This window comes from Porites lutea, chromosome 2 (genome assembly GCF_958299795.1).
Source record: "Porites lutea chromosome 2, jaPorLute2.1, whole genome shotgun sequence".
NCBI lineage: Eukaryota > Metazoa > Cnidaria > Anthozoa > Scleractinia > Poritidae > Porites > Porites lutea.
In genome coordinates, this window is record NC_133202.1 from 27,145,241 (window position 1) to 27,207,130 (window position 61,890).

A 61,890-nucleotide genomic window follows, 5' to 3' on the forward strand; every position below is an offset into this window, starting at 1 on the left:
ACCAATAAGGAGAGAAGTGAAAGAAGGACCGGAAGTAGACTATCTTTCCTAGAATTGGACTGCTGATGATTTCATGTACGCAGAGCGACATCTTTTTGAAATTGTACGACTGCAGTGGAGTTAAGGTTTCTTTCCCAGCTGTTGGATTGCTACAATCACCTACTAGGCTTGTTTATCATTTCATCATGGGCCAGTCGAAAAAACTGAGCGTGTTTTCGATTGTTTTCGTCGTGTTTGCGACAAAAATATCGTGTGTGGAAGATTTACTCGGCGAAAATACATGCAATTGGATTTGTAAATCTGAAAGCAGCGGTACAGACGTCAAAGAATTTCGGAAGATCATGTCTCAAGGAAAACTGATGAAGCTGAAAGTCACCTACAATGAGCGGATAGACCAAGCTTCTGCGAACAAAACAAATGCTACTAGCAACACAACTACATTCGCGGAAGTTTGGGTCAAAGAAATTGACGCTTCCATCGGAGTCATAGTGTCTCTTAGCTATACTGGCCTAGCCGAGATTTACTCAGGCCAGTTTTTGCTTGGGGGGTACAAACAACAAATGAATGTTTCCTGTGTCTTCAAGTCAACATCTAGACCTGGAACAAACCACCCATCACCGCGACTGGCTTTCTACACTCCTGACTCTGTCATGTACTATGTCGAGCAACTTTCAAACGTCAACTTGAGGAACGTTTCGTTCCTGACCCTTATAAGAACAGAAAATCAAACTAGAATAACAGTCAATGTCCCCAGTCGTGCAGCCAGAGAAAGTTCTGGCTGGGGTTGCGGCTGGTTAGGGGCTGATTACATGAACCGGGCAGGCTTGTTTTGAAAATATATAAAATATCAGCAAGTCCACGGCAACAAACCAATGGGTGATGCCGGATCTCCCAGTTGTAGACTTGGATCAGTACAATTAAACTTGTAGAAAAGCATGAAACGGCAAACTGATCCTTACGGCAAGGCGATGAAGAAGTAAACAAAGGAATAAAACAAAACATAAATATTTAAACAACGGGTCCGTGCCGTTTAGCTAATTTATACTTTTCTAGCCAAACTACTAAGTGTAAAATTCAGTTGGACAGTGATGAAAGCCATGAGGATAAAATTGAATGGCAAGGGTTGATTTCCGCAGGTCACATGATTTCACACTTTTTACCTCTTATTGGCCATAATTTTTTGTTGGTGTATTACTGGTTTGAGTATAAACGCAGCTTTTACAAATATTGCCTTTATTACACTTGGGTCCAAATGTTGTCACAGGTAAGACCTTTATTACGCTTGGGTTTAAAATGTTCTTACGGATAAGACTTTCTTACGCTTGGGTCCAAATGTCGTGATTACAGATGGGACCTCTATTACACTTGGGTCTAGTTATTACACTTGTGCCTTCTACAATGTAAAATTAGGAGCGTGGGCTCATTTATTGCTGGTTTTCAGTGTCAAGCCGTTCAAAATAAATCAAAATAAAAATCGTATTTTTGCGTATTCAAGTAAGCGCAAGCTGTCAAACATAAGGTCTGGAACGAGGCTGAAAGCTGAGAGCGAGACTGGGGAGAGACGTCGCCTCATACGCCTTACGGGCGTGGGAGGCCGGCGCCTCGCGCGCATAAGACTCTTACGCTACGCTTTACCGATTTCTGTACTGATTTTGAGAAAAAAACCGACTGTTTTGCAGTCTAATCCGGAAGGGCACCAACACTGCGGACGGAAACCAACAGAAACATCTGTTACCGAGTTTTGCTATAAAAGCACGAATTTATTCTTCGAGGAACTCAGAAACACTAAAGTAATACTTTTTCTAACACATAAACTATTTAGATAGCAAAATGTCTTGAAATAAGTCATCTTTTTAACCTACATGACTTCTCTCTTGGCCGTCATGTAAATACAGCGTCACGCAAAAGCTTAGAAATTCAAACGTACTCTATCACAAAACCAAGAACCCTTTTGAAGCGAAAATTTGTATGAAAATTAGTTTTCAGCTGCTCTAATACATCGTGAAAGTAAAATCTCGGTAGAATCGATAGTTTTAGTGACGTCATGTCAAAACCAACAATAGAGCCCAAGGTTATTGCGGCTACATTGGGGGGTACTGAAGTGGATGTAGCAGCAGCTGCTGAAGAGAAGTCACCAATGGTGCGTTTCCTTGGTCCCAAACAATACTAAAACAATTGGACGAATGATATGTCAGTGTTTCCTGCGACCAATAAGGAGAGAAGTGAAAGAAGGACCGGAAGTAGACTATCTTTCCTAGAATTGGACTGCTGATGATTTCATGTACGCAGAGCGACATCTTTTTGAAATTGTACGACTGCAGTGGAGTTAAGGTTTCTTTCCCAGCTGTTGGATTGCTACAATCACCTACTAGGCTTGTTTATCATTTCATCATGGGCCAGTCGAAAAAACTGAGCGTGTTTTCGATTGTTTTCGTCGTGTTTGCGACAAAAATATCGTGTGTGGAAGATTTACTCGGCGAAAATACATGCAATTGGATTTGTAAATCTGAAAGCAGCGGTACAGACGTCAAAGAATTTCGGAAGATCATGTCTCAAGGAAAACTGATGAAGCTGAAAGTCACCTACAATGAGCGGATAGACCAAGCTTCTGCGAACAAAACAAATGCTACTAGCAACACAACTACATTCGCGGAAGTTTGGGTCAAAGAAATTGACGCTTCCATCGGAGTCATAGTGTCTCTTAGCTATACTGGCCTAGCCGAGATTTACTCAGGCCAGTTTTTGCTTGGGGGGTACAAACAACAAATGAATGTTTCCTGTGTCTTCAAGTCAACATCTAGACCTGGAACAAACCACCCATCACCGCGACTGGCTTTCTACACTCCTGACTCTGTCATGTACTATGTCGAGCAACTTTCAAACGTCAACTTGAGGAACGTTTCGTTCCTGACCCTTATAAGAACAGAAAATCAAACTAGAATAACAGTCAATGTCCCCAGTCGTGCAGCCAGAGAAAGTTCTGCCTCGACCAAGGGTAAGGAAATAGTTGTAACTGATGGATGGATATATTTAACTGTCGTGATTTTGATTGGATTTGTTCTGTACTCTTCCGCGGTTTTGCTTTTGTGTCGTCCATCAGAAATCACAATAGTTCTTTCAAAGGGGCGAAGGAGGCGGCAACAATCACATGTTCAGGAGGGAGCTGACGATGAAAACAATTATACAACGGAGAATGGTGACGATAGTCCCCGAGAACATGATTGGAGAACATGCACAGAGGATGATGTTTTTTCAGGCTCTAGTCGAGAGATAAATGGGAATGGTGACGATAGGCCCCAAGAACATGATTGGAGAACAGATGATGATGTTGCCTCAGGCTCTCGTCGGGAGATAAATGAGATTGGTGACGAGAATCTCCAAGAACACGATGGACAAGAAGACGATGTTCCCTCGGCCCCTCGTCTGAACATACTGACTGATAATATCAAATTGCAAGCTTTAGATTCGGAAACTGGGGACTGTGCTGCAACCCATTTCTCTACAGAGGCTGAAACACCTGAAGGAGAACATTCAGTGATGGTAGGGCATGGTCGGAAGAGTTTTGCCTTCAAACATTTCGACGAGGAAAAACCTCTTTCCGTCCATTTGCCAAGCAAGACCACAGAGGATCGAGAACGGGGTTCTCTTCACGACGGATCTATCGGCAGTGACGAGGAACAATCCTGTGTTGCCGCAGATGATAGCCAGGACCCAGCTAGTTATCCTCTCAGAACACAGGACAGAAATTTGATGGCTTCGGCATCTAGTTGTGCTGAGCCACGTCCTGGTGATCACCCGATGCAGCCGTTTGAAAACGTTGATTTAAGCGGACGCGATGTTTCTACTGAGACAGAGACTAACCGCAACAGTAGTCAGAATGCGGAGAGTTCTAATGGAGAAGCAACTGATGGTTATCCCACCAACTCAGTTGAAGATCTGAACGCTAATAATATTGAAAATGACAACACAAATGGTGAACTCACTTCCATTGTTAATATTCCTGATCCGTCAGATACGGTTGACCATAATAGTACCACCAATTCATCACAACAAGCCTTTTCACACCAGACAGAAGAAACCTATGCTCGTATGATTATTGTCAGAGGGCCCTCCCCAGTAAGTTTTGGAAGTTGGATAGGTAACACGTTTTTCTCTCAGTTCAACAAAACCTTATTTAAACGGTGGGGAAAATTCATTCTTATAACATTTCTCCCATTTTTAGCTTTCACAAGCTTGGGGGATTTCATGTTGCTGTTCCTACCAAACCTCGACTCAAGGATTGATTCTTATTTACCATATCCCCACCTAACTGGCTCTATGTTTAACTATCTCAAAAATCATCACCCTGTTCTTCTTTTTTGGGTACTATTTTCGTCTATTTGCTATTTTATTAGATCCGTTTTTGTTCATGGATTATTTTCAGGTAAATTTCCAGCCACCAGTACTTCGTGGACGACCTGCTTTGTTCACAGAAGGCATTTTATGTGCTATGTTTATGACCTTGTTCAGTCATTTCTATCACAGTCTCCCTTCCCCAAGTCATTTTGTGGGTGGAACAGCCCTTGCCAAGGAAGCCATCCGTTTATCAAAGCATGCTGCATATTACAAATTATCAGTCACGTGCTTCATAGTACTTGTCATCCCTGTCACGTTTGTAAGAATTCTCCAAAAAAATGTCCCACAGACCTTGAAGTTCCAGACAACGTTTCGCATAACTTAAAGAAACTAGCAGATGTTTTCATAAATCATTATAACCGTTTTACTCAGTGCCTGGCCAATTGCCTTGAAATCTTCATGCGGGGCCTCACTGAAATCCGCACAGAGGTAAGTGGGGAAAGATCGTGGCTTTTTCTTTTATTTACGATCGTTACTAAAATGTTCGTCATCATTGTTGTTGGCGTTGTTAAGGTCATCCTTTCCACACTAGCTGTTATAATCCTACTTGTGCTGGATTTTGTTTTGTCATCTCCATTGTTTTGTCTATGTCATGGCAGAAGGTGGATTTTGAAAGAAAGTTTTAAAAACAGATTTCCCAGTTCTAGTTTTATTCTCCCCACCCTTGACATTATTCTCGTTGGTTTTTCTCTTGTTTGGAAAGTGTTTTTCTCGTTAAGCAGTGCTGTTATTATGAATATTTTCATTATAAGTTTCATAAAGACACTCACATATCACCCACGCGAACTTCTACCGCATTTCACAGTTGTTATCCTCCTCTTTCGTTATTTTTGGAGTTGTTACCGTTGCTTTAAAAAACCGTTTTGTGACCTGGTCAGCAAACTGTTCACCTCTTACAGGAAAAAATTTGATGAACTTGAGAAGTAAGGAGGACTAAATGAGCTCATTAACTACAAACAAGGACAGTATGCTAAACTGATTCCAAAAGAATTGTTTAGTTATGCATCCGAGCATGAGTTGATCTGCATCCGTGTGAGAGACCGCCTGCCCATACTGTTGTTAAAATTAGTATTGCCATTATTGCTTTTTAGCTTTGCTTACCCGGCTATTCACGCACAAGATTTTGAGTCAGATGTGATTATAGGTGTACTGATAACATTTTTGGCAAGTAGCTATAGCAAAATAAACGATTTTGTCAATGAAAGTAAGTCAGAAGTATCCGAAGCAGATGCCGACAAGGTAGTCGATGACTACAACAAGAAAAAACAATAATTTAATAAACGGGTGTCGTTAAGCAGTTATTCGTCATTCCAGTAAAGCTGCTTTCTTAAGAGTTTCCCGAAATCTGTGTAACTTGTATGAGAAGGGAGAGTTTGTTGCTTAAATCCTGTTGACCTCTGCGGATCCAGGGTATAGTTGTACCATCTAATACCAGCTAATACCTAGACTAAATATTGGTAAGGACTTTGTATCCTACTTATACTGAAGTACTATAATCATAACCAGACGTCAGGTATTTGTTATAATTCTTTTTTAGCCTGCGTAGCAAGCGTTTCCAGTCGAGTTATAGCGCGAAAGTTGGAGCGGGAGCAAAAAAAAAAATTCACTCCCTTCCCCTTCCCTCCTCATTCCTTTTTTTTTTTGCTCTTGTCCCAGCTTTCTCGACAAACTCGCGCGGAAACGCTTGCTATGCAGGCTATACTCTTTTGAATAAATACATGCACAGTTAATGATGTATTGTTTCATGATTGATTGAGTGTCAGGTTTCTTTCTTACTCCTCTCGTAGCCTGGGTGACAGGCGTAAAGAGGGGAGGGGAGGGGAGGGGAGAAGTAAATGCACCCTTTCTTCCAACCCCCTCTCTTTTTCTCCCAATCCCCTACCCATTTCGCCTCGCATCATGAGATTTGCTCCATAAGCTAACACAGCTCTGGGATCAGGGTTTGTACTAGGCCACAATATGAACTGAAGCACACACTACCAAGTCCGCGGAATGGTTAGCACTTTACGCATGCTCACAGATGTACTAGTACTTTGTACTAGGCTCAGTCTCCAGCCTTGGGTGTCTGAATGCGCCCGCGGTATATAGTCGGATGGGGAGTACCGCGGGTTCATCGAGACACCCAAGGCCGAGACTGAGCCTAGGTTTGTACTGAGGTCATTAAAAACCTGGAAAGTCATGAAATTTAAGAATTACATTTCCAGGCCCGGAAAGTCATGGAAAATTGAATTTATGACTGGTAGATTAGTTACTGCAGGTGCTGAAAAGAGGCGACAGTGTAGGATAGAGACGAGTAATTAAACATCGCCAACGAAACGCATTTTATGTGCTAGTAAAGTGCTGCTTCCCCCCTTTTTCCTACGGTATTAAAGCTGTCACATATTCAGAAGTCGAAAGTAGTATTTTAGCTTCTTCTCGCATCTTAGCGAACGCGCTATGTTGTAGTGCAAGTAGTCACCGTTTAGAATCACTTCTGTCGCGCTTTAATACTGCTTTAATATGACTTGACTTCACTTCAGTAAGTCAGTTTACTAAATTGATCATCCCGTATGGTAAAAATTTAGTTACGGTATGATTTTTTCTTACTCTATTCCTCGAGAAAATGAGAGGATTAAGTGCGGGTATTTAGCTGTTTACCTAAAACACCGGCGTAAACTGCAAAATGAGTAGCTATGAGTGAAACCTCTCAGAACGTTTAGTTTTTCTCTGCAATAAAACTCGGCGTTAACGAATATGGTGTTATTTCTTTAGTCTATTTAAAATGTAATTTTTATTGCTCGAAATTTAAGGTGGCTCAAAACTAGCTCCCAACACTGATTTTTTTTATTTATTGGAAATTGAATCTTGGCGTTCTTATTGCAATAAAAACTTACCCAACTCAATTCGGCGATTTATGGGGGCCCGTTTTTCTTCTATCAACTTCATCCTTGTTTGTCAAGTTGCTGGATTAATTGAATCGCATCAGAGTTCATGCTTGATCGGCCGCAAATGTCAGTGTTACACGACCCGTGTAACTATAACTAACTGAAACTTCGGCGTTTTATCACGTTTCTGAATTACGTACACTTTGTCGACGGGCGAACTTGGGAGCTTATTACATGAATTGGGCTGGCTCGTTTTGCGGAGATAATCTTTTTCCCGGTATTTAAAATGCGCGTACTAGCTGATACCGTTAATTCCAGCTAACCTGACTGGCTGGGTTGTCATGTAAGGCACTAAATTGACTTTTTTGCCTTTAATCAACGTTCTGCGAGCAAGCAATCCCGGCCAACTTGGTCAGTCCCATACAATCTCCGTACGTGACCGCTCTCACATGCAAACGCCTATCCAAAACACTATCAGCTTTTCCCAAATAGCATAGAGCCTAACGATCACCTCTTGCGAGCAACTTTTTAAAAAAAACATTTTCTGTCGTTTTAAAAACACCGACCGTGAGTGATCGCTTGACACATGGTCAGTAATCTCTTCCTACCTAATGCACCAATCAATGCAAATCCCGTGGGGGGGGGGGGGGGGGAGTACGGGCAAGGGGTGGGGATTTGATGCCTGAGACTATCCCCCTGTCGGGCGTTTGATCGTGCGCAGCGACCCCGGGGTCGGGACATTTGACTTTGTCCGACAGAAGCCTGGTATCAATTCAGAAGCGGTTACCAAGTCCGTCCCTCGAGGCTTTCTGAAAGTCACGCTGTTGGAGAAAGGTGTGAAGTTTTCATTTGTTTCAATCGCCATAATCCGATACTTTAAACTGTCATCTAAACAGATAATGTCTATTTTGAGAAAGTTTTTATCTTCATTTTCCCATCTGATTGTAAAACTCGATTGAAATCGAATTACACCATGAAAGTCAGAGGATTTTTTTACGGGTCACTGTTCCGACCTGTTGAGCAGATGCATAGTTAATTGAGTGGAATGGTTATGAAACCCGTCAGAGTCCTTTGTAATATGTTTTTGTGGACCTGAAAGTGCACAACGTTCAAAAGAATTCCTATTATTTTGATTGTATTCACCAATAAAAACGTTGCATTAATTTATTCCGTAACAATTTGCCAACAGAAAACAAAGGATTGTGCACTTTCAGGGTGCTTCCAACATAAACTGCAGCACTGTTGTTTTTATCATTGATGTTTGCCGCTTTTCATAACCAGTCTCCTCTAATAACTATGGCAGATGTTATAAAGCATTTAATGTTTCATTAATATTATAAAAGCACGGTCAATCTTCCTAGAGTGATTTTGTTGTTCAAAATGAGAGATGCTAGTGGAGAGAGAAAATACTTAATTACAGCGAGTAATTTAACGGAGCTTACGTTTAGTAAGGACGTACTTTTGAAATGTTCTTTTAATTCGTTTATACAGTATTATATTATTGTTTGTTTAGATTTTTTCCCCTGGGGTGGGGGCTTTTTTGACACTTTTGATTGACCTTTCGTTTCCCACCCTGGGGAATTTGATCAAAAAATTTTAAAATTTGTCAAATCCCCACCCCTTGCCCGCACTCCCCCCCCCCCCCCCCCCACGGGGTTTACATTGATAGGTGCATAATGTTTGTTAGGGTGCTCGCGCACGCGCAGCCTCGGGGAGGAAAATTGAAAAATGCCACACTACACAGCTGTTTAGCTGGCTGTTGAAAGGACAGCAAGTTTTGTTATTCAATTATTCAATATGCAATGTTCGGCTTTATGAAAAAAAAAATTATTAGTTTTTAGAAAAAACGCCGAAGGAGCAAATATTGTCTAGAAATTTCTAAAGCTCGAGAAAGGCTGAAAAATCCTGGATAACCATTCAACTCGTCTAAGATATTCGGTGTTTTTCTCGTGTTAAACATACCTACGATTTTTGGGGGTTATGTTTCTCACATTTTATTACCGAGATATTGCGATGATTGTCAAAAAAAGGTCTTTTGGAAATTTCGGTATAAAAACAAAACGGCCCCTAGAATTTTGTAATGAAAATACGGCTACTCCGTGCCCTTGATCATGAACTTTCGACCGGACCTTGATCGGGGTCTATCTGATGAGACTAAAAAGCTACCCAAAACTTTGGAGACTACCAAAGTTTCGCCCTAAGACGGTTCCGGTAACAGATTTTAAAATATTTTTTAGAGTAGCACCAAATTACCCAAAGAGGCTTTTTAATTAAGCATAGACAGAACCATTTCAGACACGCACTTCTGACTTCTTCATTTGGAAAAATAACAGGCATAGTAGAGCGTGGTAAACCTGTGCTATACCCTAGATCGACCCCAGGCCACCCACCTGTCAATTTTTTTGTGTGTGTGCAGTGTGTGTGACTCGGACTGATGTATCAAAAGTGGACTTTGCTTAGACGCGTATAGTCTGCTTAAGCGTTTATGATTACGTTTTGTTTGCTCATCTTCGTCGTATAAAGACGTGAATTTCGAAGGGAGTTGAGGTAGGTGTTTCCTCTTCTTTACTTGGTACACTATTACGTTCTTCAAATACAATAGCGTGTAAAACAATTAGAAACGTTCACCATTGATTGTTTTATGCTTGCAAGCAGTGGAGCTTAAGTACACATCCCATAAATAGCTAGTAATTTCACTCTCAGAGACCGATTTTGATTTGCAAAAAAGGCCATGTCGTTTTCAGGGATAACCGAACTCGACCGATCACAGTCAGTCAACTCGTGTGCTACATGAAAGCTTAGATTGTAAGAGATGTAATTGCGTTTTCAATGCATGCAAGACTTTATTGCTCATCTTGCCTTGTGAGGAATCTTTTTGTTAACTCTCTTGAGAGACCAAAAAAATCCAAAATGAACCATGGATTTCTTCCTTGAAAACCGTCATGATAAACTTTTGGGGTTGGAATGAGCTGATCCTTGCGAGTTTTGGACCAAAATACAAAGGTGAAATAAATATGGCAACGATCACGCGAAAAGTTCATTAGAATCATTCATCAGCAGGACCTTAGCATCTCCACTAAAACTAGCCTGTGCTTGCTTGCAGGCTACACTAACACATGCAATCCAGGAATGGAATCCCCAAAGGGGGGAGGGGGGTTGTACTCCTGGGAATTCTTGGTGGGAGTCAGCTTGTGCCGCTCGTTTCTCCAAATCCTGACCCTATTTCAGACCAAAAACAAGTAATTTTAAGTCACTAGTTTACAGGTTAAAATATTACAGTTAAACATTACCTTTTTAGCATGTATTGAGGACAAATTTCAAGAGCAGTATTAGTAGTCCTCTGACCACACCACGTGATTGTCCCCAAAAATACTCAACATGTAACTGACCCGTGATGTGACGACAGTTTCTGGCATTTAACAAAAACTTTAACTTTTTCGACAAGCTGAATGCTGATGTAATACTGGTGTAATTGCCTTTACGTTGAAGTCCATATTTTACGTTGAAGAGGCTTATTAAACATAAACATTATTTTGATGTAATCAGTTAAGGAATCAAGCAAATGCAGGTGCAGTTCTTCTCTTCTCTTTGTACTCCACTGAGCCATGGTTCTCTTGAGTAGGTTATATTGGATAGTAAAATAATTTATTGAAGACTGTTGAAGACAACCCAGAAAAGACACCTTGAAAAAATGATGACACCATTCAGTGATATAAACGATGCCACTGTAGGTTTAATGTCAAGTCTGTCTTGATATAACTTACCTCTCTCTAAAAAAAAACTAATTGTCGGTGATGTCTCAGCTATAGTTTTTCTTCTCGCTTTGCTGTCCCTTGGGGGTTTGTTTTCATTGCTGGAAGTGGTATGAAGGGTCTTTTCAACTCCTCTAGTCATACAGCAGTATTCTCTGATCTGCCCAGATAACTTATGTTTTTATTAATATATTGTTATTGCTTATATAATTTTTTTCAAAACAGTAGCTTGGAACCTTCTTTTACATATTCTGTATTCTGTTTCCTTTTCCATTTCTGTTTCTATTTCCATGATTCCATTTCTGGATTCCGGATTCTGTGTTTTAGTGCTGACCTATGCACATACGCTTGTGCGTAATACAGCTGAATTTTGGAAGAAAATGCTTTTTCATTAAATTCCTGATCACAATTTTATCGTATTAAATTGGAATGACTGATAAATTTTTCTCATTTTATTGGCGCCTTTGTGTTGGTATTTCATTTATCATTATTTTTATTATTCCATAACACTAGAGATGGGTAAAATAAACAATTAACTGCTGCATTTTCCTTCTTATTTATTTACAGAAACTGTCCTGCGGAAGATACAGGAAATGGCATATCCAAGACCCATATTTAACAACTCTGTGGGGGAGCAGCCCCGAGATCCCCCTAGATTGGAGAGCCAAATTAGGTGCTCTAACTAATTTCTTGCCATGTAACTTACACCTTCAAAATCTTATATAATGTCCCTGATCATGCAGTAATATTAAAAATAAAAAAAACACTTGCCTAACGCATAATTTTGTTTATTAAAAAAATAAAAATGTCATCTAAGAGTCATCAAAGGGTCGTTAATGTGTGGGTTAGAAAAAATGTACCCACCCCATGGGGTATACCACTACAAATTATGGGAATGACGAAAGTCTTAAAGAAAGAAATTACAAAAGGAAAGTCGGAGGTAAAACTGGATTATTCCAGTGGGGTCAGTGGTGAAGTAGGCTAGTAGGCTAGTGATGGATCAGACCAAAACCTTCCTTGAGGTAAATGTTGCATAAAATATTTATGCAATCCAACATAAGTTTTCATAACCCTAAAAATAATATTAAAAATCTATTAAAAAAGCTTTTGCAATGTTTCCAAGTAACTTAAATCGTGTGGCATTCAGGGTAAACAGCTTACTATGTTTAAAACATGTAATAATCTTCCATGATTGTTATGCAGTAGATCACCAAGTTGCACCATGAAATCAGAACTCCCCTCATTGTCCGGAAAAGTGTGCATTGTGACAGGAGCATCTCGGGGTATTGGTAAAGGTATTGCCTTGATATTGGCTAAGGCAGGAGCCACTGTGTATATTACAGGTCAGTTTGACTTTTCAGGAAATTGTCTAATGGTTTGATAAGTACTCCCAAAACATCTTTGCAGGGCCATTGTGGCATTGTTTCCTGAATCCCTTACCCTATCATTGTAATATATTTATCAAAACATAATATGTGATTTCTCCTACCCTGTTTCAGACTTGACCTGCCTTTCTAAAGAGACATTATTTTAATTAGTCGAGCTTGCTTAGCAGCAAGACTCTAAAAATGCAAGCATTTCTTTTTTTTTGTTTTTTGTGTGTGCTTGCCAAATAAGAGGGATCATGGTCCCAGGTGTTCCTAGCAGAGACTGTGGAAACTGGGGATTAGAATCGTGATGTGTCCGACAACATATTACTCGGAGTACCATGCATGTTTTGTGAAGAAAGCTTAGGAGAGATTAATGGGAAAGATGTCAAAATTTTCCAGAATGGGTGGGTAAAAAAAAAATAATTGTAAATTGTAAATTGTAATTTGTTTACCCACGGATCACTAAGGAGTTCATAAGAACTCGTTGAAACGTGTCCGTGCGTTCCAGATCGAATTGGAATTTGAAAGTGTTGGTTTTGAAGGAGAGGGGAAAACCGGAGTACCCGGAGAAAAACCTCTCGGAGCAAGGGAGAGAACCAACAACAAACTCAACCCACATATGGCGTCGACGCCAGGATACGAACCCGGGCCACATTGGTGGGAGGCAAGCGCTCTCACCACTGCGCCACCCTTGCTCCCCTGGGTCCATGAAATTCTATTGCTTGAAAGCATTGATTGCATTGGAACAAGTGAATACTTTAGAGGTCGGAAAAAAAATGAAAAGTCTGGGAGTACCCCCCTGTTCACAAAAACAAGTAGCACCAAAATACAGAGATGTCAGGTTTAATGTTACTGACTCCCCCCCCCCCCCTTCCCACCAAGAAAGCTGGTCAATTGCCATATTGTTAATGTTTGTGAAGTTATACCAGCCATATAATGACTAGACTTTGTCCTAGCTAGCGAAAAGTTATTTTTTATTAGCGACTTCCATTTGTAGTCATATTTCTTTATTTTTTTAGCTCTGCCCACATTTTGCTACTGTAGGGTGGATTTAAGGTTATTTTAAGGGGGTGGGGAGTTGGTTAAAGTTTCACTAAGCTGAAACTGTGAATTGACTTATAAATTTAAGTAGATTAAAAAAAAACAACATATATACTTGTCCAATACTCTGACAAATTTATGCTTGGCTTTGTTAAATTTTTCATTTCTTGCTTCATTCTTTATTGTTATGCTTTTGTACAGTATTAAAATTTGTGAAGACAATACATTACAATGCCACGCATAAATTTGTTGGAGTATTGGACAACCCTTAACCCATTCGCTCCTGGAGATTTTGCCAAAAAACACGTTTTGAAGCTTGTCGAGTGGTTTTCTGATCACTGTCGTGCTATAAAGAGCTAAAACCTACCACAAACCGATTTACAGGTCGTACACTTCGCGGCCTTCTGATCCAGATACAAAATATCAGCTTGCGAAGTTCGGGCATGCGCAGAAAGCAAAATTTCGAGATAGTTTTTGGGTTTAAAAGTGACACAGCAGTCTTGACTTTTACTTTTCGCTTTCGCTCCTCCCCTCTTTTTTCGCTTTTCTTGCCTCCTTTTTCTTTTTCTCTTCTGGGCATTTAGAAGGCTTCATTTTGGGAGGAAAGCTTTTAGGATCTTAGGATTAGGTGAAAGGAACGGTAGGTGGGCAATGGAACAAGATTTTCATGGAGATTTTCAGGTCAATGTCACATGGTTTTTTGCTTCTTTCTCTGGTGTCCTTGACTGAATTGTGCTCATTAGGGTATGGTTTGAAAGATCTCTTCACTCTGCACAAGTTAGTGGACAAAGTTGTCTTTGATCTTTAAAACTGATGACGTCACAAAGGGTTGAAAGGACGTGGATCTGCACGGGCGGTTACGGGCGGTTCAGGGGCAAATGGGTTAAAACCTAGGGAAAATTAACTACACAAAAATTAGCTATTGATTTAATGACTTTCTAGCGATTAAAAGACTATTTCCAAGGGCTAAGACAGGCCCCCTAGATATTCCCACTTTCAGCAGACATTTTTGGGGCCCCCTAAAAAATAAATCCTAGATCTGCCCCACATATGCATGAACATGTAGTTTGTAAAAGTACTATTTTTTTTGGTAGGAAGGACTCTTGAAGCTACCGAGGGTAAGCCTGGGTCACTGCGGCAAACAGCTGAGGAGGTATTCAGATAACATTCTGTAGCTTTTGCAATTGTCTTTTCATACTCGCTCAATACCAGAATCTCTGTCCTTAATTTTAATGTTGAAGTTACTAAGCAAGGCTGCAAAGAGGGGCTGCTCAGAAGGGATTTGTTCAGGTCACCTTACGTGTAGTTGGACAAACCAGAAGAGTGAGCCTTTCTATGGGTATACCTGTGGATGTTATTTTTGTCAAACATTTTCCATCAAATTGTCAGTTTTTTTCAACAAAATTGTCGCGTATGAAGAATGGTTAAATTGCATGGTAACGCTAAGGACTAGCGATCTCAAAAATGAGAAACCATGACAATGACAAAGGAAACTGTAACAGGTTTAATCAGCGTAACAAAAACTCTGAACGTAACCTCCTGTAGCACACTTTTTGGCAGATTTCTCTGCTTTCATCGCACAACTGTTATAATATGTTGTCAAATTTTGTCAGAATGCAAATGTGGTCATAGTTTTAATCTCAAAGAACAACATCTTAGAATCCTTGTTTGATCAACTTCAACTTCAACTTCAACTTCAACTTCAACTTTATTTCATAAGACTATTGGTTACAATAGACTGGCCCACAAAATAGCAATTGCTAATCTAGGCGGACCAGTTAAAAGAAAAATAAATTGAAAGGAAAAGAAAGGAAAGGAAAAGGAAGGAAAACTACAATTTTAAGTTACAATAAATAATATTTTATCACAGTTTTATTTTAATTACATTAAATCTGAACAAGCAAACAAACAAATACTTTAATACAGAAATCACTAAACTATTAATCGAACTTTTTCAGCTATTAAGGGCGTCTCAATATAGTCATCTTCTCTTTTTAAAATATCCGAAAGCAATCGATCAATAGCGATACTTGCGACTCAGTTTTTGTCCGAATTACCCATGGAGAGGTATTGTTGGGCATAAAGTATATGTTGTAGTTAATTTTTTATCTCAGGTAATTTTTGTTTTTCTTTTGTTTTTGGGTATGATAATGTATGCTAACGAAGTTGAAACAAAGGAAAAATAAAAATTACCTGAGATAAAAAATTAACTACAACATATATATCATGTTGACTATTCAGTTAAAAACTTAAGCTTCAAAAGGACAATCTTTGGTATAAAATGTGAGCTGTCCAGTCATCACTTTTCTATGGGCACTTTTAGAATAGTAAAGAAACAGTACAATTTAAATCAATGAGCAACATTCAATGTTGAAATTTGCAGTTAAACCTTTCGCTGAAATATAGTGGCTCACAGGAAAACAACTGTAGGTGGACTGATTTATACAACTGATTACTTTTCTTTTGTTATATTTTCTTGGAAGTCAATTTTATGTTCATCCTGCAAGAATTCTTATCAACCAGTGATTAATTTTTTTAGATAGGACAAGAGAGTGCTGGACAGTGTATACCAGTTAAGTGTGACCATGGAAATGATGAAGAAGTCCAAAAGTTGTTTGATAAAGTCAACAAAGAACAAAATGGACGATTGGATATCCTTGTCAACAATGCCTTCAGTGGAGTGAAGGTGTAGACTTTTAAATTAACAAATAAATGATAAATTAATAAATAAATAAATACATGTACCATTTGAACTGGTAGCACATCCATAATATTTCAGGGTTCGTACTCTTTTTAGCTCTTCAAATTCCATGACTTCCCATGACTTTTCCATGACCTTAACTTTAGCTCTCATTTTAACATATTTTCAAGACTTTCCTTGTTTTGGGGTATTTTTTGACCTTACTCAATTCAACAGATACAAACTGTCGTGTCCACCTAGACTACGGGTTGTCCCCCATTTTTCCTCAGGGATAGTAGGGCGAGCGAAGCGCGAGCGTGCGTGAAAATCATCCCACGTGAGAAAAGGCGACACGCGGCGGGGAGAGAACGCCTTTTCTCGCGTGGAGTGATTTTCACACGCGCTCGCATTTCACTCGCTCTACTATCTCTGATGAAAAATGTTGGATGTCCACCAAACATGCGTGCTGTTTAGTTACTCATCTCAATCTTACACTGTCGTTGCTTTGACATTCTACAGTAATTAATTCACCAAACATAACTTTTATTTTCCATGACTTTCCAGAACCAACAATTAAATTCCATGACTTTTCCAGGCCTGGAAAAAAGATGAAGTTCTTAAATTTTATGACTTTCCAGGTTTTCCATGACTGAACCCTAAGAACCCTGCAATGTGTTTCTTTATCTACCATTCTGATTTACTGGTAACATTGCAAAGTAGATACCCACTCAGAGAAAAACCTCTCAAAACAAGGAGGAGAATAGCCTGCGAGCAAGTTCTCCTGGGGCGATCTGGCGGTGGGGCAAAAAAGGAGAGAGGTTTGAAAGGTTTCAAGCCAATAAAGGTGTCTCGCCTCTTAGCCTGTAAGCAAGCTCTCCCACGGGAACATATATAACATCATTGCCTGATTAAAAATCAGCCAATCAGCATTTCGCATCCCATTCTGGGACGCAGATATTCAATTTTATGAGATGCGAGTGCAAACTCTCCTCCTCTTTTCGCTCTCCCACCCCCGTACCCCCGGGAACCCCAGGAGAGCTTGCTCGCAGGCTAGGAGGAGAAAGTAACAGCAAACTTAATTCACATGTGACCTTTTTGGGTGAATGAGGTCTCTGCAATGGAAACAAGACGACATTTTTTTTAAGGGAGAGGTGGGGGGTTGTTCTGGGCCTGTAAGCCTTTTTTTCATTTTCGCGGCACTGAAACCGGAACCCGCACTTGAAAAGTCTCTGGCATCAGTATGCTGATAGGGAACATGTTACTGACAGTTATTTTTGTGTTATGCTTAGGCGATTTTTGATAATGCTGGAAAACCATTTTATGAACAGGTAAGGATTTATTTTGATAAGTGGCAGTTTTGAATAATTCTGCTTTCACCAAATATTAATCTATATTTCTCTTGGAGGTCGAACATTTAATCAACTTCCAACTGAAATATGGAATACGTCTTAAGTTCATAGTCTTGCCAGTTAAACAAACCCTAAACGATAGTTTTGCAACCGTCACTGGCTTCAGTTAAACGTGAAAACATGTGCAACTTTCTTTCTAGTTAGAAGCGCTGAAACTTCTGATGATCGACCTGGAACTTAACTGACCATTTCACATGCATCTCCGTAAATGTCATCCATTGCCGCATAACTCGTACACTTATGCAGAAAGACCTAGGTTAAGACATAACAGAGAACACTAGGCGAAATCTTTGGTCTAAATGTTAAAAGAAATTGCCAAAACGCAATCGGTCCAGTCGCAAGAAATTTTCATCTTCCGAATCATGTCATGTTGTTTGAAGTGTTTAGAGCATAGAGTGTTTTCAGATGACGTCACGGCGGCCATGTTGGTGTCCCAAAGCAATCCTGTGGGAATTGAACTCTTTTCTTATGTAAACACTCTTTTGTTCCAATAAATTTGCATAGATGCTGGCCACGTGAGTGAAAACGCTCCATATTTGGAATTCAATTGGTCCAAAAAACGTTTTTAAATTATAGCAAATAGCATGACATGGCCCCTTTAAGAATCTGTGGTTGCACCCAACGTGCTTCTGTCTTCCAAGCCTCTTTTATTTTCCTCTCTTTCTTTCTCTTCCCTCCTTCTTTCCTTCCCTCCTTTGTTCACAGTTTTCGTCTTTTCTTTAGCCTGCCAGCATGTGGGATCAATTGAATAATGTGGGGCTCAGGTAAGCACATTCATATGTTTAAGGAATAGTCTGTTGCAAGGATTGTTTTAGTTACACGTTTCAATACTTTCTTGACTCTCTGAATTCAGTGGCCACTTGTGGTTTCACGTGAGACTTAATTGAATTGCACCACGGGATTGTTTTTTATTTGCGAGATTGCAGAGGAACCTGGGTCAAAATTCGTCCGCCAAAACAGTCCTATGACGCACTTTGACACTTCAACTCGGACCCAGCCTTGTGTGAAAACTTGCTCAAAATGGTTAATTCCTCCGAAATGACTTGTGCCCCACTGATACCGAAACTTAAGCAGGACTTCTTTATATAGAGATTCGTTATATCGAGGTTCCACTGTATCCTCCTTTCCCAACATCCCAAGTGAGTTATCACGCTACCGGCGCAATAAACCATAGATTTTTAACCAATCAGAACGCGCGTACTGTCTTAGTTATTTTATAAAAAGATGTAAAGAAATGGTAGCGCGATTTTTGTTTGACCTTGAGATGAAAACACGCGAACAAAACAGAAACAACAAACGAAAGGAAATAGAGCGATCTGATTGGTTAATCGACCGGATACAAACGCGCGTGGCTTTTGATTGGTTAAGCGAACTCTCGGGTGAAAAAATTTCATGCCCTAGAACTTTCTAGAAATCAATCGATACTTCACTTTGACGTCATACTGCAACGTGATTGGCCAATCGAACGATGTCTTCTCCATATTAGAATTTTCTCTGGCGGGAAAACGAAGAGTCCATGTTTTGATCTTTTCATCCATTGGCTGATAAAACAAATAACGAACACTTACCAAAACCATTTTTCAAGGTCATGCGAAAATCGCCCTATCCGTTGTGTCCCTTTTCTCCCTCCAGGTCTAATTACATTGCCGCGTGGCATGCAGCCAAGATGATGGTTCCAGCAAAGCAAGGACTTATCGTTAACGTTTCGTCGTTCGGAGGATTGAGATATCTCTTCAACGTTTCATATGGTGTAGGAAAAGCTGCGGTAAGACACACTACAGTGGGACCCGGTCAATACTAACACCAAAGGGACCTGCCATAGTGTCCTTAAAATCCGAGGCGCAGTTGTTCGAAGGCCGATTAGCCCTTAATCCGGGGTTAAATTTAACCCGGGTTTCTTTTTCTTGTGTTCAAAGGCATTTTCTCGGATAATTTTCACTGTTATTTTTAGAGCTTCCAATCATCAACTTGTAGACAAAAAGAATTAAAACTGATTTGCTTTTAAAGCTTTCAAATCTGTATTCAAATCTCGCATAAACCTTGGTTATCTTAACCCAGCTTTGAACAACTCGGCCCGGGTGTCCATATTAAGCGAGCTCTCAGAAAAAAACGTCAAGAGCACATATTTTGTCGATGCAAAGAATTGAGCAGACATTTTAACGAGAAAGCGTTGTTTAATTACTTAACAGTAACTGCAACAAGTTCATCGTAAAGAAATCTTTCAATCCTATGTCATTGTCTCAGACTAAAATAACCGTTTAAGTATTGTTCTTGAAACACGAAATGGAATCCATGACTTTACTTTGTATTGACGCTTTTTGTTTGCGAGACTCAGCCGGCAGGCGGACTGAATGTTAGGCAGGCCTTATGAAGGGTCACTTGCCTTTTCTGTTGGGTTTTCATTGGTAAGACATTAAATTATAGACAGTCCGCAGAAGAGAACTGTCCTTTGTCGGGGTTGATGATGTGTGAGAGTTTGTGACTCGGGACACAGAAAAGTGTCTGTTGTCCGTATAAATCGGTGTGGTTATGAGAAAATATATGAGCTTTAATTTTTGTCGGGACAAACAAAACTGTCTGTTATATACCGGTGTCCCTAAACGGAGGTTCCACTGTATTTTTTTATGTGCCTTTTTGCTTACGCACCAAGAAATTGTTTTTGTCGGTGTGTCGTATAGAGGGGATGGAAGGACGGTGGGTGAGCTGTAGTCTTCGGGTGCTTCGTGACTTTTGTAACAGTGTGGAATAGACTACTTCATGCTCTCGAGTGCGGGATAGATAATCTGATGAAAATGACAAGAAATTTAGAGGTTTTTAAAGTTAAAGTTCAACAATGCTATGGTCGTCCTGAATTAATGCGTTTAAGACACTCTTTGGCAAAGCTAACATGGTACAACTTTAGCCTACACATATTTCACCATGTTGATTGGTACAATTGCGTGAGAAGATCATAATGTAGTTTGCTGGGTTTTTTTCTTTTTTTTCCTGGGAGTTTGTGTTTGCGGCAATCGGTTGAGAACCCTTCAAGAAATTCGCGACAATTTCCAAGCCATATGTCTTGACGTCTGCCGCTTAAACGCCTGTTATTCGGAATTATGATTTAAATATTAGGACGTATTTTAGGGTCACCTTGAATGCATCAATATTAGGTATTAAAGCGTTGTTATCTTACATAGAATGATCGAATGGCTGCGGACATGGCTGTGGAGCTGAAGAAACAGAATGTTGCCTGCGTGTCACTTTGGCCTGGAGCTGTGATGACTGAACATGTCAATGACTTTTTAAGCCAGCCACAAGATGAGATTGTAACTTTTTTATATTTATACTTCCTACCCCCCCCCCCCCCCCCTTGCCGAAAAGAAGCGTTTTATCAGGTCTAAGGCACGATACGTAAGCAAGTGTTTTTAGCTGTGCTAAAACAAAAACTTCGATTTTATTTACACGGCTTTACGAAATTTTTTCTTGATCTATTTATCGACCGCAATTGTCAACGAAGAAAGCTGAGGTGTATAGAAAATAGCTGTTTACACGATTTAGGAACAGATACTCATCAAGTAAAACTTCCGCCTTGCTTGTGTAAAGGCAACTTTTATAAGTTTCTGTAAATTTTAAAGTGGAATTGCCGTCATTGACTTACCACGTATTTTCGGATGAAGTAACTCGAAATATTACCAAGACTATTTTTATTTTCCAAAATTCTTGAAGATGAACGTTATGATTTGTTATTGATTACACAAGCACGATGAAATATTCGGTTCAGTTCTGTTTTCTTTAAATTAGTCTACTTGTTTTTTTTTGTTACCTTAAAGTCCAGCAAGGCAGCTGCAGTTTTCAAAGATGCTGAGGATCCAACATTTTCAGGCAAGGCCGTGGCTTGGTTGGCTTCAGGTATCATTACAGTCGATTTGTTAAACCCTCTAATCCCCGATATCAACATAGAAATTCTTCAGACTGATCACCATACATTTCCATAAAAAAAATTAGTTCAGAGAATCTGTTAAAAGATCAAAGCGTTTTCTCTTTAGTGATTGTTGTGTTAAATGTCAAAATCTTTTCTCTTAATGACGTATGGATATTTTGTGTTAACAGAAAATTGAGGTTAGTCACTCTTTTGGACTGGAGGGGTCAAAGAAATATCGCCACCCTCCTTCAATCTTTAATTCGTGGAGTATTTGTTTATTAATATTCATTTATATATTTATTTATTTATGGTCGGAGACTAAACACAGACCTCCACGCTGTCGCCTTATCTGTCCACGAGATTTGAAGACTTTCCAGTTTGTATTGCAAAATCAAATACTTCTGGGAAGTCTCGAAAAGCCAATACATCATAAAAACCTTAAAGCAAATATGATATATTCTGTGACTGATTTCTGTGAGTTTTAAAGACCAGTCGGAATGCCATTTTGAACAACAATCAGTGGCAATTTTTCGCTTTTAACATGACACATTTAATCTAACCTGTGCTTCAATACAGCCGCTCTAAATACAGGCTATATCTAACAGATGGACCATTAAAAAACTTATAGGGAGGGGGGCAAAGTACGAAAAATTATTCGTGCTGGGGAAACACCATGCCCCAATCGTTTCTGTTAGGGAAAATTACATGAAATAAATCATGCATGCCAAGAAACACTAAAAAATATTCATGCACTGACCTAAAAAAATTCGTACAAAAAATTCATGCGACTCCCTAACATTTGAAAGCTGCTCACTGGCTTAACAGTTGTGACGTTAATCGAAGCTTTTTGTTAGGGAATTATTGAAAACTTGGCTTTTTGAAACTGAGAAGCGGCTGCTTATTCATGATATTTTTTTTAAGATCTAGCAGTATGGTGCTATTTAAGTCAGTGTTTAAAGTTTCCAAAAGCCGTAGCCATGTTGTGAATTACTCTTTTAAATTCATTTTACCATGCAATTATATATATGTTTTTTTCAGCCCATGAAAGCCAATCGCTTATCGAATGTTACGGGGTTTAGGGGTAGCTTGGAAATTTTGAGCCCAGTGTAGTAGAAACAGCGGCAAAGTGAGTTTAGTCACCAGTCTTGTGGTCAGTCTCGCTCACACCCTATACTCTACTGTTTAATGCTAGTCCAGTTTTCTATTCCCTTTTCATATTTAATGATTGATTCCGATGACCAGTTTTTGATATTTCCACAACATTAGATCCAAACATCATGAAGAAGAGCGGGCGCATTCTGTTAACAGCTGAGTTGGGGCGTGAATACGGCTTCAAAGACGTCGGAGGTGAGTTAATAGGGAGTTTTAGGGCCTGTTTACTTGGAGTTGAGGGACCCCAGATAGGTGAGGTAACCTGCCTGTCCTTATAAACTTTCATATGATCACCCCAACTATCATGTAAAAGTGATCAAATTAAAATGAGACATTATGTTGCCAGGCGGGTTACCCCACCCAACTCCCAACCCCCCCCCCCCCCCCCCGGCCATGTAAAAAGACCCTATGATGCCACGACAGCAACGGCAACGAGAACGTGGTGAAAGCAAAAGGTTGAATAGGCTAAACAACAACTCTACACTTGTTGTTCAAAACTTTTTTTGTTCAATTTTGCCGTCACAGCGCGCCAACAGCGACGTGAGAATGCCTAGTTTTGCGTTTGATAGAGGACTTGAACAAGCGATTACGATTTTTTTTTTTCTTTCTGAACTTGGATTTGGTTCTGAAGGAGTCAATTCCAGGAGAGATTGCTTCAACTGTCGCTTGCATTTGACAAAGTGAGGGAGCTGGAATGATCGCGATGATAGAAAGAACGCGAATTTCCTTTTTAAGCGACGCTTTCTCTTTTTCATTGCACTTTTCTGTTTGTAAACAGCAAATATGGCAGTGGAGTCCGTCCAGATCGATCGCTCATGAAAAATTGTTAGTCCCTCTGCGATACTCTAGCATACATTAATCAAAATCCATTTATTCTTTTAGGAGTCCAGCCATTGTCATATCGACAAGTCAAGAAACTTGTCTCATATCAATATCCTTCCGTGTCGTGGATGATCCCTGAGTTTGTTTATGTTCCCGGCTGGTTAATGGCAGTAAGCAGTCATAAGTTTTGATGGCATTTATATGTGAGATATCCAGCTGCCTGTAAGTGGATGAAAGAAGTTTGTGACCACTGTTTAAGTTCAGGGGCATTGTTGATTAGAGACGTAATTTCCTGATTTTTGGTGAATTCACTGTAGAATCGCAAGCTTTTTTGTACCTAATAATCCAGAAACTTCAATCCAAAAATGTAGTTTTTCTAATAGCAGGTGAACTGGTAGCCTGAAATTCATCCGATTGCTTTGAGTCGTTTTCTCCTCTCAACAACGTCGTTACTGAGGGAGTAATAACGACTCGAAGTAATAGGATGAAATTCAGGCTAGTGAACTTGAATATGGGCAATTTCTGGGTTGCCTTAAGTGCCTATGTGCAAAGCCACTGACATAAAATGACTTTTTATTCTCATGCAAATAAAACTCATTTTCACGTGAAAGGTTTTGCACTTAGCCTCGTTTTGAAAGTAAAAGTTTTTGGAACTCGGAAATGGCTTGGGTAGATGGATAATTACTCAATGGCCGTTTTTACTCTAAGGACGCATTATCCGTCTGGACGAACTCGGGCAAACATTTTGTAGTTCGTCTAGGTTATGCGTCTCTGGTATAAAGACGGGCACAACACGCATTATGCGTCCAGACAAACTACCTTTCGTAGTGCGTCGTTCAAGACGTATTTCGAAGGAAAGTTCGTCCAGACGCATAACCAGACGAACAACAAATGTTTGCCCAAGTTCGTCCAGTCGGATAATGCGTCCATAGTATAAAAAAGGCCAATGGTGCTTTACATTAGGTGTTAAAAGAAAAATACGACATTGAAGTGAAGGTTAAAATACTAAAAGGAATGTTGAAAAGTATTGCATTAAGTTACTCTTAGTTTTAACATATTTTAATATGTTATCAAAATTTTTAATATAGTTTTGAAAAGTGTATACTGCCTTTTCCAGCCAACGCTTATTGGCGGATTCAGATCTTTATGTAATTTAGGGGGCCCGATCGCGATCATACAGTCCTTATCATAAGATGGGGGGGGGCAGCTTCGAAAGTAATGAGGTCCCCCGGCCTGCCTTCTCCTAGATCAGCCGTTGACGCCATCTGGAATGCACAAAGGCGAAGGTTTTAGGAACTGGATAACATTTCCTCAGATAAGATGCAACGCTTGAGTAAGTACTCTTGACCGAATGCTTTTCCTTTTTCCTCGGCCGCTAGTTATTGGGAATGGATAATCTTTGCGTTTAAAATTTGTCAATCGTGTTTTGTACGTCGCGGAACGCTGGTACACAGGAAATCAAATGTATATTAGCATTAATGAGAAAAAACTTTAATAAACGTATTTTCTTGGATATGGAGAGTTTAAGATAGCTAATATAAAAGTAAAAAAATTTATTGTAGATAGCTATTAAGCGACATATAGATTTGTGAATTAAACGTGCGTGATTTACTTAGTGAGTGTTTTGTATTTTCTTCGTGATTATCACCTTTAAAGCGAGTCTTCACTTCGCATGCCCTTTCCTCTGTAGAGGCATCTTTTTTTCAAAGGGAGGCTGGGGAGACTCGCCACTTAAGAAACGAGAAAGGAACTGGGTCGATTTACTTTCGCAAAGACTTCTGGGAATGTTGCTGGGGCCAGTGGAAAAAATTGGCCAATAGCTGACCGTCGCGTCCCCAGTAACGATCCCAGAAGCATTTGCGGTACGCTTTTCGGCTCCAGTTCCCTTCTCGTTTTTCAAGTGGCGAATTTAAACTCTTCGTTATGGTTTTATGGGCTCCGACTTCGAAAATCAGTTTTCTCGGCCCCGCGGGCTTCAGTCTGGCCTAAGAATTTGGTGAGGGTCCCGGGCCCGGGCCCGGGCCCCGTCCCCGCTCTTAGATATGACCAATGTCATATATATGATCATAACATTTCGTCTTTCTTGAGTAACCACATGCTGATTATAAGTGGGCATTGTCGGAACCCGCATCAGATCAGCCTCTGAAACTGTTATTCATTTGATAAACTGTCAAAAAAACTCGATTTAGTGATTCATCCGCGGATACTTCGAGATGCGTCCAAAAATACTTTGTCCATCGTCAGTTTATTTAATTAACCTCGCGCTTGCGTTTGTTCTTATCGGATAAAAAGAGCGCTGCGTCTCTTATTTATTTCTTTCGAAATCCTCAAGCCTTGTCAAGGCTGATTCTGACGGAGAATTAGGAGAGCAAAAGGCCATTTCCGAGTTCCAAAATTCTCACTTTGAAAACGAAGCTAAGTGCAAACCTTACTTGAGAAAATGGCTTCGCACTTAGCCTCGCTTTGAAACAGAGGACTGGGGCTACTCGGAAATTCGCTATTTAACAATTATTCCACGCGTGCACGTTGGATAGGAGACGGTAGATGGCTCATATCCAACATTTTCGAGTGGAGTAATTGTTTTATTAAAAACGCCCACAAAATATCGAGAATTCTTCCCGACTTTATTTGTAAAACCAACCGATTTTCAGCTTGTTTTTAATTTTGAGTAGACGCGTACAGGTACCATAATTGGAGAGGATGGTATAATGCCTCATACACCACGATGGCTAAGCCAATCAGAGCTCAAGAATTGTATTATCCAAATGATTTAGTTTGTAATGATTTCACATAGACCATAACGCAAAATTTTGCATAACTATTGTTTCCAATTTCTCCTCGGTATTACAGTCGTCCCAAGCGAAATCGAAGACAGTGGTTATGCAAAATTTTAAGGGTCGTGACTAGAATGGATACTCCAAAATCAGGTATCCGCTCGGAGACTGGAACTGAATAAAATTATTTTTCGGCAAATCGCTCCGACTCTTTACGACCTTGTTGTGTTGAAAGACTAAGTATACAAAGACTGAAGAAGGCTAAGATGAGAATGGTTACTCCAAAATATGGATCAAAGCCTACATAGAGGTTAGTTGTTTTTCACGTTCTTTGTAAGAATTTAGTGCAAGGAGCAAACAATGTCTGTTTAATTACAGTACCACTACCGCGACTGCCGTGTAAAGCTTATTCATAGCAAAGTATCTGTTTGGATAGCTCAGAATGAGGTGGATACTTCAGAATAAGAATGGCCAAAATATGGAAGTTTTGGCCATCTGGATTATTATTACTGAACTTCCCAATACAAACATGATTGTTACGTTTACAAAGAGGGTACAAATACAGTTAAGGTCAGTTAACCATCTTGTAATTTTATGGGTTAGTTGATTCCAAGTGTTAACAATAGTAAAAAACACATAAGGGACCTGTCATTTATTAGAGGGCTGGTGCAATTGGGGGAAGGGTCATTAAATTTTATGTAGCCAAAAAGGGGAGGGTCACCCTCGGGAGGGCCATACCATTTTTAGCAAACATTGCTGTTCACTTAAAATAAAAATAAATCAACAAATAAAATATATTATTTCACAAATAAGTTCCTTGCACAGTAAGCATTTTAAACTTTCATAATGATCAACCTGAACTACCCAACAACCCTAAATATACGTCTTTTTCTTGATTTGTTTTTCAACAGCAACACACTGCGAAACATGTCTTTGCATTGATCAAGTTTCTCATTAAGATATTTCAATTCACTGTTTACTCTTTTTTTAGCTTCATCAAGCCTTGTAATAACAGCTTCATCGAACGATTTAGAATACTCTTCTCCTCGTATAAAATTACCAGTCTTTGAGTGAAACAGGGTGTTAAGGTGAGCTTTAATGCGTCTATCCATATCTAAACTCACTGAGCTTCATAATGTTCGCCCTCAATATTAACTAATCAGCTGGGACAAGAACATAATCGGTCGTGTAAAATTTTCCAGCAGCACCAGGATTGTTCGTGCTCAATATTGCTTCAATGCATGAGGTGATCTTAGATACCTGTTCCTGAATGTCGTATTGGCACCTCCCTTCATCACAAGGTAAAAGTTGATCTCTTTTAATAATCCCTGTCATATCTTTTAGTGTGGGGAGGGTCATAACTATTTTTGGCCATACAAGGGGGAGGGTTACATTTTTTTCTGCAGGAAATTGGGGTGGGGGGGGGGGCATAAAAAAAATTCACCTGGGAAAAAAAAATTGCACCAGCCCAACCCCCCCCCCCCCCCTCTAATAAATGACAGGTCCCTAATTTACTTCAGGTCATACTTCTTGTAACTTGGTGATCACTATTACAAGCGCAGGCAGACATATGCTCAAGTTTCTAAAAAAGAAAATGGTCCTGCAGATTGTATTAGTGTAGTGTCTCTGTATAGCTCTGATATAGGACCTGGAGCCTACAGTGGCAGTTCGGAATCTTCAGATAAGAAGAGGGGTGGGGCAGGGGGGGGGAGGATTCTCACCAGACATAGAGCCAGATGCCGTAAACGCTATTGTCATAGGGAGTTCTCCGGGCGCTCAGCTGGGGTAAACTTCCCAAAAGGCTGTGTTTCTTCTCGAGAAACTGATATTTTCTCTAATGTAAGTGCGGGCGCTGAAAGGTGCTTATAAACGCATCCTTGAACTGGACGAAAAAGAGCTGGCTTTCGAGGGCTTTGCGTTGGGCACACCCCCGGGGGCCCCGGGGGATACTGATAACGCCGATCGCTGACTGTGCGTAAGTCTTTCAAAGAAAGCCCAGTTTTCTATGTATTTGGAGGTTAGGGAGTTTTGATCATCGAAACGATGAATTATATTTGCCCAATATCTCGGTCTGCAACACAAACCTTCAACTGGGGGATAAAAAAGAACAAAAAATGAATACAGATGCAAGAGTTCGAACGTTAGGTTACACATGCCAGATTTGAATACATAGTACACAGAAAATGATACGATGCTAAAAAGATAAATGTCACTTACTGAGTTCATCATGTTGATTTATACCACCGGGTTCTAATGCCATTTTATTTTTGTTTTCTTTCTCTCTTTTTTTCTGTCGCTCTTCCTGCCGTAAGGATCAGTTTACCGTTTTAATTTTAAAATTTGGTCAGTACTAAAGATGTTACTGATCCAGGTCTACTAAAGATCCCGCTGACCCTCACTAGTTTGTCATCGTAGTTTTGCCTTCACAAGTGTCCGTAGTACTGAGTTGCCTGGGGCAGGAATTACATCGCGCGGTCTTGAGTATTCGGTATTCCACCAGATTGTCTTCGATGTTTGTACGAAATGGATGGGAAATTTATACCTCCTCCCCTCCAAACAAGGATGGGAAAATGGTGCATTTTGGCTTTTGCGCGGTTTCATCCACGATTTGTGGGGGGGGGGGGGGGGTTGCTGTTTTTCATGATTCTGTCCAAGATTGTAGCTCCATGGGGTCTTCCTATAATCTGATGATCTTTTGGCTTAAAAAAACCATGCCAGGATCAGCAGACGAAATATCTCAAAATAATAGATAACGCATGTGGCATAAATTTTTGTTTCTCAAAAGTTTCGTACTCAGTTCGTCGTACTTTTAACCAGCCAACTGAAACATCCTTTTTACTTTTAGATTTTAGTTTTAGGAAGGATTTAGTGCATTATGTAGCACAAATCTTACTTTTTCCTGTTACTCCAGAACTGTTCAGACACAGTGCTGCTGACATTACCCTCCCCGGCTTGGTGGAGCATCACCCTACCCTAGGACAAAAGTGAGTAACGCATTCTCCTTCCCGCTCCGAGCAGGTACCGTGATGAGAGGAGACCGCAATAGCCAGTTGTATATATCCAAAACATCTTCATTTCCTAAAAGATAAGTATTATATATAGTCTTTATACATCGTTATGTAAGCTAACCTCGGTAAATTTGTTCTTTTTTGTGCATGAATGTCGGAACTGTTTCTCCAGACAATAAACTCACGCTCACGATAAAGAACAGAACTGTTTTAATGCTTCTAACTCTCTCTCGGTAAAGATCACTAACTCTCGCCATGTGCTTTTTTCTGCTGATACAACACTTCTTGAAAACGACATCCTATAATATCCATAATCCTAGCTCCCAGGCCCCGACGACCTCAGGGTGCGCCTGACTAGTTTACAAAGTAAAAAAAAACGCGAACGAAACATTCTTAACATCCGAGTATCAACCTACGAATTCTCACACTCTCCCCTATTTGATACAAGTAATTGGGATCAAATAAACTTAAGTTCAGTGCTCGACTGCTTCTTCTTCCGCAATGCGGCGAATGTTCTCCGCTGCTACAGCTGCAGCCCTCTTAACGGGGCGAAACTCCCTTGCTCTGGGATTTAGGGATGGGTCTGTTTGGTTTTGTGCTTCATGTTGTGTCTTTCCCTAAGAGACTTCAGATACTCCCCACTCCACCAATTCCGTAAAACCTCTTTACACCGGCGTAGATACTTCACTCTCTTCCTCAAGTCAGCATCTCCTTCTTCTGTGCTTTCTTCTGGGACAAGTCTTGGTTGACCAAACATCATAGCACATAGAGTCACAACTGGTAGCTGCAGGTCGTCTTCCACATATGACAGAGGGCGATCATTTAGTGCCACTTCTACATCCAGCAACAATTCCTCAAGCTCATTCCATGTAAGGCTAGCTCGACCAATGCTCTTGTACAATGCCCGTTTTACGACGTCCACAAGCCTCTCAAATTGTCCTCCCCACCAGGGGGCTCTGCTTAGATTAAATTGCCACCTTATTTCCTGATGAGCGAGGTAGTTCTGAAGCTGTTCATGTTTTACCACCCCTTTCAACCATTTCGCTGGCGCAACAAAAGTTCGCCCGTTATCGGAATAAATCTTCCTGGGACGGCCTCTCCTCGCGATGAACCGTTTCAGATGCTTGATGAACTGCTCAGCTGTTTGGTTCGGCAGCAACTCCAGGTGGACAGCTCTAGTTAAGCTGCAAGCAAATAACAAAATATATGCTTTTCCTTCTTTCTTTGTCTTTAGTTTGTACTCTATCGGTCCTGCAAAGTCCAGGCCAACTACTTCGAAAGGGGTTGATCCTTCCGTTCTGTCTGTAGGCAAATTTCCAACTGCTAGTTTTGAGAAGGCGGTTACTTGGAATTTCTTGCACCCATAGCATCCTCTGATAACTCTCTTCGTGAGCTGTCTTAGGCGTGGCACCCAATATTGTTGACGAACAAAACTCATCGTAAGTCCCGCTCCCCCATGAAGACTTAGCACATTTTTATCATGGACAATTCTCTCTGTTAACAAGGTATCTGGCGGTAAGTAGATGGGGTAGCTTCCCTGGATTCTTCCTTTACACACGTACAGACCCTCTTCATTCTTCTGCAAATTAAATTTGATCTGATCTTCATGGAACGTGTCTGTGTTTAACTTGCTGTTTTGAGCTCTTCCTACCCAGAATTTCACTTGCTTGACAGTCTCACATGTGGTCAATGGACCAGACAACCGGTGCTTCTTGCCTTTCTTACAGTTTTCGATAAATCTTGCTACTCATGACGTGATACGTATCGTCTTCCAGAATCCATGTTTCTCTAAAACCTGGTGTAGGGCGTCCTCCATCTCTGTGGCCCCTGCAAAAACTTCCTTTACTAGCTTGGCCTCTGCTTCTGTCTCTCTACTTGGCTTAGTTTGCACCACCGCTGGCCACATTTCTGGTTCAGTCAGCCAGTTTGGTCCCTTCAGCCAGATTTCAAGACGCTCTTTAGACAGGGTGCCTCTGCTCCCCACGTCAGCTGGATTTTGCTTTGTTCCCACATACCTCCAATTTACGTAGTCCTTGGCATTAATTTGTGCAACTCTATTGGACACAAATTGTTTGTAGCTCCCTTGACCCGCGATCTAATGCAAGACTACTGTACTGTCTGTCCATCCATACACAGACCTCACTACGTATCCTTCCAAAGCACTTCTTACATTGTCTACTAGATTGGCTGCCATGTGAGCAGAAATGAGCTCCAACCTTGGCATGGTAAGCCCTTTCTTTGCTAACCGTGCCTTTGCTGCTAACAGACCCTGGTGAATACCAGATTCTTGATCCACGACTGCGTACACTGCTGCTGCTGTCCCTTTTTCACTTGAATCACACAATGCATGCAGGTCTAGAGCTTGGACCGGTTCCTGAGCTATAGTTAGACTGCGTGGGAATTTAAGCTCACTAGGCCAGTTTCCCTTAAATTTCTCCCATTGCGCTTTCAGGTGAGGTGTCGGTCACATGCTTCTCTGAAAAACATTTTCCCTACCAAGGTTACAGGACTTGCTACCCCAAGAGGGTCATATATTGAAGCTAAACTCCTTAGCACATCTCTCTTTGTGGCTTCATGTGAATCAACAGAAAAAGTCACAGCCAGAGTGTCCTCCACCTTATTCCAAGGGAGCCCTAGTAGTTTTGCTTCATTGGTTTTCACCCCCAACTGTTCCTTAGCATATGTCTGGCTATCTTCTGTCAACTGATTATCTGCTTCCAGCTCTGGTACATTAGAGTTCCACTTTTGCAATTCGAAACCTGCCGGTTTAAAAACCCCTATTGCAGTTCCTTTCAACTCATGCACTTGATCAACTGTATCTTCCCCAGTGATGATGTCATGGACATAAAGACTCCTCGTGATTTTCTCAACATGCTTTGGGTATTCAGTTCTTAAAGTTTCTAAATGTTGTTTCAAGGTACCCGCAAGAAGAAACGGCGACTGCACAAGTCCAAATAAAGCCCGCGTGAACCTCAAAGTCTCAACTTGTGATGAGTCTTTATCCCTTATCCAGTGAAATCGAAGTGCGTCACGATCTGCTTCTCGAATCCTCACTTGCAATAAGGCCTGCTTAATGTCTCCACACAAGGCAACTGGTTTAAGACGGTTCCGAACCAGCACACTCCAAAGCAAATTTTGTAGAGGTGGCCCAGTCTCTAAGCAATCGTTCAATGAAGGGCCTCTTTGGTTTGTCTTAGCTGATGCATCAAAGACGATACGCATTTTGGTACTCTGTGCTGTTTCTCTTATGACTGCTTTGTGCGGCAGATAACATTCTCTTTCCCCTTGAGTCTCATTGCTCACTCTCTCCACAATACCTTCTTTCAGTTGGTCTTGGATTATTTTGTCATACTCATCCAGATGGCCGGGTACCTTCTGCAATTTCTTCACAAGGTTTGATAGTCGTACGACACTGCCTTTCTGATTGTTAGGTAGGGGTGGGTGTCCAGCTTTCCACAGTAGACCAGTCTCGTACCACCCCTCAGAGTGGCGTACCAGTTGCTCTTGGAATTCGCTATACACCACCTATTGATCGCCGGCTGGTCTGTCCTCTAGTCCCAGTACATCAAGGCTGCACAACTGTTCGTAGTCTGATGAAGACCTCCTAGTCAGGTACACACTGCTGAGGTTTGTCTCAGCTCCAGGGGACATTATGGTCCAGCCAAACGATGTGAATTGTGCTATTGGTTCTCCTGGCTCTCCCACCCTTGGTGCTGAATTTGTCTTAATCTTGGCATATTCGCTAGCCCCCAGGATCACGTGTATAGGTAGCTCGGGCTTGATGTCGGTATCATCAATCTCCACGCCCTTGAGGTGCTGGTACTTGGCAATTGTATCCACATATCTCGGGTTCGGGATAGTTAGCAAAGTTCCCTTGTCCACTTTGCTCAGGGTAGTGGGTAGGCTGAAAACTCCTTTAATATTAGAGACTTGGACTTTGTACATTTCTATCTTCTGACTAGTACTCATCATCATCATTTCGATTGTCTTATACTCTCTTCGATCTGGTTTTCTGTTCAGTTTGCTAATGAGTGCCGCTGATGCATAGGAGCTTCCAGCTCCCGCGTCCAATAAAGCTCTACACCTAATTCCATCCACATCTACTACAAATACCAGGTACACCACTTGACCTCCACTTGTTGCTAGCATCAGCTGGTTTGAAAGCTTATCACAAATGGAACTATGATGCTTCCCATTACACCTCTGGAAATTAGTAGTAGTGCATCTACATTCTGCTGCTCTATGCCTAGCGCCAGTACAGTTAAAACACAACTTATTGTCTGACAAGTACCTCCTCCTGTCGGCTACCACTTCAATCTTGTCACAGTCAACTGATTTATGTTCCTCAGACTTACAGTAAACACAACCCCTACGCTTTTCACCCTCTTGTTTAGCTTGAAGCAATGGGTCTCTACCCTTGTCACGTCTCCCATGGTTGCCATCCAGGGGAACTGGGTTCCTTTCACACCACTTCCTTAAGCCTTCTACTAATTGCGGGAACTTCCACTCCTGCCGGTTATTAACCAGCCTCACTAGATCAGCTCTTATGCCTGGTAGTTTATCTAGGGTAAGTCTAACATACCCTCTAATATCTTTCTCCTTACCCATGGACTCTAATGTTTGGATATTGGTAACCAGTTTCTCATAGAACTCATTAATTATTGTTGGGTTTGTCCCTGTGATAACTGGTAATCCCATTATGCACTGGATGTGAGCATTAGATACTTCACTTGGCTTTCCATATTTGGTCATGAGAATGTTCTTCGCTCGTGTGTATCCCCCACTGTTAAAGGGCAACCCATCGGTGACAGCTCTAACTTTTGGTACAAGTAGTTCTTTCAAGTATGAGAATTTGGCAACTTGACCAATGTCGGATTTGTCTATTTCCGCTTCAAACAGCCCCCAAAACCTCTGCCAATCTAGATGCGTCCCCTGGAATTTCGTTATCACAAGTCTGGGTAGTTTAACTTTTGGTTTACCTGCATCACTCTCCTTCTCGACGGTTTTCGCTTCCAATTTCTTCTTGATCTCAAGTCTCGCTTTCTCCTCCTTTTCCTGAGTTTCTCTTGCTTCTCTTTCCCTTAACGTTTGTTCCAGCTCTTCTAATTCTCCGAACACTTTCTCGTTCTTGCTAAAGTCTGCTTCAATACCCGACCTCCAATCTTTAATGTCATCTTCTTCGTTACCTCGTCCAATTTAAGGTTCTTGCACAATCACTTTACTTCGTGGCATTCCTCAACTTTGCTCTCCATCAGCTTGCGGTCTTTGATTAGTTTCAGAAAATTGCTTCCAGCAATCTTGTGTGTGTTTTGGTTCGTCAGCTGCAGTACTTTCAGTTTGTTTTGGATTGCTTTCTCCTGATTTTCCACGGTTGCCGCTGGTGTCGTCATGATTGTGTCCTGGCAGGGTCGCCACTTTGTCGGAACTGTTTCTCCAGACAATAAACTCATGCTCACGATAAAGAACAGAACTGTTTTAATGCTTCTAACTCTCTCTCGGTAAAGATCACCAACTCTCGCCATGTGCTTTTTTCTGCTGATACATCACTTCTTGAAAACGACATCCACAATATCCATTATCCTAGCTCCCAGGCCCCGACGACCTCAGGGTGCGCCTGACTAGTTTACAAAGTAAAAAAAAACGCGAACGAAACATTCTTAACATCCGAGTATCAACCTACGAATTCTTACATGAATCCAATTGGTAGTAAGTTTTGAAACATGTGATCCGATAGCTTAACGATAGACTATTTGAAAAGTGTGTAACAGTGTGGTAAAAAGCGCTCAAGATCTACATCAATGCTGGTGCCAGAAACATTCAAAAGGTGCACAATATTATCTACCGGATACCATCAGTACATAGACTGTTTCATCCAATTATGGATAGTGATTTTATTTTTCCAGCCAAAGAAAGGCCAACAACCCCTTCTTACCCACCACACATCCAATTGAAATTTGCTGTTGACACAGACTTTGAAAATGGTATTTATATCATTCCACAAATGACAACATTATAACTCCAAATAAATGTGTAACAGCAGGGTATGGACCTGTTGTGACTGTTTTGGCGAGTCGGCAGTACAGCGGTCAGCGGTCAATTGAGCCTGCAGTCAGCGGTTGGACCGAGAGGGTCTGGACCCGAGTCACAGACGCGCGATTGCGCGTGGAGTGTATCACGTGATCAAGAATCGCGCGCGGTTCGCGTACTTAAGATTAAGGTTCGGGTTATAGTGTGAATTAGGGTTTTTCTTCGAGCTATAGTCGGGTGTGGGTTCGTGTACTAATCGTAACAGGTGAAAAAGCGGCCACAGGGTAAGATAGAGACAAGTAATTAAACATCGCCATCGAAACTCGTTTTAGTGGACACCGGAGTTTGTGTCTGTTGAACTGAGTTAGGTAAAAAAATCACCAAAAACGAGATTAGTTTGGAAAATTTTCAAAAGTGATAACTTAACCTAAGGTCATGGAACAATGGAAAATCTCATGGAAAAAGTCTTGGAAGGTCGTGGAATTTGAAGAGCTTAAAAGAATAAGAACCCTGGGGAACGTTTGCTTGTCTTTAGAATTTGACTGAGGGCAAGAACACAGCATACAACATATACGGCCAAAAATGCATCTAAGAAGAAAGGATTGGCAAGGCTCGAGATCTAGGGGAAGATTTAGGATTTTTCAACTAAATCAAATTCACCTTGGTCGTACCGAGGTATGTGGATTATGTGATGATCCCATTTTTCATCCTTTTTTGCTTTAAAGTTCCAAAATGAACGTAACAATTCGCAATTTAAAAATACCCACGATACAATCGTAATACTAGATTTCAGAAACCTTTGCAAAGGACTTATCTACGCCGTCATTTTGAAAGCGTAAAAAGACTTGTGAAGGTGTTTTGGAAAACGTACAGTTATGAGTGAGATTTTCTTTACTTCCCTTTGTACAATACAAGCTGAGCAACTCTCCGACGATATAGTCCAATTTTAGTGAAAGTCACGCTCACGTAGACTTGTTTACAGGACCAGCTTGAAGATGAAAAACAAAGCCACATATTTGAGATCAAACTTAGGTCCTATCTGGGCAAGCAAATTTTATCTGACAGTTGTTATACGCTCGTATACGTGCTTTCAATTTCTGAAAAATGAAGTTGCCTGAAAGTGCAGCTTCACTTTTTTTGTGGTACGAGAGCTGTCACATATTCAGTGATGAAAGCTTTGCGCGGAACGAGCCGTGTTGTAGTGCAAGTAGTCACCGTTTAGAATCACTTCTGGCGCACTTTAATATTGCTTTAAGATGACTTGACTTCACTTTAAGTCAGTTTACCAAATTACTTATCCCGTATAGTAAAACTTTAGCTAAACGATTTTGTATGATTTTTGCTTACTCTACTCCTCGAGAAAATGAGAGGACTACTGCAAGTATTTAGCTGTTGACCTCAAACAATGGCGTAAACTACAAAATGAGTGAAACCTCAACATCAACATCAACATCAACAACATCAACCTTGTTTGTCACGTTGCCGAATTAATTGAATCGCATCAGAGTTCATGCTTGATCATCTGCTTATGTCAGTGTTACACGATCCATGTAACTATAACTGACTGCATGAAACTTCGGCGTTATGTCAGCTTTTTGAATTGCGTACACTTTATCGACGGGCGAACTTGGTAGCTTATTACATGAATCGGGCTGGCTTGTTTTGCGGAGATAACCTTGTTTCCCGGTATTTAAAATGCGCATACTGGTACCATTAATGCCAGCTAACCTGACTGGCTGGGTTGTCATGTAAGGCACTAAATGGACTTTTTTGCGTTTAATCAACGTTCCGCGAGCAAGCAATCCCGGCCAACTTGGTCAGTCCCATACAGTACGTGATCGCCGTCACACGCAAACGCCTATCCAAAACATCAACTTTTCCCAAATAGTATAGAACCTAACGATCACCTCTTGCGAGCGACTTTTTTAAAAAACATTCTGTTGTTTTAAAAACACCGACCGTGAGCGATCGCTCGACACATGGTCAGTAATCTCTTCCTACCTCATGTTTGTTAGGGTCTGTTAGGGTGCTCACGCACGCGCAGCCGGGGGATAAAAATTGAAAAATACCACACTACACAGTTGTTCAGCTAGTGTTGAAAGGACAGTAAGTTTTGTTATTTGATTATTCAATATGCAATTTTCGGCTTTTTTTCTGAAAAAATAGTAATTATTTTTCAGAAAAAACGCCGAGGGAGCAAATATTGTCTACAGAAATTTCTAAAGCTCAAGAAAGGCTGAAAAATTCTGGATAACCATTCCACTTGTCTAAGATATTCGGTGTTTTTCTAGTATTAAACATACCTACGATTTTTGGGGGTTATGTTTCTCACATTTTATTGCCGAGATATTGCGATGATTGTCAAAAAAGGGTCTTTTGGAAATTTCGCTACAAAAACAAAACGGCCCCTAGCATTTTGTAATGAAAGGACGGCTACTCCATGCCCTTGATCATGAACTTTCGACCGGACCTTGATCGGGGTCTATCTGATGAGACTAAAAAGCCACCCTAAACTTTGGAGACTACCAAAGTTTCGCCCTAAGACAGTTCCGGGAACAGATTTTAAAATAGTTTTTAGAGTAGCTCCAAATTACCCAAAGAGGCTTTTTAATTAAGCATGGAGAAAACCATTTCAGACACGCACTTCTGACGCATTTGTAAACATTTGGTGGAGGAGTTCAACTCAGTGAAACAGGCAAAAACAAGACGCTGTGGGAGCGTATATTTGGGCGTGGTTGTACCAAGCATATGTGAAGTTTGTTATGTGTATGAGGGATATGTGGGTAGTGTAGTGGTACTGCATATTTGTGGGGCTAGTTGAGACATGTGAAGTAGTAGGCATGGAGTTATATTGGAAGTTGATTGCTAAGATGGTGGGTCTAGTTTGTGAGGAAGTTGCTGGGTTTCTACATCGGGTTGTTTTTAATGGATGTTGGTAATAGAGTCAAACTGTGTTAATAGTGGCACTGAGGTGTTGATAGAAAATGCCTGTATTTAGTGACATGTTTTACAAACATACTGTTTTCTACCAAATGAAGACTGTACACTGAAAAAATTTTGACACGAATATTCTCTTTGGTCAAAAATGTGGAAGATCAAACTGGCATAATATGTCTTTTCACACCCATCACATTGTACAGTGTATTCCCATTACTAGCAAGGGCACATAAAGTTCCTTAAGTCCAGTATCCACATGGATTAATAACAGAGTATCACATTGCATAAACTGCTATAGCACAACACTGTTTACAACAACATTGGTATAAACTATTAACATTTGACATGCTACAGTATTCAACTCTCCTTGAACAAGATCATCTTCAATGTTGGCAATACGTACACCTTTAAGCACATTTATATACTCATTTCTACATGTATATAAAGTCTGAAAATTTTGTATTAATTTATGCATGGATGGTACTTCCAACAATACACATGTACCTTGACTATGACTGTTAAGATACATATCTCTACCATGAGAATCAACACCAATAATTCCCAGAGTTAAAATGAATAAGTTGTAGTTCAGAGCCAAGAGTGTTTCAAGTGGCATACAGTAGTGATACCCCTCAATTCTGACATCACCATGCATATTACAAGTATAACTTTCACTGTATTCAAGCTAGAAAAATCGCTCAAACACTGTAAGTATTTAAGGCAATTCTGTTAACATTAACATAGATTGTCTTGCAAGCAATGACAGACTAGAATATAGTCGGCTACCGACTGAAGTAATTGACTGAAGTAATCCTTCGTATCTTACTGTAAATTAAAGCGCACAAACTCAAACCCACTGTTGTCTCGCATTTTCCCCAAATACTACAACGTTTCCTTGACAGTATGGAGCATGAATCGTTTTTGTAGCATCTACATAAAATGAAGCTCCTGGATTCTTCGCGATATCAGTAGAAAGCTTAAATTGGCCAAAATTGACCCGGTAAATCAAACTCTTGTAAGCACTGTAAAATGGATAGTTGCAAGTACAGAGGGACAAATACTTACTTAAAACCGTATTTTGATACCTCACCCCACCTAAATAGCCTCTTCTTTTATGTTAAGACGACAGATAAACCTTCCCTTGTTTTAGAACTAATTTTGGACTTGCCGTTAGTAAAAAACGTACCTCACACTCTTACTGCGTGTGTGTGCATCTTACTTCTTTACCGGTTTAAGTATAAACCATTTCTATTTTTAACGTAACAATAAATTTTGGACAGTGGTGTATTTTTCAGAATTCCCTTCCATACTAAAAGTCTCACTTTCAAAGAATTTAATTTCTTCATCGGTAGTCTGCTAGGTGCACGACCTCGAACTGTTAGTTCTGTTATAAATAAATTTCTTACGACGAGATCTCAATTCAACTTCTTTTATTTCCTCCACAAAACAATTTTCTTTCTATACAATTGACTCATTACCTATTCTTGTCGTCACCTCACTGACATCAAACACTCTTATATTGTAACACAAAACTTGCTGATAATGCATAATCCCAACGCCGAGCAACGTACATGTACTGCGTGACAATTATACGAAAAACACAACGCCCAATACAAAAACAAGTACATTAACAGTCACTCTGCTAAACAAAATTGAAAGAAAAAGAATTGTTACCGCTATCACAGTAGTTCCCAAAGAAGCTTGAGTCCCTTTTGGTTTCAGTATTGTTGACAATCTTCTCTTCCTTCATCGGAAGAGATTTTTATCACAGGCAACTCCTTTTGTTCCGCATTGTGAAAATCAAAATCACTTTTGTCACACTAATTACCGGCTACACAAATCGTGCGCCTCTCAAACTTGATACACATTCTTGTGTTCAAACTCTTATCGATTTTACACGTACACTCCTGACATTCCGATTTGTCATTGCGTCTATGAGGTCTATGGTCTTTGAATGTCTTGACAATTTCCTTTGTTTTTCTTTGAGTTCGCGGACCAGCCCATTATGGAAACACTCAGTGTTATTTTAGTGTGGGCCTACCGCCAACAGTGTGTGCATTTGTAAGTTTAACCCTCGATAACATACTTCAACGATAGGTTCCTCGAAACACCGTCGCCAAATTTTATTCAAACTGCTTCTTACTGCTGCTTTGAAAAATTTCGGATCAATTGATGGGTTACTACCATCCTTGAAGCGCGACAAATGTTCTGCGCGTCGTTTCACATTTCATCCTGTCAGATTTGGCCAATGAAACGTTGTCGGTTAGTCTGTAGGGAACTTAAGAACCACGACGACGACTTTGTCTACGACGACCGGAAGTGAGATACCGTGCAGTGCGCAAGCGCGGTTGACAAATTTCGTCGTGGTGGTGTCGTCGACGACGCCAAACACAGTAGAATCACATCGTCCTGCAATCCTCAAGCTTCGGCAGGTATAATTCCCTGTTTTTAAGGGATTTTTCAAGGGCTCTGTATTTTTTCACCTCGCAAATCCAGGTATTTTTTCTTTTTTCTCCTAACAAGCGATGTTGATCGAAAATTTGACTGATGAATTGTGTTTACTTCGCAGACAACACTGAGCTGTGCAGGCCGAGCGAGCGAACTCGTAAGTGACAAATTTAGTTGTACGTATTTAGGTCAGGCAAATCATATATCTTTAATATAGAGGAAATGAACTTTATATGGAAAACAGCTATTACATCGAAATGTCTCTTTTTCCAAATATAAACTCTGACAGACACTCGGACTCGGTCATGTCATTCAGGTTGAAAATTGAATAACCTTCGTACGGAAAGCAGAGATTTTTCCAGTCGAAAAGGTCAGACAACACTAAAAATTCTTCATCGTCAATGAAAATAGACGTACGGCTTATAAAATAAGATCTTGCATCGTCTTAAAAGACGCCTTTGCGAAAAAACTTTGTTGCGAACGAACATCACAGTTGTACTACTTCTACATGTTTGTTTACATTCAGTGTCGTCGTCGTCGACCTACCGATCGACTGCATCTTAAGTTTCCTTTTTCCCGCCGAAACTGACGTTCTCGTTCCAGTCCTATCCCAGTCAACAGACGTCGTCGTCGTGAACTTCGTCGTGGTTCGTAAGTTCCCTTGTTGTCGTGAAATTGACAACGTTTTTGGCGCCGTACGAGCATGTTTTGATCACGTGCTGTCTAAGTTTTCAGGTTTTTCGTTGGAGCGTATTCTATTTTTAAACTCTGCATGTGTCAATATGCATCCTCGGAGACCCAGGGGCAGTTAGTTGGGTCGATAAAATGTTCGTGGTGGAAGTTTACTGTAAGATCGAGACGAGCCCCTGGGCACTTACTCTTACCGAACCAGTTCCAGAAGCGTTTAAGAGTGATTTTCTGTAAAATTCGAACTTTGGCCTGACACGGTACCTCATCGATTTGGCTGATTTTCGGCATGTAGTCTTAGAATGGTGTCGTAAATACTGAATGCATATTCTAAGGTTCGAATTCTCTTTGGTTTCAAAGATACAGGAATGACAGTTTTGACGAGGCCTCTAGGGGCCGCCATGTTGGTGAACTGAAGGAGATTTACAGTAATCAATTCTAGCCTTATCATTAAAATAACTTAATCGTGACTCATACAGTTGCAAAGAACTATCCTTCCTCCTTTCATTTACCTACTCTTATCTGAAAATGGTTAAGCCTGAGCTACGAACGGCTATAACTTCTCACAGCACTTTTTCGGTACTTAAAAGGTACACAAATTTGGTAGAAATTGGAAGGTCAATATCACCCATGCCACATCGATTTAGACTAAGCCATTTTGAGTAAACATAGTTTGTTTATAGCTAAGTTAGATTGTTGAATAAAATAATTGGGCAAATGCAACGGAGCAGAAATATAATTGCATGAATGTGAAGTGGCTCAGCCACTTCGCCGCTAAAACTTCAAAACAAGATTCGGTGAATATTTGAAAAGAAAATTCTTTAAAAATTGATCGTGCCTCTTAAAGCCTATCTATCGCTTAAAAAACCCTCCCTTGTAATGTTATATATAGATTTAGCCAGGGCTAAAAGCGAAGCTTCCGTTAATAAATTAATTTTAAATCAAACAATAAACTTATTTAAATTTTGGCTAAGTGATTTTAGAGAAAAATAATTTGACAGTCCAAGAGTGAAACAAATTTTACATCGAGTTATTAAATAGCATTATTTGTACACCCAAAAATAACAATCATGTTCGATCACAGTAGATTAGGCTCGGAAAACAAATAGACCTATTCGTGTATTGTATTTCCATTAGCTGTTGCATTCACCAGTCTCTCCAAAATTGCTTCGTTAGGGACCAGTCATAATTTAAGTTGGAGGGGGGGTTGGAGGAGAAATTGTTTTTTATCCCAAATTATTTCCAGACCCCTCCTGATAGCATGCATGTTTTTTAGGTACCCCCCTTCAATCATGTTAAAAGATTTGAGGGCCCCCCTTTCTTGCATAATACCCAAATGGTAATAACAAATAACATTTTCTTTACTTTACCGTTCTTACTCACCGTCGCTTTCAAATGTGCTAACTAACAACAGAGAAGCACTTCACACTAAACTGAGAAAGAGATTTCACCTAGAGTCTCTCAAACAGCGTATAAAGCAAGGATATATCAGTGATTGTGTTATAATTGAGATAAGACAAGCCATCGAAAGGTTAGAGGCAGACTGGACCGCTTCAAGGAAGAAAGAAGATAATCAGCCAAAGCTTACTGCTTTTTATATCAACAGTACATGCTCTAATAGCAAAAAACTTTACAGTGACACAGACAGTGAGTCCACATCAACCTCATCTACAAATAATGATTCGGATAGTGAGATTGCATAACATGACTTTATGCATGTAATCATTTGTTAAAATACCGATGAAATTGTTTCAGTGTTACACAATAATGGATGTTGTGTTGATGCACCTACTATTCGAGCATTAAATCTTTTTGTCAAAATGCTGATTAAATTGTTTTAGTATTACACAATATAGGACTTTGTGTAAAACTGAATCTAAATCAGGTCCTTTAATACTCAAGCATCATGCTGCTCAGTAGGGATGCTACTTAAAAGAAACAAGAAGACCCCCCCAAGGTCATCTTTTGGCACTTAAAGGCCCCCCATATTCCATCCAAAAAAAATTGAAGACCCCCAGTTTCTCCTCCACCCCCCCCCCCCCCCCCTTCCTCCGACTTAAATTATGACTGGTCCCTTAGAAAGACTATGGATAATTGGACAACCCCGAAATATAGTTTTAAGAAACACACGCGCCACGATAGTCCTTGGTGGCAGCCAATTTACACGTTGCATTCCTCTGTCTAAAAGCGAGGCCAAAATAAAAAATCAGGCCGGATTTTTTGTGTTCGACAAGTTTAGTTTTCTAGTAAATCTTGGCGACGAATCAATCTGGTGGCGTGTAAACCAGCCTTTTAAACATACTTTTTCTCATCACGTCTCTAGTAAGCAGTACTCTGAGTCCCTTTTTTATCATACAGACCTCGGGCAGAATTTGTTCTGTTTTGCCCTATTTAAACCTATAATTCTGCAGTTTTTCACAATTTTGCAAGAGAATTTGCACTCATCCAATATCCACGACGATCAAAGCACGCGCTTCCTTTGCACAACAAATTATAGCATTGAATTATAAAACGTTTTCATGAAGAGAATTCTCAGATAATGCCGGGACTTTTCAGTTAGAAAAATCTGGTCCTATGTGATATGCAGTGTAATAATTACGGGCTTTTAGTGAAAACGATAAAAAAATTCCCAAATCACTTTTCGGCCAGCCGGACGGGTTCTCACTTTTGACAGGCACCAAGTTCGTAGTGGGACTAATAGAGTTACCATTTACGCTTCAACATGGTAGAGAAATTGTTAAGTTTAGGCTTTATTTCCCTTTATTTATTAAACTGTGTATGGTTTTGTTATGTGTAATCTTTAAAAGCGAGTGATATTTACGCGCGGCGTTTTGAGCATTTCTGCATGCGATGTTTATGTTCGACTGGAAACAACCGGTGCAGCGATAAAAATTGCGAGAGGGACTACTAATAATCAATAAAATAAATATAATTCGGTGAAACATGTACAGAGACAATAATTTTCATTCAGGAAGAGAAGTATTGAGAGTAAAGTGTCTCTGAAAATCATGAGTGAGGTAAGTATAAGCTTATTTATGTTTTAAGACGGCTCCCGGTGTTTGCTCTTTTTCAAGATGAACTCGAGGCAAGAAAATCGCTAAGAGCTTTCTGTTTACAGCCAAAATCATAACTAAATAATCTTCGGAATCTTTTCTTTGAATTTGCGGGCAAAAAATGTCTAAAGACTTTTTAAATCTGTATAAACTTAGCCGCATAAACCATACGCTCGACTTCAGGGAACCAAAAAAAAAAAAACAACACATCAAAGACAATAATTGCTCAGGCTTACCAGTCAAGATGCTGCTTCTGAAGGCCATCAAGTGTTCCAGAATCGCTTGAGACTTTTCAACCCTATTACGCCTCAAGCAAGGGCAAGTGAGTAAGCTCATTTTTGAAAACGATGCCATCCGAAATCGTATTTCCAATGACTTTGACAAGCGGTGCATTTGTCAACAAAATGCGCAGTAAACAAACCAGCCATGAGTTACAGAACAATCTTGATAGCAGCTGTATTTCATTTTGTACATTAAGTAGAAAAAGACAGTTTAAAACATCACAAGATGAAAAAAAACTCTGTCAGCTTCAGCTATCAGTAAGCAAGTTTCCAGACGCTGCATAAATTTCCCTCATGAACGCACCTGTCAAATTTTGACCAATCAGAACATAAGAATTGGACGTAGAGCGTGATCAACGCGTGGCAGTGAGAAAAGTCAAAGCGACTGCCTTCGCTGCATGTAAATGTAAAAGCCGGTTAAATTTTCGCGTCCGAGGTCAGTTCGAAATCAACATTTTAAAGGTGCTGCTCATGAACACGACTTATTTCATATGATTTTAAAAAAAATTCAACTTGAGCTTGCGATCATTTAAAAAGTATCAACTTGTCAGCGGATACCTTCAAAAAACACTCGAACTCAGCGGGTCGATACTGAGCCCGCGATACGGTCAGGCGATACTGGTCAGCAGAAACACTATTTTGACAATTTTTAAAATTTTTAAAATTTTTAAAAATTTTTAAAACTAAACTAGTGAGCAGCACTCTGCGAACTCTTGCTGTAAAACTTGTTTATTCTCCTACGCGTTTCGTCTAACTAACGTAGACTTCTTCAGGGAGTTTTACAATCAAACACTAAACGCCTGTATTTAAGCCATAATATGACTAAAAATAATGATGGTCGCAAACATTGAAGGTTTGGCCGGATTTACGAAAAGGAACAGGCGCAGCTGTGAAATTTTTTACGCAAGGCGTAAGAATACTTTGGGGCCACGGTTTTAGCTAAAACCGTGGCCCCAAAAAACTTACTTACAAAGATTAGCTAATGTTACAGTAGCTTTGTAACATACGGTACAGTCTATTTCTGGCATAATCCTGTTGATTACATTCCTAATACGTGCGTGACTGCAATTAAAAGTAGTCTTGAATACAGTAGCCCGCTGAGACCTATTCTTAGCTTTCTGCAAAAGCCACTTCTTTCTGTCGCTGTATCGTATTTCGCGAAATAGTGGTAGCAAAAATGCAAACGGATACCCTCTCAACCGTAGCCGCTTCCAGAATCTATCCCTAGTCTCCGAAAAAGATTTAAAGGAAGAACTATTTCTAGCATACCTCATTAATTCCCCTTTAATAAAGGCTTTCTTATTGCTAGAAGGATGAAACGACTCGAAGGGTATATATAGGTATTTGTTAAGGGGCTTCTGAAAAGTGGAAAACTGCAGCACGCTTGAAGACCCATCTCTATAGAGAAATAGATCAAGAAAAGAAATGCTAAGCTCGCTAATACAATGAGTAAGCTGAATACGTTGATCTTTGCTGTTGAGAGCGCCCAAAAATTCTAGCAGGGTGTCCTTAGGCCCGCACCAAATAGCAAAAATGTCATCAATGAAACGCTTGTATAGGATAAGATATTGGGAATAATGATCTACAATATCCTTTTCGTGATGATACATAAACGCGTTTGCCACTGTGACAGAAAAAGGAGTGCCCATAGCAATCCCAAACTTTTGATGAAAAATATCCGGACAAAATTCCGAAGATAAATAATTGTTTTCAAAAACAAGCCGGGCGAGCTGAATCAAAAGTGGGGTCTCCGGAGCCCCTGCTTCACGAAGGAGCAGGTCAAGGGCTATAAGCGCCTTCTTAGTGTCAACGTTCGGATAAAGCGATACGACATCCGCAGTGACAAGGAAACAATCTCCATCGGGCAAGACCGTATTTTCCAGCAGTTGAATCAGCTCACCTGAGTCCCTAAGTACCGTAGGCATGTGTACTTTAGGCTTAATAAGCTCGTCAACAAAAGTACTAATAGGCCTAGTAATAAACGAATGGGAAGCGGCAATAGGTCTCCCCACCACAGGGTTTTTGTGTATCTTAGGGATAACATAAAACTTAGCCGGACTAACAAAATGATCAAAGCTACGCAAAAATCGAGCTACGCTAGAGGAAATAAATCTACTGTAAATTGTCATAAGCTTTTCGCGAGAATTAATTACATTAAGACGATTAGCATACCAGTCCTGTTGCGTGACTTTATGATATGACAACTCGTCATGCAAATGTCTTAGTGTCTCAGCTTGAACCCAATCCGTGGAAACAAGAGCCGGCCCGAGATTTTTGTCGGTAGGCAAAATTTTAATATTAGGGTTGGATTTCAGCTCGCTAAGTTCCTCTCGCTCGTGCTTTGTGAGGTTGTTCTTCCAATGCGGTTTGCCAGCCACAATGTTTTTAAGCAGCTCTTTGCGTAACGCGAAGAGTTTGTCTTCAAGATCGGGATTTTCCCGAGGCGGATTCCAGCCTGTTGGAACGTACAATCTGGGATTGAAGTCCTTGTCTGGCGGGCAGTTGGCGAATTTGTCCTGAAGGCGAACTCTTCGACAGAAGTCTTGGATTTGTAAGTCAAACTGAGCTTCGCTAGGGGGTAGAAGCGAGGGTCTAAACTTTAGACCCATGCCCAGAACTCTAGCTTGCCGCTCAGTAAGCTTGAGAGAGGTAAAATTATGAATTTCCGAATTCCGTGGAAGCAAGTCGTATAGGGGTCGTTTAGCCATCTTGAATAACCATTTTTCGTGCGCCGAGCGCCTGTCTATTTTACGTGGCCTGAACCTTTTCCTCGGGAGTTTTTTGACCACTTTTGAGGTCGGTTAGACCGTTTGGCAGAGGTTGACCTTTGGCGTTGCTGGGCTTGACCGCGACTTGTGGATCTACTTCGACGTGACTTGCCTTTCGACTTGCCATTATTCCTTCTTTCGGATATGGAAACTTTCCGCTGCCGGTTTTCCTCGTTAGGGCTTGTAGTGCCTGAAGTAAGACCGCGGAGCTCGTTTCGGATAATATCTCTAATAGACTCTTCCGAGGCAACGAAAACCTCGCTATCGTCCATCATTGCCTGACTTCTGTTTTTTGCCGTTCGGGTTATCTCCGCTTGGAGGGCTTTGGAAGCCTGCGAGACCGCGGTATCTTTGGATAACTTCTCCACAAATGCTACGGCGGCCTCTACGAGACTGGTCGCTTTTGCGTTCGAGATATCGTTCTTCAGAAGCTGTTCCTTCCAGCGCGCAATAGTGCCATCTATATTGGCAGTAGTAGCACGGATTGCCTCCTGATGATCCTTAACCTCGGAGCGGAGATGATCAATTGTAGCCTCCAGCAATTGTACTTCTGCCTCGCGGATAATGCCGTCAAATTTGGCTTGAAGTGCTTCCACGTTTTGACCTTTTGCTTGGACTTTTTTTATCCTGAGGCCAGATGGAGAAGTGCCTTGAGCTGCGTGTTCCTCCAGTAGTTTAATCCTGCCAATGAGACTGGAGTGGGCTTTATCGGCATCAACTCGCATGCGAACTGCCTTTCTAAGGACAGTTTCGATAGTGGAGTCTAGGCTGCTGGGAGAGCTATACACTGGATTTGGCTCTGGATCCGACGAATCTGAAGGTCGAGGGCGTTTTGGTCCAGAGCAAATATTTCCAGTTGCGTTCGCCATGTTTAATCAAAACATGGAAGTACAATATCAGGTTGCAGGCTCCCAAACTAGCTAGAAAGTGTGAGATTACACATTGGTATGCCTGTGGTGAGGGTGGTCGGTGTACGGTCACGTGATTTTCTAAGCTATGGGGCTTCGAATTGAGCCCGTGATCAAATAAAATATCAGCGCAAGACTTTAAAAACTACGTGACCTCAATGGATACAAAAATGAGCCCGCGATACACTCAGGTGATGATGGTCAGCGTATACTCTAGTTTGACAGCTGTCAATTAACCTTCATTGGAATGGCGAACATTTGAATTAACAGACTACGAGTGTGAGTAAGACATATCCATCCGGCATGTAGTGGAAAATGCCAGATCGTGTACCTGAGCGAACCGGAGCCCACGTTATTAGTTTTCTGACAGTGGTCTGCACATCCCATTTTTACAGCTGTCAATTGACCTTAATTTGGCTTGCCAATAAAACTTTAAACGACTGTCAGCCAACTGACAGCCTTGCCCGGTGTAGTTTCGTTTTCATATTGAATTGGTAAGTGTGACATATTATATCAGCTTATATGTAGGCGCAAAACGACTGGTCTTTTATCTGAGCCCGCGAGATGGTCATGTGATAATTGTCAGCGGATGTCTGATTTTGACAGCTGTCAATCTAATCGTACTCATACGGATGGCTTACATAACTAAGAGGCTAGTCAACTAGTCAAGTTGTCGAAGATCTATTGTGACATTTGACATCGGCTTACATGAAGTGTGTGTACGGGTGGGCGGACGTACGCTACGTCATAACCAAATTTTCTCGGGTGGATAGTTTACGAAATTTTCTTGGTTCTCCGCTGCCCGCGCGCTTCGCGCGCGCGAGAGCTCCGCTAAAAGGATGATCTTTTGATTCTGATCTTGCGAAGAGCTTGAAATGTGCGCTAAAATGAAAATTATAAATTTTGTTACACTCGGTACTAGCTCAAGTTCGCTCTTCGATTTGTCAGACCAATAGGGAGCCGCTCGTGTACTGCACAGTTACAATTTTCTCTGTAGTATTTCGCTGTATACAGCTACAAATTACATATTTTCTTAGGCAAAGATAACGCAAACGTTGTTAATTTTTATCAGAAGGCTAGAAAAACAAACCGTGCACTGCAGCTTTATGCAAATTATATGGTATTCGATAATTACATGTGTAAACAGGAACCTACCTTTGGTAACGTACACTGTTTGGCAGATCTTTCCAGCGTTAGATATGAAACTAGTACATGTCAAATTACCTGATCGTACCGTCATTACTGAATAATAAGTCCGAAAAATATGACATGGAATGATCGGTGGGAGATGAAGCTATTTTTAGGAGGACAAGGAACTGCACGCTGGAACGGAACTGAAATGAACAACCTCAATCAAGTTCAGTCTTCTTGACGTTATTAAACGTTTCACCCGAATTTGAGCAGGAAGTTGTTTTCTGTTTTCTTTCTTATTCTTTCATGTATTCTGCAGTTCGCCCAGTATTTTTTCGTAACTTTTAATTTTCTAGCTAACTGGAACTGTTAAGAACTACCAACCCCCCTCCCCCCTCCCCCTCTTTGAGTGAACTTTCATTCGGTCTGATTCACAACAATTTTCGAACGGTGACAAAGTGAAAATTGAAATGACATTTTGTTTTAGTATTTTTAAAAGCTCCTTCTCTTTTTTCCGATAGCCAGGAATGTTTTGAACGTAAAGGCTCAAGTGTTGGTGTTTTTCACGACTCTGCTTGTGGACTGACCTCACCACCAGTATTACATCACGGACATAAAATCCGATCCGAGAGGGTCATACAGTAACTGATGGGTCTCTGAAAAGCGAAATGCAGGGGGGCGGGTAGGCTATATAGATGATGAACTCATTGTTTATAACTCCATAACCGTATCCCAAAAGTCGAGCCAGCCCGGGGTGAGCGAACACAATTTTGAGGCCACTGGCCACGCCCTTATGTTTGGCGGGAAATTGGCTGATTAGTCAAATCTCCTTAACTCCACGACCATGCACCTTTGCAAATATTGCCCTTCTAATCATCATATAGTTAGGGCCTCCCGTAATTAAGCAATTGCAACTATTTTGATTTGTAGAAGACTGTTTAACAGTTTTCATTACTTTAATGTCTCGTTAACAACAGGAGGTACATGTTCTGATCTTTCCCGCCCCCCCCCCCCTCCCTTCCCCCATCCATAACAAAAAAATTTTCATACCAACACTGAATTGCATGAAGGTGTGTACAAAAATATGACCATGTTGAGGCAAGGTTCATCACTGTAACTTACCACATAAAAGCCTTTTCGTTGTTTGCCATCGACTGATTCTGTTCTGAATACTAAGGTCCTATAAAAAACGCCACGTTTAGAAAGAGCCCGCCCTCTTCAATCCAACAAAACCCAAGTGGCAAATTCACCAACGGACATAAGCCGTAAGAAAAGTACCGCGTCAAATAGTTCATAAAATCACAAACGCCTCATGACACCTTTAATTCACTCTTTCTTCGATAAACTAATTTTTAATTTTTTAAGCATAAATAACATAAGCATGCGCGATGATAATCATTGTAGCTTATGAAAAGAAAATTTAACCAATGCACATGAAAGCGTCTAAGACGGGGACTAGGGGGAATTAGGAACATCGTGCTTACCGCTGGAAAAATATTGGCTAGTTCTTTGAATAGACTCGATTGAAACCGTTTTTGTTCAGTGAGGAGCTGTTAGATGGGGGGGAAGCTACATAAAGTAGATCGCATCAGAATACGGCACAGGACTAGGCTCTCAAAATCGATAAGCATGCAAGAAAGAATTATTATGTAAAACAGAGAAAAATTCCTTGAGGGAAAAAATTATGGCTAGGGAAAAGACCCGAAGGTGGAAAGTTAGGATCGTAGCTTCTTTTCACGTAATCGATCATTTACGTTGACTTCCGCTATCCGACGGGCATATCGGAAAGACTGAATGGATGGATGGGAGTATAACACATTCAAGAAGAACAAATTTGTGATTTTTCACAACTCAATAAAATAACTAAAAATGTGTACTACTCGGTTATACAAGATTTTTGTTTTCAATTTCAGATTTTTACGATGGGGCATTAGCCCCCGTACTCACTAAGCACTACTTCACAATCATCGTGTTAAAATCAGTGAAATACTCCAAAACAATTTGGATTCCTACCCCTATACCTTTATTAAAATTAAAGTTGGGAAGTTTGTTGCTTTCTAAAAGTAGTTTGAACAGCCGAACGACATTTTTTACACGGAGTGGGGAGGGCAAAGCTTCACTTATCTCTTCTAAGGTAGAAAGTGTCAGCAAAACGTGAGAGCCGTCCTTGAGGGTAAAGTGTCTAAACTAATTTTCTCACCGATTGCAAGTGCCATTTCATCCACGCATAACCTCACCTTGTTAACAGAATTAGGAAATGTAATTGGGAAACGTTGCGAGAGAACAGAGTAAGATGTTAGGGTAAGTTTTGAAAATTGTGCGCACACCTGGAAAATCCTGGCTACGCTCCTGGGGATAGAGACTTTTGCTGGAGAGAAATTGAAACGTGCCCGCTAATATAGTGACGACCAGAAAAGACAAGCCATAGGATAGTTCCAGAAAACCACCCATTAAAATAGATCATAAAGTTGTCGGGGGCGGAGGATGAACTTGAAGGCTTCTGATGAAGTGCAATTTTTCAAGGGAGCCCAGACAAGATTATGTACGATGGGCACAGCTTGTTTGATCTGGAAAATTCAGAGAAGCTCTAGCCAAATCGCTAGACAACACATGCTAGAGCTGAACTAAAAATCTTTTGCGCTTTTGAACTCTGTCCCTAAGGGTAAAGGAGAAAGTTTCCCTTTATCAATGCATCAAGCAAGTTGATTATGAATGTTTCCTTATGTTGGACGTCTTACTAACAAGCACATTACCACTACTTGTCCTCAGAGGCATTTTTGAGTTGACGATCAGAGAAAATTAGGTTTTGACGGTTTGAAATTCAGGATGCCAGAGTGAAGACGCCTTTTGTATGATGACGTCATCGTCCTACAGTAAAAAGCGTTCGTTTTTTACCTCTGATATTAAAAAATCAAAAGCAGCTTCTATTAACCAATATGGCGCCGGTCAGAGGCACCCAAAAACCGGCCATGTCGATAATTTCCGAAATAGGAGGAATTAGAACCTAAAGTTACCTATTCCTTATTAAAGACCTCAAATCAAGTCTAAATGCCAATTTTTGGCCAATTCGAAACTTACAGACAACTGCTCTTAAATTCCCTGCTTCTGATTGGCGGCTAGCTGCAGTGCCTTCTTCTTGCTTTCGCTCCAAACTCTTTTCGAAACTTTTAAGCTTAAAAGCTTACAGCAGTGGACCGTACGAATTCTGCCCAAGTTGATAGTAGTGTTAACTCTAGATTCGAGGGAGACCTTCAGCAAGCGCTTGAAGAAGGCTTGTCTCTGTTTCCTGTGGTACAGTTCAAAGCGAAGCAAAGATTTATTGTTGAGAAGATTGTGGAAAGAAGAGATGTTCTTGGGCAATTGATAGAAGAGTCTAACCTTCCAAATGTTGCCTGTAAGCTAGGGGGTTTAAAAATCGTTAGATGCTGAAGGTTAGGAATTTCCTAGTAATCCATTGGTCATAGTGATTTCACCTCTCGTGTCAATTGTGGAGGACCAGGTAAAGTACTCGAGGTCACTAGGAATTCAGGCCGCTTACTTAGCGGAAAGCAAAACGAAAGATCGCAAAATATTGAATGGATAGGGAGCGTTTTCTTTGTTGTAGTGAAGCCTGGAATCATTAACTGGGGGACAAGAAATTCAGGGCAATGTTCTCTAAGGACTTTTACCAGAAGAATCCCGTTGCAGGTACATACAGCTGTTCATTGGTAAGTATGCTGATTTGTTTACTAGGAAGGGTGCTACACTGAATTCATTGTGGGGAGTTTTGAAGGGGTAAAATGCGATTTTGTTGCTCTGGGAAAATGGGATTTAAGTCACTGGCAGGGGCATTCTATCACTGAAAATCGGAAAAAATGTAAAAAATGGGAATTGAGGGTTAAACAGTTTCAACGGGGTTGATATCCCCCCTTCAGGACCCTCATTATACTTAACAGTAGATATGGCTTTTATTCAATGATGCTCAGTAATCTTATGTCTAAAAGCTGACAGACACTTCAGAAGAACTATGTTTTTTTGTCACCATTTATTGACAATTGAAAGCTGATGAAGTAAGCCTTTAGACTGCTTAAGATAATAGTGCAATTGAACATTTACATGTTATAAATGGAAAAACATCCCATAATACAGAGCTACAGATGCCATTACATTAATTTTATTTTTAAGCTGTTGAGATTTTTTTTTACTTTATCATTATTAGAGTTCACATGTCTACTTATAATACTTATAATTTCTGAAGAGGGTGTTTAAAGATTTAAAAGTAATTATCAGTGAAGAATATTATTGTCAGATGAGGAGAATTATGATAGGGAAGTTATGAAATATCAAACAAATTCACCAAAGGAAAATTGTTAATATTGCAGCATTATTCTTTCAAAGTAAGTCCAATCTTGTACCATCAGTTGCAAGGGAGTTAAAACAATGGGACTGTGGATGTGTTTGAGGGGGTCAGTAAGGAGAAACATCAAGCCAATCATAGATAAATAGTTTGGCAAAAAATCACATATTATGTGAAATTACTTTTACACATGTATTTGTTAAAAGATATCTTATAATAAAAATTCATTTCTACTATATTAGCCATAATTCTAATCACAGAGAAGATTAATCCAGGTTCTATTATGCGGTTTAGTAGGCCAGAGACCCAGGTCCTTGAAATCAAGAGCTGAAGTTGGATCTTTGGAAAGTGTCCCTATTCCTTGGGCTCTTTTCCCTGGAATTTCTTTAAGAACGTTCACTTCTTGTAAAGTTTTAGTGACCACAAAAATATCTATATAGAAATCCCACCCTTCCACGATTTCTCAACTCTATACTTACAGGTGTCGCACACTGCGCGTTTATCGCCCTCCAAAACTTTCACACCAACCACTTTCAAACATTTTCGCAAACTCACCTTTATTTTTTTTTCTTCGCTTATCCGTAAAAACAAACCCACACATCCTGCAAAAATCGACCTCACTGAGCAAGTCAGGATTCAGCACATAACCGGACCGAGATTTCGAACTAAACACAATCGCTGTATTTAAACTAGTTATAGTTGTCACTAAATCTGCCCCCGACCTTTTAAAACCCGAATGAAGACTCCTTGTGGTTGTCCATGTATTTGCCATGAACCTTTGAAATGCAGTTTTCGTATTAGAGTTTCTGAGTGTAATTCTTTTGTTCTCTTTTGTGTTTTCTCAATTATTACACTTTGTTTCCTGGGTTAATGAAAACCCTCATACATGACATGCCTAGGATGGACAATTGTTTTTTATACATCTCATAATGAGTTCAACCCACTTTGCAAATGTAATAGAACGCGTGTTAAACAGCAAAACCATCTATAATTATCTATTTGTAACTAAATTTCCTATAACTAATGTGTCGAACGGATGCTTTGGCTTCGAGTGTGACATTCTTGAACGCAACGTCGAACGCAACTGATATAAATGATTTCGCAATAAACTAACTAAACTAACCCTACAAAAACATGGACCACTGTTTCAAGTTTCTCACCTTTGAGATATTTCCCAGTTCATTTTTTCTGGCATGTCCTTGTATCAAATAAAATAATCGGGATTTCGCAATAAACTAACCCTAAAAACACATGGACCACTGTTTATTATACCCTGAATACCTTAATATAGAACAAAACCCGGTTATTTCACGGTAGCACCTTTCTTGTCTTTGTTAAAGTTTATGGTAGCATAAACTGTTGTTAATAAACCTGAGAATGATGCCCTATGAAAGCACACTTAGGACATACTAGCAACAATCATATCTCGGTTCTTATGTCACACAACGTGCAACATTTGTATAAGCTTTGTACTCAGTAATGGTAGATACTAGTTCAAAGTACAAGAAAGAACAATGAACACTAAGTAGTTGTTTAATTACAATGTATCCTTCTTCTTTGGCAAAGTCCACTGTAATGTAGCATGATATATTACTATACTCCACAAAGGTTCCATTCATATTATCACATGCTTATCATGCACGTGTGCTCCTCTTTTTGCCGTACACTGTTCTTTCCCAGTCAGTTCGTTTAGAGCTTCGGTTCATTCACAACAGCGTGTTTTCGCCTGGTCTACTTCCTCACAAATCGCTTCGCTTAAATCGACTTACATAACTTAGCGTATTATGCCAAGGCAAAGGAGGAACATCAACCGTCGAAATGCCGTATTGGATGGCGCCAACGTACCAGCAGAACAAACAGACTACAGCGCCATGTCTACCGAAGCTCTTCGCCTCATGCTGGGAGAACGTCACCTCCAGCAAACCGGGAATCGTCGCGAACTTATCTCGCGACTGCAACATAATGAGCAGCAAAGACCGCCCGCATCACAATCAGCAGGCGCCCAGTCCAACTCCAGTATCGCCACCGGCGTTCCACACGCGGAATTGGCTGCCTTAATCGCCTCCATAGTGGACGAGCGGATGAACCGCCAACTAATCCAAGATGGCGGTGCCAGCAATCAACACAACAATGCCAGTGCTCAACTCACTCGGCCCAGTCCTCCGAGCAACCTTCAGGACAGCCTCAGGTCCAGTCCTCCTCCACCGCCACAAGATGGCGGCCAAAACACGACACAACAACAACCTTCCCTTCAAAATCCTCCGACAGGTAATCTCCTCCCAAGCACCGCCGTTTCTTCTGGTCTCGCCGCTTCTTCTGGTCTTGGTTCCCTCTCTTCTCCAGTCGACTTTCCCGATCCAGCCCAAGTAACGTCGCTTCACCCTAACTTCCGACAGCCTTCCCTCGCCAGCCATCTGACTAAAGCCACCTAGACGGCCATCACCAACGGTGAGTACGTGGACTTTGCTACCCTTTTACCAATGACCTCCCTTCTCACTGACGCCATCCATTCCCATCTTAACCTTAAGGTAGGCGATCAGGGTCTAACTATTACCCTTCCCTCCTCCTCTAAACGCCCCAAAATCACCTCCATCGATCGATGGCTCGATGCCTTTGCCATATATTTCGCCGTTATAGTGTCTGTATATCCCTATCGTGCCGCGGATTTAATAGCCTATCAACAGTTGATTCGCGATGCGGCACGAAAGTTCCCTGGGATGGCTTGGTATGTCTATGATGTGGAATTTCGAAGGCGTGCCTCCCATAACCTTTCTGCCAAGTGGGGGGAACGGGACGTCCAGCTCTACCTCGATACCTTCACAGGCCTCCCCAAATCGGGATGCCGATATTGTGGCAGCACTGATCATCTTTCTGATACCTGCCCTTTATCTCCCCGTAGATCCCGGGATGCCCTTACCCAATCCGACCTGTGCTACAACTTTAACAAAGGCCGACCCTGTGCTCGCACCCCATGCCCTTACCAACACAGGTGTAACCAGCCGGGATGCTCAGCAGCTCACTCTGGGGAAGATCACACCAAACTCACCCGCCACAGAGAGGACAGACCTAAATCGTCTTCAAGCTCTGGCAATTCCTCCCGAGGACACTCCTAATTACCTCTCCCAACTGACCCCTCCCACCCCCATTGACATCAACAAATTTGCATCCTACCTTCAGGGCCATCCAGATCACACAACAGTTAATCATCGTCTCACAGGGTTTTCTCAGGGCTTTAAGATCGGCTATTCAGGTCCAAGGGCCCCCTAGGAATATTCTAACCTTCCCTGTGCAAATATCAACCCATCTATTATTGACAAAAACATGCTAAAAGAGGTTACCGTGGGCCACACAACAGGGCCTTTTCACATCCCTCCCTTCTCCAACCTGCAGGTATACCCCATTGGGGTCATTCCCAAGAAAAACTCTTCGGAATGGCGTACCATTTTCCATCTCTCCTACCCCAAACACCGCCCCACCAGTGTCAATGCGCACATTCCTCCCGAATCCTATTCCTTGCAATACATAAAGGTGGACCACGCAATTGCCATTCTTCAGGATCTCGGTCCAGGATGCTTCATGTCCAAACTAGACATAAAATCAGCATTTCGCAATGTTCCCGTCCACCCCTCTGATTGGGAACTTCTGGGTAAGAAATGGGAAGGGCTCTATTTCTTCGATATGGTCCTCCCCTTCGGTCTGAGGTCGACCCCCTTCCTTTTTGATGAATTCTCTTCTGCACTTGAATGGATCATTCAAACTAAACTTAATATCCCAAAGGTTATCCATATACTAGATGATTTCTTTTTTGCTACCTCCCCTCCCAGATCAAAATGCATGACTGCTCTATGCCAAATTTTGCACCTTTTCACAGATCTAAATATCCCCATAGCTCCTGGGAAAACCTTCCCTGCATGCACATGCCTTGAATTTATGGGTATCCTACTAGATTCCAATAAAATGGAAGCCCGTCTCCCGGTGGATAAACTCACCCGCATTCAGGAAGCCCTTGGTCAGTGGACTACTAGGAAATCTGCTACCCTACAGGAGCTACAGTCTCTGATTGGCACCCTTCAATTTGCGTGTAAGGTTATTGCCCCTGGCCGCCCCTTCTTGCAACGCATTATCCACCTTACAAAGGGTATCAAGTTCCCCCATTGGCATATTCACCTTAATTCCGGTTTCCGTAAGGACATTTCTATGTGGCAGCATTTTCTCCAAAATTGGAATGGGGTGTCTCTCTTTTTAGATACCCAGGCCACCTCTCCGCCGGAGCTTCAGCTATACACTGATGCCTCTGGTTCCCTTGGGTATGGGGGTTTCTTAGCAGGGGAATGGTTCCAGGGCCACTGGCTCCCCCACCACACCCTCAGCCAAAAAAGGGGTATTAGTATTGAGTGGCAGGAGCTATTTCCCATATACTTGGCCTGTATTTTATGGGGGCCCCGCTCGTCCGGCAAAAGAATCCGCATGTGGTGTGACAACAAGTCAGTGGTGGCTAGCATAAACTCTAAACACTCCAAGTCCCCCCGGGTAATGGACCTTATTCGAGCAATCACACTTCAAACGCTCCAATATAACTTCGCATTCACAGCCACTCACATCCCGGGCTTAGACAATTCTATCGCTGATTCCCTTTCCTGTTTTCAGATGGACCGCTTCCGTACCCTGGCTCCCTCAGCCTCTCCCACAGCCTCCACCATCCCTCCATCAGCGATGAACATCTGAGAGGTTCTGTACAGCGATACCTTCATACTTCCCTTGCCCCTTCCACTCGACGCACCTATCAAGTTGGCGTTAAGCACTTCCTCACCTTTACACTCATGCATGGTTTAGTAGGCCCCTCAAACCCCCTCCTACCAGCCTCAGAGATAACCCTGATGTATTTTGCATCTCATTTAGCCAACGCAGTCTCCTATGAAACAGTCAAGCTGTACTTGGTGGCAGTGCAGGACCTTCATCGGGAGCTTAACTTTCCTCTTAAGCTCAATGACATGCATAGGTTACAAAAGGTCCTGACAGGCATTAAACGCCTCACTCCTACCAAGCGGCTTGCCCGTTTTCTCATTACCCTCACAGTTCTCCATTCCATTCACTCCTACCTTAAGCCCGAACTTTCCTATAACCTGGACCATGTTATGCTTTGGGCGGCCTTCACCCTTGCCTTTTTTGGGTTTTTACGATCCAGTGAATTCACTTGCAATGGCCCCTTCGACCCCTCTGTCCACCTGACCTCCAAGGACATCACACTGGTACCCAACTCCCACTCACCCTGCCACATGTTAGTCCACATCAAACAATCCAAAACTGACCCCTTCAGACAGGGCCACACAATCACCACTGCAAAGTTCTCGTCACCTATCTGTTCGGTGATGGCCATGAAAGACTATCTCCTTCAAGTCCAGCCACCATCAAGCCACCCTCTGTTCGCTTTCGTCCAACCCAGACAATGGCTTACACGGAACAATCTCACAACAGAGCTTAGGTCAATTCTTCACCACTGTGGCCTCCCTGCCAACAATTTCTACTCCCACAGTTTCCGTATTGGAGCCGCTACCACAGCAGCCAAAGCTGGCCTTCCACCCTGGCTTATTAAAGTTCTAGGCCGCTGGAGCTCAGACTGTATGAACGCTATATAAGGACCCCTAAATGTACCATTTTAGAAGTACCTAGACTCTTAGCTAATACTAGTCCATAACTAACTTCAGTACAGCCAGTGTTGTCTTCAACTTTCGTCAGATCACTTGCTAAGTCTCATAGGAGCGGAAGGCATGGCTCCCTCTTCTTGCAGGAGCCCGACTTTATTTGCCTTCTACTGTGGGGGAATTGTGTCCCCTGTCTCCCCATGCTCCACAACCCGTGGCAGGGAAGTGCAACCCCTGGCTGCACTTTACCCCACGGTAAGGCTTAGCCCTTACCGTGTTTTCCCTCCCACCCACCCCTTTGTTCTGACTGGAACCTTTGTTCAGTTCTTCGATTACTTCTTATGTTCCCTATATATTTCAAATCATATCAAAATCTTTATCTCACTTCGAATTCCAAAAGATAGCATCAACTAATGCTCATATCTCCGAAGGTATAGCAAAGACAAATAGAATATAAATGACAATGGTAATTAGAATAAAGTAATACTATATATTATGTACAAGTTTAAGATAATGCAGAAACAAGACAATTATTTTATACAGTGTGTCTACAGTACCTAGTGATAATTAAAACTAATTACAAAGGAGCAGCATTTATTATCTATTATTAATGCTCTTAATTTTTTTATTTGAAAACATGTAATGATTCAGCAGTTCTAAGTACCTCTAGGAGCATATTCCAATATTGGCTGGCAGAGTAGCAGAGTAGCAGTATTTAGCACGACCAGAACGTATTTTAAGCAGATCATTACCTTATTCCCATATATATATATGTATCCTTAAGATTAATCATTTATATTATGGTGTTATACTCGACTAGGTCCCATTCCTTCATTAGGTTCCGGGAATATGAAACTGCTGTCTGGCTTCCAAATAAAAGGAGTGGCAGGGAAGTGCAACCCCTGGCTGCACTTTACCTTCAGGGCGGAAAAACGTTCTGCGCAAGCTTCTGCGCATCCCTTACCGCAGGCTCAAGGAGGGCTTTTCTGTGTGCTGACTGTGTTTGTTTGTTGTTGGAGTTCTGAGTAAAATGCACGAGGTGCGATCGTTACCTCCTTGTAAAGCATTTTTATTTGACATGTTTGCTTTTTTTTCGTCGCTTAAAAATTACTTTGGATTCAGAACAACCAATGTTAAAGGAAAAACGGATCATTCCGTCAGTCTGAGGTGGAATAAAAGGTTTTGAACATTTCTTAAGAGGCGAGTATTTTTCTGATTGTGCATCCGATTAATTTATGAGTTGATTTCGCCGGGTTGAATTAAAACCCGCTTGTATTCTCAGTGTGTATTCTGTTGAGTTACGGTTACTGTTTTTTACATGCCCAGATTTATTACCTTTGCAGAACCAGCTTTATCTTTGTCTTCAGTCAAAGAACCATATTGCTGTAATAACGCATCAGAGTGAAGAAAGTTGTGTGCTTATTAAACTTTCTCGGAAGTAGAAGGCCAGCAAGCTTACTCAAGATCATTTTTCTGTTGCTCAAAGCTTGCTCAAGTAATAATAGACAGAGTTTTTTTCATTTTTCATTACATAGTTTTGTTTTCCAGTGCACTGTGGAGGTTTCTGTTCTTTATAAGAATAACTTTCAATTTCTGTACTCAAATTGTCCTTTTCACTCGCTGTGAAGTAGAGAACTGCCGGCAGGGACTTCAAAACTATTGACTCTTTTTCTGTAAACAATTCCTGCAGCTTGATTTGACTGAGGCGAGCAAAACAAACCCTTATGTGCAATTTTCTGTATTTTCTAATGATCGGCTGAGTTTAATTTATGTTATGCGTGTTCAACTTGACAACACAAAGCAAAATTTATATATCTGCGCGAAACGAGCAAGTTTAAAAAACTATCAGGGGCGGATCTAGTGGGAGGGTGCAGGGGGTGCGCACCCCCCCCCCCCCCCCTGAGATGACTTGCGGTTTTCTAATACAACTGGTATTTTGCAAAAAAATAAATATGTGGTTTATTGGTGTTGAAGTAGAGCAAGAGACGAGTGCACCCCCTCCTAATAAAAATCCTGGATCCGCCCCTGACTATAGTTGCTTTGAAACCGATTTTTGGGAAGATTTGACAAGATAAACATTGACCTTTTTTCTGCCCACATATCAACGCAATAACTTCTACATTGAGGATTTTGTTTATGTTTTAGTGATCTGCGAAACTACGAGTGTCCGATCGAGCAGGGGTTTTAAAATATCAGCTCGAGTGCGACAAAGTTCAGTGACTTCAAACACATTGTGGGCAAGCGTTACTTTTTTTGGGCAAATCAAAGATATGTTGTTTTTGTGTCCACAGAGGAACTCTGGACCTTATATATCCAGGAACTTCCTTATATGAACACATTTTGTGAATGCATCTCGAAAAAAATAGGACCTACGCACGCACATTTTCAGTACAACGCAAAGAAATTAAAGTCGTTAAAGTCCGTTTTACTACGAGTTATTCTTCGAGAAAATTAAGTAACTACAAGGTTATGACCACAGCTTGCAACTTTTGAAGACAAATTGC

The 61,890-nt window shown here is 41.0% G+C and overlaps 3 protein-coding genes, 1 long non-coding RNA gene and 1 pseudogene across 7 annotated transcripts; 4 read left to right on the forward strand and 1 right to left on the reverse strand.

Moving 5' to 3' along the window:
• The first annotated feature begins 11,582 nt into the window (after window positions 1-11,582).
• On the forward strand, window positions 11,583-25,002 carry LOC140928168 (dehydrogenase/reductase SDR family member 1-like). The gene is made up of 11 exons (XM_073377877.1): window positions 11,583-11,684; window positions 12,215-12,354; window positions 14,517-14,575; window positions 15,962-16,108; window positions 17,392-17,430; window positions 18,235-18,275; window positions 19,144-19,276; window positions 20,688-20,816; window positions 21,321-21,399; window positions 22,679-22,759; window positions 23,447-25,002. The coding sequence occupies exons 1-11, from the start codon at window positions 11,605-11,607 to the stop codon at window positions 23,575-23,577; spliced, it is 1,059 nt and encodes a 352-aa protein (XP_073233978.1). The 5' UTR covers window positions 11,583-11,604; the 3' UTR covers window positions 23,578-25,002.
• A 1,278-nt stretch (window positions 25,003-26,280) lies between these two features.
• On the forward strand, window positions 26,281-27,570 carry LOC140926788 (uncharacterized). 4 transcript variants are annotated; one of them, XR_012164474.1, is made up of 4 exons: window positions 26,281-26,470; window positions 26,539-26,730; window positions 27,152-27,248; window positions 27,363-27,570. It is a non-coding gene; the product is annotated as an uncharacterized lncRNA (long non-coding RNA). The 4 variants fall into 4 exon arrangements; XR_012164473.1 differs by having other exon boundaries at window positions 27,366-27,570; XR_012164475.1 differs by lacking the exon at window positions 26,539-26,730 and having other exon boundaries at window positions 27,366-27,570.
• A 2,169-nt stretch (window positions 27,571-29,739) lies between these two features.
• LOC140925936 (uncharacterized) lies at window positions 29,740-47,309 on the reverse strand (annotated as a pseudogene).
• Window positions 47,310-55,884: 8,575 nt separating this feature from the next.
• Window positions 55,885-58,469, forward strand: LOC140928166 (uncharacterized). Its single transcript, XM_073377875.1, has 2 exons — window positions 55,885-56,192; window positions 56,644-58,469. Exon 2 carries the CDS (start codon window positions 57,066-57,068, stop codon window positions 58,467-58,469), a length of 1,404 nt encoding a protein of 467 aa, XP_073233976.1. The 5' UTR covers window positions 55,885-56,192; window positions 56,644-57,065.
• Window positions 58,470-58,564: 95 nt separating this feature from the next.
• On the forward strand, window positions 58,565-59,651 carry LOC140928167 (uncharacterized). Its single transcript, XM_073377876.1, has one exon. The coding sequence runs from the start codon at window positions 58,565-58,567 to the stop codon at window positions 59,378-59,380; it is 816 nt and encodes a 271-aa protein (XP_073233977.1). The 3' UTR covers window positions 59,381-59,651.
• Window positions 59,652-61,890: the final 2,239 nt, after the last annotated feature.

What these genes read in the sequence shown, in the direction of transcription:
- LOC140928168 (XM_073377877.1), top strand. Translation starts at nt 11,605, where the DNA reads ATGGCATATCCAAGACCCATATTTAACAACTCTGTGGGGGAGCAGCCC. An exon ending in AGATTGGAGAGCCAAATTAG is followed by an intron (nt 11,685 to 12,214) that starts GTGCTCTAACTA and finishes ATTGTTATGCAG; the next exon opens with TAGATCACCAAGTTGCACCA. An exon ending in CGTGGCTTGGTTGGCTTCAG is followed by an intron (nt 21,400 to 22,678) that starts GTATCATTACAG and finishes CCACAACATTAG; the next exon opens with ATCCAAACATCATGAAGAAG.
- LOC140928166 (XM_073377875.1), top strand. Translation starts at nt 57,066, where the DNA reads ATGCTAAAAGAGGTTACCGTGGGCCACACAACAGGGCCTTTTCACATC.
- LOC140928167 (XM_073377876.1), top strand. Translation starts at nt 58,565, where the DNA reads ATGCATGGTTTAGTAGGCCCCTCAAACCCCCTCCTACCAGCCTCAGAG.